Source organism: Mus caroli, unplaced genomic scaffold (genome assembly GCF_978045245.1).
Source record: "Mus caroli unplaced genomic scaffold, Mus_caroli_1 scaffold_1, whole genome shotgun sequence".
In the NCBI taxonomy this organism is placed as follows: domain Eukaryota; kingdom Metazoa; phylum Chordata; class Mammalia; order Rodentia; family Muridae; genus Mus; species Mus caroli.
The window spans coordinates 109,172,854-109,244,942 of record NW_028227256.1 but is presented as its reverse complement, the minus strand read 5'-3'; the positions used below and the strand labels follow the sequence as shown (position 1 = coordinate 109,244,942).

Here is a 72,089-nt window from a genome sequence, read left to right as displayed (position 1 = left end):
CTTGCTGAATTCTGTACTGCATAAACTCAGTAACTCTAGGGCTGGAAATAGGCAGATAAGGTGGTGGTTGATGCTCAGGGATCACAGCTGACTGTTCTACACAGCCAGTTTGATAGACTGATCCTGTATTGATAGAAAGGAAGAAGGAAGGAGAGAGAGAGAGAGAGAGAGAGCGCAGAGAAAACAGATCTATAGAAACATAAATAAAATCAACTTGGAACAAACCAACACATACACACACACACATACACACACACACACACACACACACACACACGAACAAGGGAAAGCAGTGCATACAATAATTATTTTCTGGCCAAAGTGAAAACAAATCACTATGAAAAGGTATTCCTAGAAAAAAATAAACACAAACCGGAGTTTCAACCATTCCACCATGGTTTGCTTTTAATTTACTCTCTGTATTTAGTCTTTGTAAAGGGGACTGGCTGGTGGGTGAGTGAGGGCTGGCCGTAGAGGAACAGAAAACAACAGCAAACCCCAAGCAGTGGAGTGTTTTGAAATTGAGACCTTAAATAGTGTGAAACTGAGGTTGCTTCCACCCTCCCCTAACACCATGTTTGGATGCACCCTTCACTGATGCTGTTAGTCAAGTACTTTCACTTAGAGAATGAGTCACCTGTTTTCACAGCTCCCTGTCAATCTTTTCAGTATTTGAGGTGCCTGAGGGGGTCGGCCGGAGTCCAGCCCGAGTTCACGATTTTCGGGCGGGACAACAGGGACCCTTTGTGCCACTCGGGAGAAATGGTGGGTACTCTACTCTGTTGTGCATTGGTGAGTGTCCCCCTGAGCTAGGGAGGACTCTCCAGAGTGACTGAGTGTGGCAGTGTTTTTGTTTGCTTGGTTGATGGAGATCATTGTCGAGCGACACCTAGTGGTGACAAATTTCCGCAATGCTCCTGATCCCCGGTTGATGACAAGATTGGGAAGTGCCTAGGTGAACCAGTGTGAGAGTATGCTAGATCCTCTCTCTCTCTCTCGTGATGGCAGCAGAGAGAGAGAGAGAGAGAGAGAGAGAGAGAGAGAGAGAGAGAAATACCTGATCAAAGAATCAGTAACTCTTTAGGATGGGGTTGGTTCGGCATTACTGGCAAAGGGGTTTCCTTCAGAGGTGGTTACAAATAGAATATATAGCCAACCACCTTGGGAAGAATGCTAAAGAGAACCAGTCAAGTCTCTCTTGCTCTCTTTTCTCGGCCTCCCTGCCCTGACTCGTATTAAAAGGTGAAGAAAGGTAAAAGAGATAGAGGTGGAGGAGGAGGGTAACAAGTATAATGATGTTAATATAATTTTGATAGACTCACTCAAAGAAGAAATCCCGAGAGCCTCAGTGAGACCATGTGTCTGGGTCCCTGAGGTTCAGTGAGGCAAAACAATCCATAGGTCTTTATGGCTATCAGACAAATTTAAATCAAATGAAAAAGTGAAGTAAAAATCAAATAAACAAAAAGACACATCATAAGCATGGAGTTCCCTCAAAAAGCTGGAAAGGGCCAACCCTGGAAAGAAACACGGAAGCAGTTTCTCTCCTACACCACCACCCACAATTCGACTACCATCTTATCTGCATATTTTCAGCTCGTGCTTTCTAGAGTTACTGAGTTTAGTACTCAGTTCAGAGTTCAGCAAGGCAGGCAGGTATACCCTTGTGGTCTGAGAGCATGCTAGATTAGCTGTCAGGTTAGGGGGAGAAAAAAGAGATGGGGCGGGGATAAGGGAAGACTGATCAAGGAATAAATATCTTTGTGGGTGGGGTTGGGCATTAGTGGGAGGGGGTTTCCTTTGCAAGTGGTTAAAAATAGAACCATTTTATTAAAAATAAAAATGTGGTTAAATATAGCCACATTGGGAAGATTTCTAAAGAGAATGCAGTTTGAAGTATGGAGTCCAGAGCTTGGGACACTCTAGACCATGGGTCTCCCACCCATGATAAACCTGGCACCCAGCACTGCCTTCCCTTGGTTGTTAGTTTTGTCCAAAATTAATAATTATATTTTTCCTATTTATTTATTTAGTTGGGTAAAGGGACTCTCTATATAGCCCTGGGAATCACTATGTAGGTCAGACCTGCCGCCAATTCTCAGCATTCCACCTGCCTATTTTTCCTTCCTGAGTGATGGGATTAAAGGCATGTATGGCCACACCTGTTTTCATTATTGCTCTAACCCTAGGAAGGTTTTTTGGACTTCGTTTTGTTTTCATTTGGTCTCCATTTTTAATTACTTTTTCTGTTACTTTATTGTATGTTTAGTTCAAATTCAAGTTGTGTGAATGAGTGTGTGTGTGTGTGTTGAAAGACTCCAAAACTCCCAAAGGGAGGCACTTACTCAAGCCTCGGGTCAGCCGCGCACCCAAGAAGACACTGAGACCGGTACTTAAGATGTATAGAGTAAGATTTAATACAGCAACGACAAGGAAGCAAACAAAACAAACAAAAAGCACATATACCAGATATCTGGGGCCGGACCTCATGCAGCCTGCAAGGTGCAGAGGAGATCCGGCCATTAGCCCAAACTTTTCACAAGCTTTTATAGGTAGGAGGCAAGGGGGGGAGCAGGGCAGGGAAAATACAGGTTTTACGTCACTAAGTGATTCAGCCAAGGGTTTTTCCAAAGTGCTTTTGCAACCGCGTCCCACACTTTGGCCATGTACTTGATTCATTAGAACTGAGGTTTTTACTCACACCCTTATCTCAAAAATGTCCCTGGCACAGTCCTTAGTTGGGAGGGGTAGGACTGGGTTCGTTCCAGGAAACCCTTATCTCAGAAATGTCCCCGGAACAGTTTTCATTTGAGAGGGGGTCTGACTCTGGTGTGAGAGTTCAGAATGTACTCTGGGGTGAGAGTTCTGGTGGTCAGTAATTTTCCTCTTTCATTCCCCCCTTCTTTTAGTAAATAATTCTAATCTTAGAATTTCAGATACTGCATAATGCACCAAATGAAAGACTCTATTTTAACATGGGAACAAAAACAGAACAAGAAGCATTAGTAAACAGAACTAGGCAGGGGCCCTTTTAGCGAGGCTTGAGGGTCTGGGCATGATGTAGGTGCACGTAGATCAGATCTCTGGCTGGAACTGGTGAGATGTCCTTGGGGTACCCAGCTCGTTTACTGTCTCAGCTGTTGGGATCCCTGGAGCAATGTCGTCCGCGTACTCAGTCCAATTTTTCCCAGTTGTGACCAGACCACCTGCAAGCCTTTTAACTTAGCATACAGAGCATTATTAACAACATAGGTTTAAACACATCATTTGAGACTATGATGGGCATAGGAGTTTCATAAAGGATTTTAAACAGAGTAAAACTGAATCAAGAAATAGGGCATAGGGAAGGAACACCAAGTCTGTGCCAGTCTCTACGATTAATTTTGTCAAGGTCTGTCATAGAGTTTTAAACTAATTTTTATCTATCCTGAGCTCTGAGGTCTATACACACAATGTAATTTTTATTTGACCTCTAAATACTTGGCCACACCCTGACTTACCTGGGCAACATCATCTGACACTATTGCTTTTGGCACTCTGAACCTTGGAAAAATTTTCTTCAATAATCTTCTTGATGACTATGTGAGCAGTCTCATTTATCCATTTTGAGAACGTTTTTTCTCAGTAAAGTTTATTTCTCAGTTGATGTCAGGTCTGTCTTTTCAAGGGAGGACTAGTTTTCTTTCTTTCAGTTTTTACCATTTTATACAGGGTTTCTTTTACCAGTCTTAATTTGTCTATAACTTGATAGTCTTCAGACTGCCAGGATCATTGCTCTTTGGGATGCCTGTTTTTGGCGGTTAGATCTGCCATCTGATTTCTTTTGTTCACAGCATCTTAGGTCTTTTTCTGTAGATGTCAACAGCTCTCTTTGTCTGTATATTGTTCCATACAGTGGCAAAAGCATACCTGCTGTCAGTGTAGACTTTTATAAAGCTTGTATCAAAGCCACAAATTTAGCTTTTTGGGCTGAAGTCCCTTTAGGGAGGCTGCTGGCCTAGATCACTTGTTTTTTGTCCACCACTGCACTGCTGTCCCCGCCTTCCGCTTACCTTAGTCAAATCTGGCAAAGCCAGAGCGGGGGCTGCAAGCAGTGCTGCCTTTATGCTGTCAAAGGCTTTTTGGTGTTTTTCAGTCCAGGTGAATGGGACTTTTTTTTCTGCAAAAGCCCGCCGTCCCCAGAAACTCACGTACTTGGCGCGGGGTGGTGGGGGTTGGGATCAGCATCACAGTCTTTTTTCTGGCCTCGGTGAGCCACCGCTTTTCGTCGTCTCAGCACCTCGGTACGACATAACTGAGCTTTACCCCAACTCACCCAGTCCATTCAGGAGCTTCTAGGAGGGCCAGAATTTCTTCTTTGTCTGTAATGTCTCTGCCTTTAGCCAACCGCAGGGCTTGGGTTAGTGCCAGGAGTTCAGCCTTCTGAGCCGAAGTTCCTTCTGTCAGAATATCAGAGCAGTGATGAGTCAACAAAAAGCTCTGATAATATGTCCATCAGTCAGGGGAATGATTTGATAATGTTTTCCAGAGCATTAGTCAGCCATCGGTCAGGGGGCTGAACCACACTTTTAGGGCATGTGCCAAGTTTTGTCTCAGAGTCAGTTTATCTGCGTCCTTGACCAGAAGCCACTATGTGCAGACAAGCAGGTCATCTTACAGTCACCAGGTCTAATTTTCACAAGTATGCCACCGGTCTTTTTCAGGGTCCCAATCTCTGAGTAAGAACCTCTTTGGCAATACTTTTGTTCTCAGTCACATCTAGGAGTCCCAAAGTTAGGGACAACATTAGGGCAGTCTCAATAGCATCTAAGTCCATCCAAGGTTGTTCTTTTTATTTTTTATACGAAGGGCTGTTTATCTTTTTAATTCAGCAAAACCTGGAATCCACAGTCTGCAAAGGCCTGCAGTGTCCAGGAACCTTTTAAACTTGCTTTGCATTGGTCAGTGGAGGAATATGAAACACAGTCTCTTTTTAGCTGCTTTTAACAGGTAGGCCACCGGTCTCTTTTAAGGACTCAGCTTCTGTGTTAGCACCCCTTCTGCTTTTTCTTTACTTTCAGCCACAAACAGGTGAAGGGTTTGGTCATGAGGGGGGGCTCCTCTTTTTTTGTTAGGGCAGTCTCTCACTCAGTGCTCTTTTTCTTTAACAGATAACAGTAAACACTTTGATCTTCAGCCAAAAGCTTGCTTTTGTTGCCGGGTACTAAGTTTTCTAGCTTCCCTGACTTTTGTGACCAGCATTTTTTTTTCTTATCTTTTTTTTAAAAATTTTCTGGCTCCCTGTTTTTTAACTGCAATGGAGATCTCATCTAATGTCTCTCTTTCTATCTATATATATATATATCTCTTTGTGTCTCTTCCCTGTCCTTGCCTACTTTGAATGTTATCTAATTATTACATCTATATTCTGTCGCTTAACTTTTTTCATAGTTCGACTACCCTGGTTTATTTTTCTGTCTTACAGCACATTTCTGATTCTGACTCTGGTCTCTGTACTTGCCAGCCTCATTTTACTGGTTCCTCTTTTAAATATTTCTCATTTAGAGTATCTTTCTCATTTCAGACCTAATTTTTCTTTATCTCTATTTTTACCTCTTTTCACTGTTAACCTATCTCTTCTGAGTCTGCTGAAGCTTTGCTCTCAGCTCTTCTTTGCAGACCTCTATTTTTCATCAGAGCCTGGCAGTTAGACCCGTTGGTGCTCCTTACCTTGTATGTCTCCCTCACCGGAGCCCAGAACAGACTCACTGCCAACAACTCAGGGCAGTGCCTGAGAAGAGAAAACACATGGGGCAGAGAAGGGAGTGCAGTTCTCACATCAGACCACTGATATTTCAAAATGAACACAATTTTTTTTTTCTGTTAACAAGAGACAAGATACAGGGGGCAGGAGAATGAGCCTTTCTCCCACCCAAGAGGCAGGCAAAGGCTGAAAACAGATCCTTTGATGTGAAGAGCCCAGCGCCGAGTCTCCGCTGCGTGCCGGAACGGTGTAAACTCCTGGGAGTGGCAAACAAACGCTGGCAGGCAGAGGCAGCAATTTAACTATTTAACTACCTGATAGACGCCTGGTGCTCTCTGCACTGTCTTTGGGGAGGGAGCACGCAGCCGGCCGGCACAAGGGAGTGCGGGTAGACTCTGGGGGGGGGAGGGGGACCAAAAGAGGGACGCTGTAGTCGGCCCCTCCCCAGCTGTGGCAGGCTTCACAGCCACTCCGGGACTGGCAGGCGGGGCCGGCAGGCCGCTGCACTCATCACCAGCATCTCACAACTCGGGGCACAGACAGCCTCTGCTTCTGCCGTGCCTGCAGAAGCCAGAACCTCAGCGCCACTGCTGCTATCAAAGCCCTACCCGCGCTGCCAAAGCCGGAAATTCTTAGCCCAGCTCTGCAATCTCAGAGCTCTTTTGAGCAGTCTGGGACTCACCAGCACTGAGTTTTTTTCCCTTTTTTTTCCTTTTTTAAAACTATTGCTGACAAATTTTGTCCTGACGTCAGTCCAAGTCTACAGTCGACAAAGGGTTAACACACACACACACACACAGTCTTGTCACGTGACACAAACACAACCAGCCAAAAGCCACTTTTTGACGGGGTCGGATTTCACATTGACTCTTTTTCCTGATAGGGGTGGGATTCCACATCCACTCCCGCTCTGGCAGAGAGAACACTCTCTCTCTCCTTCACTCTGCCAGGCAACAGCCAGGTCTTTTTGACTGTTCTGTACCCTGGGCACTCCTTCCAGGGTCTCCCTTGGAACATCTTTTTGGGGTGCAGATTGTGAGGCCATAGACAGTCGTCCTCTCACAGCCACTGCCAGAATAAACCCACAATCTCAGAATACACAAATGCAGCAGTTCCACACCTACACACCCAGCAGATTGTCCCATTTCTAGAATAATAGCAGACACGACAAAAGCAGACACAAGACTTAGACAAAAGAAACCAAAAACAGCGGCGACTTCCCGTCGCCCACAGGCAACTCACAGATTCAGATGGCCTTTCCAAGGCCGGCCAGCTTAGACCTTCCACCTAAGTGATGGTCTCTCGGCCTTCAGAGGGGTCCGCCAAGCGTCCTTGGCCCTCCCCTTGTCTTCCTGGGGCGTCCCCCAGGGCGATCGGACGGTGGGCACCAGATACGTCTATCTCTACCCACCCCGTGCTCTCTATTGAGACCTGCTTGGTCTCCAGTCAGATGGCCTCTCCCAGGCCCACAGTCCCGGAGCACGGTCTCTGGTGCTCGTACTGAGCACAGAGCATCACGCAAACCCAAAACAGCGATCGCACCAGATACAGATTCAGATGGCCTCTCCCAGGCCCACAGTAAACAGAACACAGACACTAGACCAAAGCAGAACAGTAAATCTTACTTCTGAGTGGGTCCAGGACTTCTGGGTAGACGCGCTGATTCCCGGCCAATGCACCAAATGAAAGACTCCAAAACTCCCAAAGGGAGGCACTTACTCAAGCCTCGGGTCAGCCGCGCACCCAAGAAGACACTGAGACCGGTACTTAAGATGTATAGAGTAAGATTTAATACAGCAACGACAAGGAAGCAAACAAAACAAACAAAAAGCACATATACCAGATATCTGGGGCCGGACCTCATGCAGCCTGCAAGGTGCAGAGGAGATCCGGCCATTAGCCCAAACTTTTCACAAGCTTTTATAGGTAGGAGGCAAGGGGGGGAGCAGGGCAGGGAAAATACAGGTTTTACGTCACTAAGTGATTCAGCCAAGGGTTTTTCCAAAGTGCTTTTGCAACCGCGTCCCACACTTTGGCCATGTACTTGATTCATTAGAACTGAGGTTTTTACTCACACCCTTATCTCAAAAATGTCCCTGGCACAGTCCTTAGTTGGGAGGGGTAGGACTGGGTTCGTTCCAGGAAACCCTTATCTCAGAAATGTCCCCGGAACAGTTTTCATTTGAGAGGGGGTCTGACTCTGGTGTGAGAGTTCAGAATGTACTCTGGGGTGAGAGTTCTGGTGGTCAGTAATTTTCCTCTTTCAGTGTGTGTGTGTGTGTGTGTGTGTGTATGTGTTTGTTTCCCTGGAAGGTGTGTATGTCTGTTTGTTTCTAATTCCTTGTTCTGTCACTCAGTGACCTCACCAAGATGGAAATCAACTTGTGGATGACAGCCATCTTGCTGCTGACAGACCTCACCAAGATGGAGGGTGCCAGACATGTGACCTATTGTTTCAGGTTGCTTCTGTTTCTCCCTTTCTTTCACAGACTCTAGGAAAACAGAACTTAATTAAACCCAATGCAGAATGGTGAAGAGGCACTGAAAAGCCACCAGCAGCCATAGCCACATTTTTTTTCTCCTGCTTTTTGTCTATTACTTTTTGTTTGTTTGTGTTTTTGTTTTTGTTTTTTGTTTTTTGAGACAGGGTTTCTCTGTATAGCCCTGGCTGTCCTGGAACTCACTTTGTAGACCAGACTGGCCTCGAACTCAGAAATCTGCCTGCCTCTGCCTCCTGAGTGCTGGGATTAAAGGCATGTGCCACCATGCCTGGTTGTCTATTACTTTTAAACAACAGGTGAATCAATCACTTTAAATTTTTTGATTGGGTTGTTGGTTGATTTTGTTTTCTTTTCAGGAGGTGTGGTGGCCTAGTGTCTATGAAAACCCAGGCACAAGAAATAAGTAAGTAAAGATCTCTGAAATATTAATCTGGGGTTGATGCTAGCTTGGCCATAGAAACACTCACACAAGCCCACACACACTTGCACACACACTCACGTAATATTGATGATCTACCCACCCATACAACAGGCACAACACTCAGAAACATAGAAATTCTTTATTCACTAGAGCCACAAAAAAAAAAAAAAAAGCCAGAATCGCACAGCCAATCAGAATTACCTGCAACCAGATACTACAGAATGTTCTCATTTACATAGAAAGAATTGACTGATGGGAAATGATAAGCAAAGTTGCTCACTACAACTATAAAAAGACTTCACTTTTCCCAGATGAGCATAGTGATGCAGAACACTGACTTCAATACCTAGAATAAGAAAGTAGATGGAAGCCTGAAGGCTCAAGGTCAGCTTGGTCCACACAGCAAGTCCATGACATTCACATCTGGCAGGTTACACTGAGAGGTCCTGCTTTTTTCCCCAAAGATTTATTTTTTATTTATATGAGTGCACTGTAGATATCTTCAGACATACCAGAAGAGGGCATCAGATCCTGTTACAGATGACTGTGAGCCACCAAGTGTTTGTTGGAAATTTCAGGACCTCTGAAAGAGCAGTCATTGCTCCTAACCACTGAGCCATCTCTCCAACTCCCAAGAGATCCTATCTTAAAAACAAACAAACAAAAAACAGAAAACAAAATAAGGAAGAGAAAGAGCACTTCTTTCCAAAGGCTATATACTGACTAAAAATCTTTATAAATTCCTTACATCTGTTATTCTTTCTAGGATTGAATGAAAATGGTACATATATAACTTAGTTGAAGTTATTTCCTAAGTGACACTAGTCACATATATATATTGAAGTGATAGACTATAATAAATATAAGGACACTGTGGGACCCTGGATATCTATGCAGGATAACAGTAGATGTAGCTGTACTTTCTGAATAAAATATATGTAGCTTTCCAAACCTACTTATTTTTATTTGTTTTAAGATTTATTATGCATATGAAAGACCCACAACATGAGGACTCCCCCACATTCTGACTCAGGAGAGGCGACCCCCCAAATCACTCATGAGAAACGGCCTTGATGCAAATTGCAAGAGGACTTTTATTTCAAGAGCACTCTCCTGCCCACAGTCATACACCACCCAGGGGTAGAAGACCATGGTGCCCCAAATAGCTGGGAGAGGGGGTATTTAAAGGAAAAAAACACAACTCAAGGGGGTGGGAAGGGCGTTGTTGGAAAATACCAAAAATATCAGTAAGAGTCAGAGGAAGTGGAAAGATAATCCCTGGTAATTGTGCAGGTTATTTCTCAAGACAGTTTCTATGAGCCTCTAACAATAGCACATTTGCATAGCGGGTTCCAGCAATGGTCAGGATGGGTCAGGGTGACTTTCTTTGAATGAACACTCCCTGAACCCAGGAAGCAAGTGGGTGGAGGAAGGTTGCTATCTTTTTTATGATTAGCATACCTTGGGACATTGAGTCACAAAGGTTACATTCTCAAGCCTGGGCTTAAAGGCCTAGAATTTTTTTTGTTTTTTATGTTTCACTGTTTTATATACAGCATTCTGCCTGCATGCATGCTTGCAAGCCAGAAGAGGGTGCCAGATCACACCACAGATGATTGTGAGAAACCATGTGTTTGCTGGGAGTTGAACTCTGGAACAGCTGCCAGGACTCTTGATGCAGAGCCATCTCTCCAGCACCACTACTTCTGTTCTAATCTGCCTTGTGTCTTCAATTTATTTTCTCATGAATGTTCTTTTGGCATGATAAAGTTTGATCTTACACTGTGCACTCAGAAGGGACACATATCTGCAATGACATGTTCATTTTGGGTGTCAGTTACTGAAAACTGTGTATGGTAATCGAAGCTTTGTTTCTGTTTGTATTTAGTCAGGAACTGTGTATGTAAACTAGGATGTTCTACTCCCTGATATCTACCTGTTTCTGCTTTCCTATTTCAGCTCTTGTACTAACAGTTGACCACCATCCTGACAGGTATTTTCTTCTTCATGTCCTACAACCACAAACAATTGCCTACCTGGGCATTTTATAAAATATGCTATTAGCTTAGATGATATATAACATCTGACATGACTTATACATTAAGAACTTTTAGCTGGATATTTTGAGGCTTTATTCCATTGGACTAGAGAGCAGGCACTGGCTCGAATTGTCTAATAGTGTTCAGTGCCTAGCATTTTCATGAGTCTGAAAGTCCTTTGGATTTAAAACTGAGGCTGTGTTCATTTTGAGAGATGAGTGCTTATGATGAGGGTGATTCAGGTCTCCTCCAGCTCTTGGACTTGAAGCAAGATGTACTAACTTCTTATTTCCACAAGGTGGCACCCCATACTTGGTTTCTATATCCTCATTTCTTCATAACTAGCTTTGGTCAGAAGTCGCAACACCACTCTTCTGTTTCCCTATTTGTTGTGCATGACTACGGAGCCCTCCTAAGTGGAGATCACACTTATAGACAGCATACTGCTGTGTTCAGAATTGAGAAATGTGATATTTTAAGTTCTGTCACAAGTAGGAAATAAAAGTTGACATTGGGCCATAGTCTATCACACACTACAATTGGAGGCTTTTGTTGATACTTATTAATATAAAAGTATAAGAATAAAAAAGGTGCCGTGCGTTGGTGGCACACACCTTTAATCCCAGCACTTGGGAGGCAGAGGCAGGAGGATTTCTGAGTTTGAAGCCAGCCTGGTCTACAAAGTGAGTTCCAGGACAGCTAGGGCTATACAGAGAAATCCTGTCTCAAAAAATCAAATAGATAGATAGATAGATAGATAGATAGATAGATAGATAGATAGATAGATAGATAGATAGATAGATAGATAGATAGAGGCACGGATAACCCATTTTATCTGCAGATATTATAATATTTATGAAAACTTCAAGGATATCAATGAAAAATTTACATATATGAAAATTACAGAGAGAGAGACTTGTGCAATATCAGCAAGGCACTCAGCAGGTAAAACAACTTGCTGGACCAGTATGATAGTGTGATTACCTGAGTTCAATCCCTGGGACTCATGGTAGAAACTAAGAACTGAAAATTGTGGCACATATGTGCACACACACACACGCATATACACTGACAAAGAAAACTTTGAAAATTAATAAGCATTTACAGTTAGAGGCACAAGCAATAGGAGTTGAGATGAGGTACCCCAAACATTCACTTGCCTTGAAAAACCCCAGATCACAGATTGACCTAAGCTAATGTATCCTATTAAAGAGTGGCACACTTAAGAAAAAAAAAATAATGTGCATGTATGCATGCCATAAACCACAACAAATATAAGGTTAAAAATATTAAATTGCTTAGTTGAAAGACAGAGAGAGAGAGAGAGAGAGAGAGAGAGAGAGAGAGAGAGGGAGAAAAGTAACTAAAAAAAAATGAAGGGAAATAAAAACCATCCAAATTAAGGCATGGAATGAAAGAAAACAGACTGGGGGTCCCAAACTTGAAGGAGGAAGACACTTTAGATATTTTGCTCTAATGAAGTTGACTGCATTTGTGCCTGTGGGTCCTCAACAGGTACTTTTGCTCTGCTGGCTCAGCTTGGGCACTGTTGCTCATCTTCTTGTATCCTGTAGTGGAAATAAGGAAAAAGCAAGCAAGCGCTTTTGTACAAAATACTTTATCAGAGGTTTGTGCTCCTCGGGCTTCCTCAAAGAAGCTCTGAAGGAAGTTTTAGGGAGAATTTAATAATCCCATAGGTGGTAAAGGAAGAGAGGCAATTGGCTCAAATAAAAGCCATTTTATGTGATTTTAAATATCTTTCTTGAAGAAAGAGAAACTTGGTTCTTTGGACTCTGAAGCATCGTGAAATGAAAATAACAAATGAAGCTTAAAAATGATATGCTTTCGCATCTTCTGATCCTTCTGTGTCCATTATCTTTACTTTTTATTTTTTGTTTTCCTGTATGTTTCAGGGTTCCGCTGGTATGTTTTAAGGAGGAGATTGTTTGATAAAAACCAATAAGACTGCCAATAAGGGTTCTCTTTGCTTCTTGATTAGTTGTATTGTATCGTTTGTTTGTTTCTTTGTTTGTTTGTATTTTATTGATTTCAACACTTAATTTGAATATTTCTTATTCTCTACTCTGTGTGTAACTTCTTTTGGTTCAAGTCTTCAGGTGTATTGTTATTAGTATAAAATCTTGCAAATAAATTATGTAGGCTTTTACTGCTATAAACTTGGCTCTTGGAACTGCTTTCATTGTGTCCCATAAGTTTAGACATATGTATTCATTTTCATTGGATCCTAGAAAGTCATTGACTTCTTTCTAAATTTCTGTCTTGACTAATTTTTTCATTCAGTAGAAAGTTGTTCAATTTCTGTGAGTTTGGAAGTTTTGTGTTGGTATCCTGCTTTATTCTAAAGTGGTCTGATGGGATTCAGGGAATTATTTCATTTTTCTTGTATGTGGTAAGACTTGGTTTGTTTGCAATGTGATCAATTTTAGACAAAGTTTCATGTGGTGCAGAGAAGGAAGTATAATCTTTTGTGGTTGGGTGAAATGTTCTGTAAATATTTGTTAGGTATGTTTGGCTTATGACCTCATTTAACTACAGAATTTCTCTGTAGTGAGAATATTGTAATTTGGATTTCTTTTTTTTAAAAAACACAGAAATATTATAAAAGTGTGTTTTCATTTTAATTCCGGGTGTCCAGGGATATGGAGCTGCTTCAGATTGTCCACAGCAGTTGAATATGGTTTGACTCTTACTATAAGCAGGGATGTGATTTTGCCAACTGCAGGTAACTTCTTCAGTTGTGTGATATTTGGAAAACTGGCAACTTCTTAGAGGCCATTATTTTAAGATTCTTACTTCATGGTGGCTTCTTTTCTATTTACCTCATTTTTTCTACCTCTCTCATGGTCTCCTTCCATCCCCAGGCTGGGAACACCAGGAAATGCCTATTTCAATTTTGCCCAGATTTTGACTGTAGGCACTTTTATTTACAATCCAGAAATAACTTGGGGGCAAGGTCACATAATGTCATTTGGGTCTACATGCATGCTCTCTCATGTCTGGAACAACCAGGTCTTGGGGACCTCACTTAGTATTACAATTGAAGCAAGCAAAAGAAGGTCATTGTCCTGGTCCATTGGGTTGGGGTGGATGGCTCTGGTTATTTTATGAATTATAGATATGTTTAATTTTAAGTGATCATTTGTAAATGTTGTGACTTTGGACAGGGAGGAAACTAAAGTGCTCAGACTCAGTGATTTTTACCTTACCTTTCTTCTTCTCTATCCATCCTTCTTAACTGTAAGAAAAGGAAGTGTAAGAGAAAAGAGAGAATATAGTAATATCATAGAAATTAGAAGAATAGACAAAAAGGGATAGGTTATAAAATTTACTCTTAAACAAACATCGTATAACCATAACCATACATTGATAATTATCTTTATAATTGATGCAAAACTAAAGTTATAATTTTTACATTGGTACAGAATTTGTATATTGGTATAAAATTAAGGTTTTCATTGGTATAAATCTGTATATCGATACAAAATTTGAAATTAATATTGTTACTTTTAATTAGGCATTGTGCTTATGCAACTAATTTAAGAATACAAGGCTTTGACCAAGTCCTTCTAATAGCTGTTATTATAAACTGTTTAGGATGATTAGTAACACAAGTTAAGGGTCAGATAACAAACTCATGGTTATTTTAGATTCTCATTCAATTATAAGAAAGTGTTTTCAATTTATTCAAATAGAAATTGCTAAGAGTGATTAAGGTTTAACAGTTCAGATATACTTTGCATAGATAGGTAGTATTCAAAAACATTAGATATCTGTCAAATGTGACATTGGATAGTATTTCATTAGTAAGGATCATTTGACCAAGAGACATGTCTGTTCTTTACAGCTCCCATTTCATGGTTCAAAGAAGATATTAAGCATCTTTACCTCCAGGAGAGGCTGCTTATCCTGGCAAGGTAGCCACTGGGCATAAATTGCCTATATTGTCTGCAGACAAAATACTGTCCAAAACAGACAAATAGATGTTGGATAATCAACTGGTAAGCTCTACCAAGACAAGGCAAACTAGTCCTAATTCCTGCTTCATTTCAAGTTCTGACAAATGGTTATGAAATGTAAATTTAATTAATTAATTAAGTTTGAAAAATTTAAAAAGAACTTAGTTGATTCTCATAATATGCAGACTCTATGGCAGATGCCAACAAGAACCTGCTGACAGGAGCCTGATATAGCTATCTCCAGAGGGCCTCTGCCAGTGCCTGGCAAATACAGAAGTGGATGCTCACAGTAATCCATTGGATGGAGCACAAGGTCCCCAATGAAGGAGCTAGAGAAAGTACCCAAGGAGCTGAAGAGGTCTTAGCCCCATAAAAGGAATATCAATATGAACTAACCAGTATCCCCCAGACCTCCCTGGAACTAAACCACCAATCAAAGAAAACACATGGTGGAACTTGTGGTTCTAGCTGTGTATATAGCAGAGGATGGCCTAGTTCGTCATCAATGGGAGGAGAGGCCCTAGGTCCTGTGAAGGTTCTATGTCCCAGTATAGGGGAATGCCAGGACTGGGAATGGGTATGGGTGGGTTGGGAAACAGGGTCAGAGGGGAGGGGATAGGGGATTTTCAGAGGGGAAACTAGGAAAGGGGATAACATTTGAAATGTAAATAAAATATCTAATTACAAAAAAGGAAAAAAAAAACTCAGTAGGTTCTCATAATATGTAATACAAGGTGCTAGGACAGAGGGTGGGGAAGAAGGGACATTTAAAGAAAAATCATGGAAAAAGAGTGTGATTGTTTGAAGATCTGGTGGGACAAGATTTCCAGGTAGAGGTTAAAGACATGAAAGGCCCTAAGTCTACAAAGATGGTGTCTTAGTTAGGGTTTATTGCTGTGAAAAGACACCATGACCGAGGCAATTCTTGTAAGGGACAATATTTAATTACCGCTGGGTTAAATTCTCTCACACTCAGGACACAAGTGCTAACTGAGGGGTATAGCTGGTTAAAGGGATTGAGTCCAACAGGTGAGAAAGGTTGGAGGCAAGGCTTAATGATACTCCACTATTTCTGTATCAGGTATTCCTAGGTATCCAGCAGGTGTTGGGGGAAATGTGTCTTTGAAATTATATAGCCCAAACTAATTTAGTCCTCAATGCCTCTTAACAATATCTAATTTGGGAGGGACACACTCTTAAAAATTTTTAGTGAATTGTGATCAGAATAGAAGCACTTTCAAATGATTCCCATATCCTTAGGAATTGACTGTCCTGGTATGAAAGGTCAGAACATCCTATAGGACACTTGTAAGGTTTCATTATTTCCAGAGCCAGGCCTTCTATACTCCAGAGTCACTGCAGTTAGCAAAGTGGTACCCTTATGACTGGTGAGTGTGTGGGCAGGCTGTATGAAGTGCATCTCTTAACCTGAAATGTAAGAAAGAGAGGAGGGAGCTGAGCCTATTTGGTTACAGCCTGATCTCCTTCCTTGTGCTTCAGACATTGGCCTAGGGAAAGCAAGCATCTAACAGAATGAAGGGAAGTGGAGGGAAGCAATCCAAGAACAAAGGAGAGTCAGGAGGAAGCAATGGGGTCAGCAGGCTGCCCTAAAATAACATTCACCTATCAGAGAGGCACTCACAATCAACAGATCCAGACAGCTATTGAAGAGGTCAGCTCGGGAACTCTAGGAAATTCTATTGGACCCCTCCCCTCCTGGAAGCAAAAGGTCATAAAGAACATAGGCACCCCTCCACTATGGAAGGGAGGGGCTAATTACATTCCTCAGACCACAGGGAGGAGGGATTGACCACGATCCACCTACAGGTAGAGGTAGACTGTTGGGCACCTACGTCATTCCCTATAGACTGTTCTGCCAATTACATTGTACCTAATGGCTACTGCCTAGAGAACTGTATATAGGCTAAACAGGCAGGCTGCCCAGGGTCGTTCTCTTTCTCTCCATGCCAGGGTGATCCCAATATGTTGGAACAATAAATTCCTTTTGCTTTTTGCATTGATATTCAGCTCTGCATTGTTCACTCAGGGAGTGCCGGTAAGCTAAGGCTCACCAGAGTCTTATACTACATGTCTCTCTCAGTGACCTGGAGGCTTGTAAGAATGTCCAGAAATGTCTACTAGAAGCCTCTAAACCATACAAGCAGCTCCTAGTTAGATCTAATTGCAAGTTTCATAAAATATCTGCTCTTGATGTTGCACGGCAGGCAGATTCTATTTCTTAGGGAAGTTTGCACAGGTGACATTTGACATCCAGTTCCTAGAAATTTTTCCATTGAGGACTGCTATGCACACTCCAGTGAAGTCTGCTTGGCAGCCCAAGAGACCTAGAAGCACTCAGGAGGCAATGAGTTTCAAGGAAACTCAACCTCCTGGAACAGTGGCATTCTCATAAACTGTATACTCATACCCTATCCCTGCGTTAGTCTGCTGTATGGATCCACGTGCTCTCTTTTAGTATTATTTAATTATAAGTGCTTTTAAAGATTGAATTCTGACATAGCTAAGCCTTCATCAGTGTTTCAATGTCCTAGAAAATCCTTGAAGCCCAGGAGCTTGGAATTCAGTAAGAATGTTACCTATTCAGTAACATTCAAATTTACTTCTAGTAGGGATGGTGAAACTAATTAGGCATTACAAAGAACAGAGCTAGAATAACTCAGGGCAGGTCTGCAGAGTGATTACTTCGGACAGTAGCCAGTCTTAACCAAAGAAGGGAATACACAACGGCCTAGCTAAAAGGTGGGTTTTACCATGTAAGAGTTAGGGAATCCCACTGAGACAGGAATCTTCACTACAGCCAGGTATAGCAGGCTACATTGCATATTAGGAGCAAGTTGGGGAATTCTTCTGACAAATGGAGATTCTTCACAGATACTTTAAAGAACAGCCAAGTTACACTTATGCAAGTATTTACCAAGGCCTAGGAAATAGGGGATTTGTGGTGTTACATTATTCATGAGAAGGTCTGCTAGAGCAGAAACCCCTGGTGCTAGCTTTCACAAGGCTCAACTGAGTAGCAAAAATTGTGACTAGTGTGTGAAATCCTTACCTTTCATTAGCTGACCCTAGGCAGGGCTGTTTTATTCTTACTGTAAATATTACCTGGTTCCTGTAAGTCCTTTTGAAGTCATTCCTTTGTGTGTCAGATAACTTCAATGTACTTTGCCTGCCTTGACATCCTACCCCTTTGTTTTCTGTATTATATAAGACTGGTGTACACTTTGTGAAAATACATTCAGATTCTACACAATCTCTTGTGTCACTTCTGTTTGTCATTTGCAGACTCCTTGTCCACCTGCAACTAGAGACCCGTTCTATGCAGACAGGGACCAAAAAGGGTGTGCAGCAGAGGATAAATAACTAACTGCCTCTAGATAGAGAGGAGACAGAGGTGACACCTAGGAAAATGGAGACTTATAAAGGTAAAATGGGAAACACTGTGTTACAATGAGGTGTTTAATTTTAATTGGGCATGTTAATTAGGTGAGCTAGACTTCAATACTTTGACATCTTGACCTTGGCATATAGCCACAGGAGGAAGAAGTGGACAAGTAAGAAAATAGACCTTATGGGCTAACTTTAGGCATGTAATCTAATGGGGTTTTGGCATGCCAGAAGGAGTGGGAAAGAAGGGAAAGGCCTGCCAGAGCCGTGCTCATCATGCTGGACCTGGCCAGATTCTCATTAGTGCTGATGAATTTTGTTCTGCCTAATATGAAGGCATTGGGATGGAGTTGCTGTTTAAGCTTCCTACAACAGCAGCTTCAGTGTCCCTCATATTTTATTACAAGCAACTGTTTTATTCAAGTCTTCCACATTGTCTGAATTTCAGATTATCTTCCTAAAAATGTTTCTATAAACTCAGTTTCACGGTATTTAGAACACTTTACATTATCTGGTATAATCTGAGAAATGGTTTCTGTAAATGAAAAGCTGCTATCTTACCAGCCTCCCTTGTATAATCACTAACATGGAGAATATTTCTTTTATTAGTCCTTAGACATTTTTCTAAGAAAGTCATATGGAAATCAAAAGTTTATTTTTCTTTCCTATGGCATACTTTTAGCACTCTACCACTATGTAACGCTCTGGGTTTGTCTATAAATGCAACACAGTGTATTAATTCTTTAAATCTACATTATATATGCTGACTAGTACAGATTAAAATTACTTTAACAACCACAAAACAGATTTCATGTAGTGAGTACCCTGCTGAAGGGAACCATCTGACTATCTTAGCAGAGGGCAAAGGCCTTCAAGGGTACCCGCAAACCTTCTGGCCACTTTCCCCAATTTTAGCAGACACATTAGAAACACATGTTCCTCCTATATTTAAGAATTGTCCCTGTATTCCTTGAATTCTCTAGCATTGGGCCATTTTACCTTGAAAAGGTCCAAATATTATTCCTGTTGTGGGTTTGTCTAATGCTGCTTGCCTTCTAATGATAAATATTGGCTTCTCATGATGTGGCTGCCCCTGACCATTAGATCCTCACATACACCAGGAGATGCTGTATGAACATTGTTCCCCAATTTAATTGGTCAATAAAAGCCTAGAGCCTGTGGAGAGAGAAAGTTGGGACTTGGGGACTAAATGAGGGGGTTGTAGGTGGAGGGTGATGAGGGAGAAAGAAGACAGAGATGGAGGAGACTGCCATGAGAGGGGATGTGTAACTTTAATTCTTTTCAAACCTTATTTTTAATGATGGTTCTTAAATGCTTTAACCTCCCGTATAGTCTACCATCCACCAAAGGTAGTGGGAAAGAAAGGATACAGGGGTGTGGAGGAAGTGAACCTGTTTAGAAAGGTTCTTTGGACTAAGTCCCATCTGTGTTGTCTGGAAATCAGCAGTTCAGTTCACAGGTTAGCAGGCAGCAGCAGCTTGATCCACTAGCAAACACTTCATAGATACATCAGCACTCCAGTTCTGTAGAGTTGGGTTAGCAACTTCAGTGACAGGACCTAGCAGAGACAGTCAGTCTTTATAGCCTTGGTTTGAGTCAGCAGAGGGACCTGGAAGAAGACCAGGAAAAGTTCTATGGTGTTCCTTTCTAAGGGAAGTGAAAATTGATCATCAAATAAATGAGACCCACAAGCATTGCACAGCTAGCTGTACCAGCAAGCCAAGCTCTCTCTTCCCTTCACTCTGTAGAGTTCTATTTATACTCTCCAAACATCACATATTCTCCACGTGCCTTGCCTCAGAATGTGTCTTGCATGTGCATCCAATCAGCCTGAGTCTGTGGAAGTGACAAGAAATTGCAGCAGACCACCACAACTTTTTTTGGTGTATTTCTCTCTATGCAGTCTCAAGAAATGCAGCTCAACTTCACAATGTAAGGCAGACCAATACATGTGTGCCGTTAGCAAAGAATCATTCATAAACAGACTTTACCTGCATTTAGACAGGAAATGAGTTAATTTGGCTCCCCGAAATTATAACTTTGTGTTTTTGTCTTCCTAATACTTGGACTGTCCATAGGAAACTATAGACCTTACCTATAGAACTCTTTCTGGTTTGTTCCTGGCAAGGTTGTTTGTTTGTTTGTTTGTTTTAGGTTTTTTAAACAAAAAGCCTCTATTTTACTAGAAAAAAATTGAGTCAGATTGGTGAATCTCTGAATAGTCCCAGTCCCACAACAAGAGAAGCTAATACTCTAGGCTATAGCATAAGATGTTTGAAGAGAGGTTTGTCTATGGGACCTTTGGAGGTTATAATTATTGTACTAACTTAATTCTGAGCCTGTAAAATATGCATTTTACAAAGAACTTTGAAGTTATGATTATTTGCCTTACATGCTAATGGTTGATAAAATCTTAAGTAAATTCAGTAAATAGTTGTATGACAGAACTTCTAGTAAGATAGAACACAGTCAGTCTACTCACCCTAGATAGGGAGTCCAAAACAAATCAGAGTATGTACACCACACAAGTATAATTAACAAGATAGTGAGTTTTATTGGAGTTACTTACAGGATACAGGGGAGAACTTACTAACAGGAGCACAAATAATTAAAAAAATAAACAAAACAAAACCTGTTGCATCATCAAAGCCCACCCCAAGACTGGCAACCTGAACCCCACTGCACTTCCTTCAGGCAACTGAACATGTTGAACAGAAAGCCCTTCACAAAGGACTCTGTCTATCTACACATATTCCACATAGCTGGGATGGGTTTTGAGTCTTTGCAGCTTGGCTTGTTTGAGAGTGATTCATACAAGCTGCCAGCCTTGTTTATTCTTTGGAAAAAAAGAGCCTAGAAAATCTGGTTACTTCTGGGGACTCTTGATGCTATTTTGAGTTGTTTCTCTTCCTGCTGAAAGAGAGTTTCTGTGGAGTGGAAGGCTTCAATTTCAGAGGAAAGTGTTACAGAATAACAGTGCAAAGCTAGAATGAGGACTTTCTGAAGTATCTTGAGTTATTGTGCTTTAGAAAGGATGGACACAACATAACTCACTCAGAAAGAATAAGTACAAAGAACACAGGTCCATGGTGATTCCAAGAGAAGGATCCTATTGTATAACCATGCAATGCCACAGAGAGATGGAGTGAAATCAGTTCTGAGGGTGATGATTCCACAGTTATCACTGTGTATTTTCACTTAAGATATGTTCTCTAGATTTATTAGTCCTTTTGCAATGGGTAAATGAAATATGAAGTATGTCTATTAGACCCTATCATCAGTGGAACATGATTAAAAAAAAACTAATGATTTTTTAAGCATATACACAGATGCTTTTAACAACTATTACTTGCAATATTTTCAAACTGGAGGCTTCCACAAGTCCTTCAATTGTGAGATATTTAAAATTAAATATATAAGAATATGTTACATAGATATGAGCATACCTACAAATAATCAGTGCAGAAAAATGAATCATTAAATGAAGCTTCAATTATGACTATTGGAAAATAAAATCCAAAAGTTCAAATACAGCTTATTCTCCTCAATATACAGTGTTCACAGAAACAAACCCACAACAGAAATGGATACTGGGTTGATAATGGCTGTATCTGACTCTTGATTAGGGCATCTGAACTAGTGGGCTTTTTTTTTTCAGATTTGTTTATTTATTTACTTGTCTGTTTGTTTGTTTATTATGTCTATGGGTACACTGTAGCTGTACAGATGGTTGTGAGCCACCATGTGGTTACTGGGTTTTGAACTCAGGACCTCGGCTTGCTCCTGCCCAAAGATTTATTTAATATTATATGTAAGTACACTGTAGCTGTCTTCAGACACACCAGAAGAGGGCATCAGATCTCATTATGGATGGTTGTGAGCAACCACGTGGTTCCTGAGATTAGAACTCAGGACCTTTGGAAGATCAGTCAGTGTTCTTAACCCCTGAGACATCTCTCTAACCCATGTGAACTAGTTTTAAGAAAATAATCTACCACTGATTAAGTACTTATTTTGAGATACATGTAAGTGAATCATGATGCCAATAGCAACTTTTCAACTATATAGATTTCTGATAAATTATGCCTCCCCCTCAAGCAAGGGTGTGTGTGTGCATGTGTGTGTGTGTGTGTGTGTGTGTGTGTGTGTGTGTGTGTGTGATCAAACCACAGGTTTTTATATGCTTTAAATCTGCCTAAAAATAAACTTAGTAAATAACAGAGCTGTGATTGAATAATATCTAATGTAAAGATTTAGAGATCTCCGTAGTTTCAAGTACTCTTACAATTTACTTGGGATTTAAAGAATTTCTACCAAATTAGGCCATAAATGAAGGTATTGTAAAATTTTGGAAAATCTTATTTTCCTAATATCTCAACCTCAACATACCTGCTATAGAAGCAGTAAACACCCTGCCCAGACAGCTTTGTTACACCAAAGTGAAAAGGTTAGTCTCTGCCACAAGTATTCCTTTATGTTCTCTGATGTGTTCTAGTGATGTTCAGTGCAGTCCCCACATGCCTTTTACTTGTAGACTCTCTGCTGACACTAGTAAAGATACTTGCTAAAAGTTTTTACTTCTAGCTCCCTACCTGTTCTGCCCATCCATCTGTGCAGTTCTGAAGACATGATAGCCTTTACTCCTGAATGCTTTGCCATACCAATCTCATGTCCCCTATAGTTATCTTAGTAATGTCTGATGAAGCAGGAGTCCTGAGTTATGCATAGCTTTTGTCATGTTTCTTCATTCTCCTTTGCATATCTTGATGTTTACAGTTTCAAACATCATGGAGCAAATAAAATGTAGTTGGTTTGGATGTGCCTAATTCTTCCTCATGGTTAGATTAAAACTATTAATTTATATAGAAATATTAGGTCTCAAGTCAGAAAGTACATGATAATGAATTTTTCTGTTGTTGGTGACATTAACCTTGTCTTTTTTAAAGTGGTCTCTCGCAGGTTTCTTCTAGCAAAGCAACAACTTTTCTTTTTGTGATTAGTAAGTGTCTTGTGGAGAACTGCCTATGACTACAGACAAGTTCCAGTAAACCTCAGATTTGGTATCATTTCAGTTTTAGCAGATGCTGACTATTTACACCTGATAAATTTCTGCTATAGTTAGAGTCAAAGAATTACTTCATAATGGTATATTTTAATATATTAATTGTCTTGCCTTTTACTTTAATTTAAAATCTTTATATTTCTTTTCCTTTCTTTTAGCAAGTTCTTATCCTATAGCCAAGCTAACCTAGAAATGTATATAGTCTAGATGAAACACTAGTGAGCAAAAGAATGTAAAACACAACAACTATACAATATCAAAATGTGACTTACCTAGTGATGTTGATCAGAGTTCAATAGCTAAATTATTACTATAAAATTGTTTGGTGTCTGTGAGTGTGTGTGTGTGTGTGTGTATGCTTAGAAGTCAGAAAATAATATGAGATCCCTCAGACTTGGAGTTACAAGCAAGGTTCAAGATACCCAGCTTTTTTACCTGTGTGCTAGAATCAGAATTTTCATCATCTTGGAAGAATACTAAGCTCTTTTAGCCACTGAATTATCTTTCTAGTCCAATAAAAGTATTACCACAGCAAAAGATGGAAGCAGCATAACTACAAAAGAAAGAGGATAGGGAAATGGCATTTATGAGATGAAATTCTGGATTAAATTTATTTCAGTAAATAGCTAAGGAAATGTAAGTGTATAGTTCATGAAGTACGTTTATCTGTTATGTATGTAATATTGAGTACAAAGCAGTTACAGGACAGCATCCAGTCTATTCATATTATATTTTTAAGGTTGAAAGTATATTCTCAATTTTTAAAAATTAAACTATAATTACATTGTTTCCCCATTATCCTTCACTCCTTTCAACTTCTACTATACCCACCACAAAGGGCCTAGTCTTCTTTAAATGTTATTATCACACACACACACACACACACACACACACACACACACACACACACACACACATACACACCAGGTTGTTGATTTGTATTTTATAAGTAGCATTGCTATAAAACTTTAAATTTGGGCAGGGGTTGGGGAGGTTGTCATTGTTGTTTGTTGGTTGGTTGGTGGGTGCACACCTTTAATTATAACATTCAGGAGGAAGAGACAGGTAGATCTCATGTCAGTCAATTTCACATACTGAAGTGTAAACTACTCAGGTTTCATAGTGAGACCCTGTCTAAACACACACACACACACACACACACACACACACACACCCCAGCTACTTAATTTAACCTAGTTTAATTTTTTGTAGTATGTGGGATGGGGAGAAGTACACATATGGAGTTAAGATGACAAGTCTTGGGGAGTCTGTTGCATCCTGCTACCTTGTGGGATTCCAGGGCCAAACACAGATTCTCTGGCCTGCTTTGAAAAGCCTTTCCCTGCTATGCCTTGCTAGTCCTAAAACACCTTCTTTCTTGAAGAATTTCTTTTGTTTTCCATTTTTATTTAACTTCCAAATAATGTTTTTCTGTGTAGAGAGAATCTCTTATAAGCAACACCTCACAATAAAAGAGATTATGGCTAATGAGCTGAGGTAGGAAATAGGAGGTGGGACACAGGTGGGAGAAGAGAGAGTTCTGGGACATAATGAGAGAATAAAGAGAGATTGGAGAGACATGCTGGGAGAGATGATGAAGGAAGTCTCTAAGGAAGAAGCAGTCAATGACTAAAGGAGAGGTAACTAACCAGCAGGTAGCTGAAATCAGGAAAGAATAAAGAGGATTTGCACTAGGCTTGGACACATGAAGCTGAGGACAGGTAACTAATCATGTGGTAGACAGAATGGGTGAAATACGTTATGACCTAGTAAGGAAATGAGACACAGCTTATGGCCTGGACATTTATTAGTAAATAATTAGTGTCAGCGTCATCATTGCAGGAGAATGGGCTCAGAGGAAAAACTAATTTTTCTTTTATGTTTCTGTCTTATTGTTAAACTTCAAAACTGATGGAGTAGCTGACAAGATGATTCAGCTTGTAAATTAGGCACTTGCCACCAAGTCTAATGACCTGAGTTTAACCCTGGGAGGGATTTAAGGAATCTAAATCTTTCTAAACCCCAAAAGAAAATAGACTGCATTGGTTTTGAGGTATGCAGTGTCAGAATTGATCATTTTTCATACCCTTATGACTCTGGGTCCATCTCTATCACCCAAAACCATTAAGAAACCCCTCCTCTCCACCTGTGCCTTGCCAATACCTACTCTTGGATTAAATGCTCTCTTGAGGCCAGTGAATCCAAGGAGGGGATGGAGGTAGGGGCAAAGCTAACTCCAGAGAGGTCTCTATGCTAGAGCTAGAGTAGTTCTTGCAGCTTAACACCACCTTAGACCCTTCTCTGATCCTTCCCTGACTGGAATGATAATGACTGAGAAACCAAGAGGGCTCAGGATAGGCACTTGAGAACCATTATGGACTTCAGCTGTCTCAATTCCTAAAAGTTCACTTTGTGGCATCTTTGCCTTGGGTGCTGTCTTAGTCAGGGTTTCTATTCCTGCACAAACATCCTGACCAAGAAGCAAGTTGGGAAGGAAAGGGTTTATTTGGCTTACACTTCCATACTGCTGTTCATCACCAAGGAAGTCAGGACTGGAACTCAAGCAGGTTAGGAAGCAGGATCTTATGCAGAGACCATGGAGGGATGTTCTTTACTGGCTTGCTTCCCCTGGCTTGCTCAGCCTACTCTCTTATAGAACCAAGACTATCAGCCCAGAGATAGGCCTCTCTTGTCCCACCCACAAGAGGCCTTTCCCCCTTGATCACTAATTGAAAAAATGCCTTACAGTTGCATCTCATGTAGGCATTTCCTCAACTGAAGATACTTTCTCTGTGAAAACTCCAGCTGTGTCAAGTTGACACAAACTAACCAGTACAGGTGCTCATCACAGGGTCCAGGGACTTTGGCATCAGCTCCAAAGTGAAAAGGAGCTAAGAAGAACAACCAGGGGAGGTCTGGGAACTTTCCTACCTTCCACAGGAAGGGCAGAAAGGAGAGTCTGGTGCACATATTGAAGCCTGTAAGAACTGTTCCTACTCAGTTTTTGTGCTCTACTGATTTCCAACCTGGCAATGGGGTTGCCAATGTCAAAGTGAGTTAGCCAGTTAGGTCTTAAGGCCTCTCTCTCCTCAGATTTACCCTTGGTTCATGTCATCTCTGGAAGGTCCCAGCTCACTTGTAGCTACCCTGGACTCTTCTGCACATATTTGACACTATTGTTTTTCCTTGTGAAGATTATTTTTTCCCTTTTTTTTTGGGGGGGGGGGTGTCTGTGTTTATGTGTGAGGAACTGTTGACTGGCTGTGCAGATGAATGGAAAGCTGGTGCCCAGAGACAGCAGCCTGCTCCATCTTCTCTATCCTCACCTGAGGAAGCTTGCTGGGGATCCTGGCTTCTGAGAGAAGACATGTCATGCCCCCTCTCCAGTATATACTTGTTCCTGTTCTTTGACATAGTTTTAGTGAAGCCTTAAGTGCAGCTCAGTAATAGATTCTTACTTAGTTTTGTAGAATTCTGCAGAGTTAGGACTTGATTATTCTTGGCAAGAAGACTACTCCTGTGGGCTGGGAAAAGACAAGGCCTTTTCAAAAAGAATACAATGAAACATTCTTTTGGTAGTCTCTCAAGGCCTGCTTAAGAATTGCAAAAGCATCCTAGAAAAACTCCTGAGGGGGTTTAAATGTAAAATGGAACCAAACATCATAATGAAATTTCCCTTAATTTTACCAGAGTTTGGGGTCAAAGAACGAAATAAAACTTACAGAAAATACATTTGAGTGCTGAAAGCTCTCCAGCATCCTGGGAGGTACATAGGAGGGATGGACCACAATGGGGGGATGGCTTGGGGTTCAAGTACAGGTGTAAGGCCCATGCTTTCCCCATTGATCACCCCCCCATCCCTCACTCCACTGAACTCACTGTTCTCCTCCACAGACTTCCTAAGATTAGCCCTCCCACTTGTCCTGGAACCTTTCAGGATAGGTAGCATGCCCAAGCTCAGAGATTCAGGATGCCACCATCAGCCATGAGAGTCATGGGATTCCTGGTCTGCACGCTAACACTCTGTGTAGTGTTTGTGGCCAGAACAGCTTCCAAGCATCTTATCTCAGAGCAGAGGATAGTGAGTAGGGTGACTGACTCAAGGCACCTGGCAGTGGGTTTGAAGTGTGGAGTGATAGTGGTGGCCAACAGAACTTTGGGAACAGCAAATCCCATGGGTGAGGATGTGTATTAGGTTGACTAGCACCACTGATTTTCCCTTCTAATCCTGTAATGTGGCAATTTGTAAGTGTCTGGAGCATTAGACTCACTCCCCCAGTGGTTCACAGTGCCAGAAGTCCCCTGGGCTACTCAGCTGAGGCAGGCTAGAGGGCCATAAGCTGAGCTGAGTTCCTGTGATTTCTCATTGTTAACAGAAGTACTTCTTGGTTCTCTAAGCCTCCAGGCCAGTTCTTCCTCATTTAAGACCAAAATATATTCTAGATTTTTGGGGTGTGAAGGAATATCTCAGCCAAAGCCCATCTTCTGTCAGCCACTGTCTGCATGACAAGACAAGAACTTCAGGGCTCCTCTTTTTATGTAGGCATCCTGAGGGATGGGGTCTCCAGAGGTACAACAACTTCCAGGTAGATTGCTCTCTGGGAGGTGAAGGGCAATTGTCCCAAGATCCTGAGAGCAAGCTAAGCAGCCCTGTTGGCCATTAAAGTCTGATTAGACACTGAATTCTAACAAGGCCAGAGTCTAAGAATTGGACACCCAGAATTACATGTGTGTTTGCCTGATCTTCTTACCCTCCCCTACATCCCTCATACCTGGGCACAGGGATAGAGTCAAACCAAGCCATTTGAGCTGTCACCACCCCATCAAAATAGAGGTCCAAACAGCCACTCCTTGTATCCTGGTGGTCACACACTGCTCAGCCCCCAACCTCCACCTATACACATATTGATTGTAGTTCAGCATCTTGCGGAGGATTAAGTGGGGCAGTTACAATCAGTTGAGGCACATGGCAGCTTGGCCTTCCTAGTGCCCCCGAGGCCTTTCTTTCTCAGGAGCTGTAGACTACTAGAAAAAAGAAGTTATTTTTTGTTGTTGTTTTATTTTGTTTTGTTTTTTAATACATGAATGTGGGCCTGAAGTCTGAGTGTGCAGGACACTCAGCTAATGTGATAGTAAAAGACCCACAATGTGAGGATTCCCCCATGTTCTGACTCAGGAGAGGTGACACCCCAAAATCACCCACAAGAAACGGTCTTGCTGCAACTTGCAAGAGGATTTTTATTCAAGAGCGCTCTCGGGCCCATGGTCATACACCACATAGCTGAGTAAGGGAGTATTTAAAGGAAGAAATCACAACTCAAGGAAGTGGGGAGGGCGGTGTTGGAAAAATACCAAAGATACCAGTTAAGAGTTACAAGGAAGTGCAAAGTCACAAGAGTCACAAAGAATACCTGGTAATTGTTCTGGTTAACTCTCAGTTTCTAAGAGCCCCTAACAATAGCACATTTGCATAGCAGTTTCCGGTGATGGTCAGGGTGACTTTCTTTGAATGAACACTCTTTGAACCCAGGAAGCTGGTGGGTGGAGGAATGTCTCTATCTGATTAGCATACCTTGGAGCATTAAGTCACAGAGGTCACATTCCCAAGCCTGGGCCTAAAGGCCTAGAATTTTGTTTTTACGTTATATTTTCAATAGTGGTTTTCAGGAGGTCAATGCAGAATTTGAACACCTGCCTACATGGAGGAGGGTCATCACCAGGAGCCAAAATGCTAGAGAGAAGGGACCATATTAGTACTAGGTGGATGTATTTTCCTTGTGTCTGGTGTCAGTGATCTTAGGTTCAGGCAGAGGGCAACCATTGTCTGTGCTCCAAGAAGTGAAGCTGGATTGGTGTGCAGTGTGCTGACCTGGCTTAGGTTGCTACTGAGGAATAAATAGACCTATATATTAAAGGCATTAGTGGCTGTTGCTTTAGGACCTCAGGAGGGGAGGATGGAAGTACCATGTAAAAGGGCTGTAAAGGGGGCATCACAGATTGAGTGTGAATATATGAGGGAACATGGAATAGCAGTACCCATATAATTGCTTAGAACTATGGTAGCACAGTAGAGGAAGAAGGAGAGGGAGAGGGAGAGGAAGAGCAAGTGAACTTGGCTTCTGGGTGCAGTGCCACTTGGGAATATGCACTAGAGCATAATGACCTTCTGACTAACCAGGGCCAGGAACATCAAATACAGACTTTAATCATCAGTTGGGAGTTTCTACACCTTCTTTGATCATTCAGTTCCCAGATAAAAGACAAAACTTTTATATTCATAAGAAGGCTTAATCCATACTAGAGTTGGGCAGATATCTACCCTCTATGCTATTATTTCTACTTCCCTGCCAATAATCCCACAATATGACTTGTCATATTCATCTAGGCTGCTCTTACTCCAACTGGCCAGCCCTTATGGCCAAGTTTTCAAGAATCCTACCCCATGACATTTTCTCCTCTCTCTACCTTCTTCTCTTTCCCCTTGTGGTTCTGCCTCAGACCACAAGGAAAACAGTATTGTCTGTCTTGCCTGAAAACAGACTCATTTATGGGGCATTGTGAATGAATGTACTGTCCTATACTACCAGAGCTGTTTTCTAAACTTTCTTGAATTTGAGCCAACTGATTTTGGGCCATGGTAAGTTTAGTCCACAGTGTATGTTTTGCTGCCCTGTTGGCTGATAGAGTCCACATTTTCAGATGCCTCTATTGAAATATGAATTTCAGATTGAATTTACTGGGCTCCTAGAGTAGTGTTTTGTCACTTAGAGGGTCATTATGTAGCTCAGGACAATTGTTTTGTTAACGTCTTTCAGCATCTTTCTCATATGCAGGCCCCTTTGCATATGAGGGTTATGTATGGCTCTTAACAAAACCCTTTAGAGCTTGTGTATTTTCTCAGATGTTTCAAATTAAGTGTGAATTCTCAGAACTTGTGAAATTTAGCAGAAAGAAAAGGGTAAAGATTTTTTTTAAATCCCTTGCTTTTTTCTTTCTTCTTCTTCTTCTTCTTTTTTTTTTTTTTTTTTTTTTTTTTTTTTTTTTTTTTTTTTAATGTATAGGAGGCATCACATCTCTCCTAAAAGAGTTAGAAAGGGGTGCTAACCATATCCTCTAAGCCAAGTCATTTTCCTCTACCACCAGATACCTCACATACACTCACATATTTTCATGTTTGGGTTCATCTACCTCGAGAGTTCCTAATTAAGAAACACTTAAGGAATTATGAGCTGGCACTTTAATGGGCTATATTTGTTTGCTAATTTTAGCTAATGAATTACTACAAGTAGAAGAGTTTAAAATAGCACCTCTGTATCATCTCATGGTTTAATGGGTCAGAAGTACATACAAATGATTGGGTTATGATCTGAAATCCAGTGTCAGGATGGCAGAGCTGGGGGAGGATGCCACTTCTAAATTGTTTCTGGTTGTTGGAAGTGAGTGAACTGTTTCATGGGTAGAGGACTTGCTTCCTTGCTGGCTGTTGATCAGAGGTCACACTCAGCATGAAGAGCCTTCTTTCAAGCCCTTCTTTGTAACTCATCATCTTCAAAGTTAGGATGGGCACTGTAAGTCAGTCCCATGCTTCGAATTTCTCTGACTTCTCCCCATCTGTTTCCAGCAATAAAGAATGTTCTGTTTTTAAAGGAATGTAATGAGGATGAACCCAATTGCATGCCCTCCCATTTGATTATTTCAACATCAAGTCATTATTATTTTTAATCACATCTTCAAAACTTCCCTTGACAATAGCATAATATGATCATGGGTTGAAAAGATGATAAAAATCCAAGACCTAAGAAAATGTGACTCTCATCAGGTGGAAAAATTTGGGGCAGTGACTACCAGCTGTACATACACAAAACCAAAGCTAGAAGAGAGGCAACTCAAGGATCAGGACATCTCAACCTCAGTACTATTGGAATTTATGGACAGATGCTGGTCTAGGTTCCTGGGCATGTAACTTACGTAGTCACAGAAGGCCTTACACCCAAAGGATCCCAAACACTTGCTTGTGGACTCCATTTTCATTATTTTAAAATTCTTAGCAATCTTTAAACGTGTAAGTGAAATACAGGAAGACAAGAGGGTTATATCTGTGAGCAGAGCGCTTGTCTGATAGTCATGGCCATAGTCCTTGCTTCCCTGTTTGAAGGCTGGTGTTTCAGTGTCTTGTGAGCACAGAATTGTATTGGACCCATGGTACAGGAAAGTTCAGTGACAATCAGAATAAGCAGAAAAGCAATGTGTTACACTTCTAAGAAAGCTAGTAATTCTCAACCCTTTCAGGAACAGAAATGACACATGAACAGCTCTATCATCAAGGACTACCCCAGCACCAGGACAGCTTATGAATGCTAGGAACCCAAAGCACACTGCACAGCCTGCAGGCAGCTCCGTGGATTGAAGAGTGTCCTTTCCAAGTGACTCAGTTGGCCTAAACCTTTTCCAGGCAGCTTGGCTTGTTATTGCTTTTTCCAGGCAGTTAGTCTGGCCTCAGAGTCTACTTTGTAGCTTGACTGTTCTGAGAGCAAATCTAGGCCCTTCTTTATTACTTACTCAGGCAGGCAGGGGCCTAGTAAAGCTAGTTAGTTTCAGGAACTTCCTGAAGTTATCTTGAGTTGTTCACATCCCTGTTTAAAGGGCTTTCCAGGAGCATTTTATGTTTTAATCTCAAAAGAAACTGTTACATCAAAGTCCATGGTGAGGATGGAGTCATAGCAGCAGGACAGTATGATTGCTGGTTTCATTGCATCCACCTTAGGAAGCAAAAAGAAGGCAGTTTCTAGAACAGTTCAGTCTAGAACTCTAGATCATTGGAAGGTGCCAGTCACATTCAGGGTGTGTCATCCCCACACAGTTAATCCTCTGATGAGGGATGTTCATAGACCTGTCCAAAGGCATGTTTTCTGGGTGATTCTAAACTAGTATGGTTGTAAAAATAACTATTATTATTATTGGTAAGGTGCTTTGGTAACAGTTTCATTAGTTCCACTCCTATACTTCCCTGTTACAAGACTGAGTTAGACTCCAGGGACAAGAAAGACTTTATCTTGTTTATTTGAATTTCTAGTTAAGTATCTAGATGGTCAGTAAATGAGTCCAGGGAAAGAGTGAGGACAAAGGAAGATACCAGAGAAAAGAGAAGAAGAAAGCAGCTATAGACCTCTCTAATGTTGCAAGTGTAGTAAATGTCATTCTCTGTATTCCATTTTTATTTCTAGAAGTCTGTTAAGTAAGCACAACAAATAAATGCCAGTCCCTTGTAGAAATAATGCTTGTCAGTAAAGTGGTGTCTTCACTGTTTATATCAGTGGCCAGGCTTGCTCTGAACCCCAAGCTGCATTGCACCCTTTCTCTGGACCAATTTGTCATAGTCAAGGTTTCTATTCCTGCACAAACATCATGACCAAGAAGCAAACTGCGGAGGAAAGGGTTTTTTTCAGCTTACATTTCCAGATTTCTTTTTTTTGTTTTTTTTTTTGTTTTTGTTTTTTTTTTGTTTTGTTTTTTTTTTTGAGACAGGGTTTCTCTGTGTAGCCCTGGCTGTCCTGGAACTCGCTTTGTAGACCAGGCTGGCCTCGAACTCAGAAATCCGCCTGCCTCTGCCTCCCGAGTGCTGGGATTAAAGGCGTGCGCCACTCCAGATTTCTGATCATCACTAAATGAAGTCAGGACTAGGACTTAAGCAGGTCAGAAAACAAGAGCTGATGCAGAGGCCACAGAGAGATGTTCTTTACTGGTTTGCCTCCAGTGGCTTGCTCAGCTTGCTTTTTTATAGAACCCAAGACTACCAGCCCAGAGATCTTACTGTAGTTGCTGTAAACTGGACTTTCCAAAACACCACTACATACCTACTATGTTCCTAGCAGTGGTAGTTTGTGACTATATAGGAACTCATTAGTGACTGACCATTACCATTAGAGCACCCCCTCCCCGTGCCCTCTCCTGACAATCATAATGTAAATGGTTTTGGAGACAGAGGTTTGCCGAAGGGATCACAACTCACAGGTTGAGAACTACTGCTACAGCTAGATCCAGCATTCTATCTATCTGTCTGTCTCTAAAAATCTCTAACTGTTCTTATTGTTTGAGTGTGAAATATGCCCCTTAAACTTATGTGTAGTTCATATGAACATTTGACCTCTTCAGTCCAGATCCTGCCTGCTCCCATTTACTGATTTCATGACCCTAGACCAGTTAATGACTTCTGGTGCTTCATTTTATTCAGCTGTATATGATGACTATAGTATTACCTATTTCATAGCATTACAGTGAGTAATTGAGTTAATACATGTTAACGAACATACGTATGAGTTTCCTATGCTTTGTGTAGAAGCCAAAGGTCTATGTCAGATGTCTTCCAGTTGCTCTCTTTTAATCTTTAATTCAAAATTTCTCACTGAACCTGGAGTTGCCATTTTGGCTAGACAGGCTGACTCCTAGGATCTGTGTCTTGTGAGACAAAGTGTTGGCGTAAGAGAGAAATGTGCAGCACTGCACCAGATTTTATGTGGGAAAGGGTCTGAAATTTAGGTCCTCATGCTTGCAAAGTAGGCACTTCATTTATTGAGCATCTTCCTAACCCTTAAAAATAAACAAACAAACAACCCAAATTTTTAAAAATTTTGTTTGCTTCTTTCTTTCCTGTTTTCCTTCCTTCCTTCCTTCCTTCCTTCCTTCCTTCCTTCCTTCCTTCCTTCCTTCCTTCCTTCCTTCCTTCCTTTCTCCTCTTCTCCTTGTCCTCTTCCTCATACTCCTCCTGTTCTTCCTCCTCCTCATTCTCCTTCTCATTCTTTTTCTTTAGAGGCATCGTTTCTCGGTGTACTCCTGATTTTCCTGGAACAGTCAGTCTGTAGATTTGCCTGGCCTCAACCACGAGAGATCTATCTACTTTTGTCTCCGGAGTGCTGGGATTAAAGAATTGTTACCATTGCCTATCTTCTGACAACAATTTTTTTATTATTGTTATAAGATAAAGTAGAATTAGTTTTTGTATTTAGATTTTTGAACGGAATTTTGTTGGTCACCAAAATTATTTGAGTTTCTAGTTTTTCTGAATGTTTAGAACAAAATTAAAAAATAAACTGCTACGAATGATGACTTCTCTTTAGACTTAATGTGTATGTAAGATTTATTTTTTTTATTTTTCAATCTAAACAGGATGCTAAGTGAATATCCCCAGTAGTGTACACATCACAGTTGGAAGGAAATTTCCAGGCTATTACCAGGTTCAGTTTTCCATTTCTGTGAGTCAAGCATATGTTATCTTTAGTAATAGGAGCTTTGCCTGGTGGGGAGCTATGTGATTGACTGGCCAAGAGCTCACAAATAGTATTTCATTTTTAGCACTGTATTTGTATTTGTGAAAATATAATGCCTAGTTTGAGAATCAATACCTGTTAGTAGGTAACTCCATTTATACTTGTTTTAAATATATATGTATATATGTTTTACAAGTGTATGTGTGTGTGTGTGTGTGTGTGTGTGTGTGTAGGCAGCTTCAACAATAATTAGCTTCTAGATAGCTTTTCATTTTTTTTAAATGTTAGTTATATGTCCTCCATGCTGATTTCCCACTCCCCCATCATTTAACCTTTTTTTTTTTTTTTTTTAATGATTCTCCTTTCCTCCTTTATATCATTGTGTTCTATTTTCTCTGACTTAACCTTTTCCTCCATTGTTCCTTACTTACTTTCTGGATGCTAAGTCTATTCCAAGTGAAACACATTTATCTAGAGTTTTGAATAAATGACTTAATGTTGATTCCTAGAGCCAGAATCCCACTTAGTACCTTGAACAGTCAGCTGAATGTATTTAAGGAGCAAATCCAAGATCTTCTACAGCATACCAACTCTATTCACTTTTATTTGATCTGTGCAGTTTATTTAAGGAAATATTATAGTACAATGTTGAAAAATCATCAAACCATAGCAAGTAGTTTTACCTCCATTCTTCCTCAGATGCAAAGGAAAGAGAAGAAGATGCTCTTTCATAAATTGGATTTTTTTTTTGTGGTGGGGACATGACCACCTCTCTCTCTCTCTCTCTCTCTCTCTCTCTCTCTCTCTCTCTCCCTCCCTCCCTCCCTTACCCCCTCTCTCTTCCTTCCTTCCTTTCTTTCTTTCTTTCTTTCTTTCTTTCTTTCTTTCTTTCTTTCTTTCTTTCTTCCTTCCTTCCTTCCTTCCTTCCTTCCTTCCTTCCTTCCTTTCTTTCTTTCTTTCTTTCTTTCTTTCTTTCTTTCTTTCTTTCTTTCTTTCTTTCTTTCTTTCTTTCTTTCTCTTCACTGTGGCACTTTAGGACATGACCTGCTGGTGGTGCCGTTAGGAGCTCTGTCTGTAATTCCTGAAATTAAGCTGTGTATATCTTTTCAGTTGTGAGTCCAGAGAAACGTGCAGTTTTCTAGGGATGAGGATGGAATACCAAAGTTGAATTTATGAAGGAGAGCAAGAAAGAGGGAGAATGAGAGCGATTTTATTTCAATATCTCCTGTCTTTCTGGGGTAAAAATAACCTCAGGCTTCCAATGTCAGTTTTGAAAAGATTACTGATTTTTTAAGAATTGCAAATTCTTTTCAAATGTCTAAGGTGGAGGAATGAAAGTGTTGAACTTTGGGAGAGGAGTTGTTTGGCTTTGTGTTTGAGTATTCCAACAATAAAGACTATTGTAAGTTGTCTCCTGAGAGGCTCTGCCAGTGCCTGATAAATACAGAGATGGATGCTCTCAGCCAAATATTGGAGTGAGCACAAGGTCTCCAATGGAGGAGCTAGAGAAAGGACTCAAGAAGTTGAGGAGATTTGCAGCTCCATAGGAGAAACAATATGAACTAACCCTTACCCCCAGAGCTCCCAGGGAATAAACCACCAACCAAAGAGTGCACGTGGAGGGACCCGTGGCTCCAGCCGCATATGTAGCAGAGTATGGCCTTTTTGAACATCAATGAGAGGAGAGGCCCTTGGTCCTGAGAAGGCTTGATGTCCCAGTGTAGGGGAATGCCAGGACAAGGAAGCAGGAGTGGGTGAGTTGGTGAGCCGGGGGTTAGGGGGATAGGATAGGGGGTTTCGAAGGGGAAACCAGGATAGGGGATAACATTTGAAATGTAAATAAAGAAAATACCTAACTAAAAATAAATAAATAATTAATTAAAACTAGTGTAATAACAATTGAGTCTCAGATTGTATACCACAGAGGCCTCTTTTGCCAGCCAGCAATGTACCACCAAGGATATGCCACCCCTAACTCTGGAGGAGAGTGGGGCCTTGGTTGCCTTACTCTCTGTGCTAGGGCCCCTGTGCACTGAGCCTACTGAATGCCAGCAGCTCTCATTCAGCTTGTCTGGTCAGGAGTAGGATGGATGCAGGGCGTGCTAGAGGGGCGTGGCGGAGGCGACGAGTGGGGGCGGAGCAACTGTGGAAGAAGGAAGCTGGTACCGCTTTTGAGGGAGCGAGGGATGCAGCGTGGTGCTGCTCTGAGGTGTGCTGCTCAGAGGCCACCTGACTGCCTACCTTCCCTGGTATTCCCCCCGGCCGCGGCAAGAGCACTGAGTGGCGGCGACGCCGGCAAGGCTCAGGTATGGTGTCTAGAGGCAGTGCAGGTTTGCGACCCCCGGGCTGGCGGGTCGCGGAGTAGGACTGAGCCTGGAGGCTTCGGTCCGCCGCTCTTGCACCTCAGACTGCTGAATTATGGAACCCTTGACCTCCGGTTCCCCCTCCACTGCGGTGTGGCCACCTTGGCTCTTCCACCTGCACTCGGTCCTTTGCCTATCTGTGCAACCACAGCCTTGCCTCTGCCTCCCTCCTTCGCGGGATTAGCGCCCTCACTGGTATCCTTATTTTGTTTGCTGTTCCCCACTTAACATTCAGAATGATGGTTTGAAAAAGAACTTGGTGGGTAGGGGAGCAGGGTGGGGGGAGGGTATAGGGGACTTTTGGTATAGCATTTGAAATGTAAATGAAGAAAATATCTAATAAAAAATTGAAAAAAAAAGAAAGAAAGAAAAGAAACAGAACTTGGATTTAACTGTTTATGCTCAAAATCCTCCAAAAAGCTCTGGGTTACATACAAAATTGAATCTAAACTTCTTTCTACCATCAGGGCAGCTGTCAACTTAACCTTAGCCTTAGCCCATGACTCTCACTATTGGGCTTCAGGTTGCTACCCAGGCACATATACTGGTGACCTCTTCTGGCTGTTGGTAGTTGTTCTTGTCTTCTATTGCTGTTCTTTACTTGAGAGAACTTCTCCTGGTTCCTAAAATAGAAGCAAGTCTCCCTCTTTTTGTCATTTGACACTTTTGTTTGGTATTAAATTAACTATTTTTTTTTAAATTTGTATTTATTATAAGATTATCCCATTAGACTTTTTGGTTCTCTCTTCCTAACTACAGCATAGAGATCACTTTAGATTTAGTCACAATTTTATCCTTAGTAGTTAGAACTGTGCCTGGTACCTAATAGGTTCTTTGTAAAAGTAAATGCTGTAGTTGATTTGAACATTTGACATCTTCAGTCCAGATTTACTCCCATTTACTGACTGCATGACCCTGAACCAGTTAATGACTTCTGGTGCTTCATTTTATTCAGCTGTATATGATGACTATAGTATTACCTGCTTCATAGCATTACAGTGAGTAATTGAGTTAATACATGTTAACGAACATAGGTCTGAGTTTCCCATGCTTTGTGTAGAGGCCAGAGGTCTATGTCCAATGTCTTCTAGTTGCTCTCTACCTTAATTTTTAAGTCAAAATTTCTCACTGAACCTGGAGCTTGCCATTTTGGCTAGACTGGCTGACTCCTAGGATCTGTGTCTTGTGAGACAAAGTGTTGGAGTTAGAGAGAAATGTGCAGCACTGCACCAGATTTCATGTGGATACGGATCTGAACTTAGGTCCTCATGCTTGCAGAGCAGGTGCTTCATTTATTGAGCATCTTTCTAACCCTTAAAAAACAAACAGACATGCCAAAGTCACTGCCTTCTTCCTTTTCTTCTTCTTTTTCTTCTTCTTTTTCTTCTTCTTTTTCTTCTTCTTTTTCTTCTTCTTTTTCTTCTTCTTTTTCTTCTTCTTCTTCTTCTTCTTCTTCTTCTTCTTCTTCTTCTTCTTCTTCTTCTTCTTCTTCTTCTTCTTCTTCTTCTTCTTCTCCTCCTCCTCCTCCTCCTCCTCCCCCTCCCCCTCCCCCTTCCCCTTCTCCTTCTTTCTTCCTCCTCCTCCTCCTCCTCCTCCTCCTCCTCCTTCTCCTCCTTCTTTTTGCAGGTTTTTTCTGTGAAGCCCTGGCTTTTCAGGAGTAGCCTATAGATCACGCCATTTTTCAAAGTCAAGTGATCTGCCTACCTAACTCTGTCTCCAGAGTGCTGGGATTAAAGGTGTGTTACCATTGCCTGTCTTCTGACAACATTTTTTATGGTTGTCACAAGATAAAAGGAAATTCATTTTTATATTTGGTTTTTTGAGTGAAATTTTGTTGCCTACCAAAATTTATTTGACTTTCTAACTAGTTTCTTTGTGTGTTTAGAATAAAATAAAAATAAACTGCTGAGAATGAGAAAGCCACCAGAGTGGCTTTCCTAGGTTTTGCTTTGATGTTCTACTGGAAATATGATTGTGGTGATGATAGAACTTACTGGGCTTCTTGTTTGAATATAGGAAAACTGGAACATCTCAGGGAAGTCTGTTTTTTGAAGTGTTCAGGAAGGAGGGATGTCTTATTATCTTTGGTGTGATATTTTCTACCATTTTGTACAAGGAGATTTTCCTACATGTTGTATTTTGGTTCTCAACTTGTACCATAAAGCAACCTAGTAATATTCTACATACTTACTTTTGCTCTCTCTCTCTTTTAATGTGTTGTTTTTTTTTCCTTTATCATTTATGAAAACTAAACCATATCTTTTTAATAATAAAAACTTTGAGGTAATGCATCAAATTATTCTTATAAGCTTATGAAACTGCCTATGGCAATTATATTTTTATAATACTAGATACTTTTACTTAACATTTGTCCTTGGCAAAATGGCTTTTTGTAAATTCTTTATATCTGTCTTAACTTTAAGTCATAGGATTCTAAGCCTTGTGCCTGACACTAAAAAATGAACAGGAAATACTGCTTGTTTTTTTTTTAACATTTGTTCCAAAATTTTAATAATAATTGGTAAATTACTACGTATGGACTATGTTGCAGGACTATTTGCTAAGTGGTTTCCCATTTAATATTCAAAAGCAGCATATAAATTTGGCATACTCAGCAAGAAACCGATTTGTAGAGATAATAGCACTTGGTTGGGTTACATGGCACAAAAGGAACCAGGATTTTTACTTACTTTCCTTTGATTCGTGACCCAGGTCCTAACTCTTTACATTTTAAAAGGACAAAGTTTTGGATTTTTGCCATATGTTTGTAAATGTATGTTCCTCCAAATTACTGGCAGTTTTACATTATTTATGCCTAAAAAGATGTTGTCTGATTCCTGGAAGCTATAGCCATCGGTGTTTGCAGGATGCTAGGATTTGGGCTCCAGGCCTCATGAACAGCAAGTTCTTCTAACCTGGGAACCATCTGTCTAGTCATAAGAACTGTACTTTTATAAAGAGTTTAATATATATTTAAACATGGACATTAAGGGAGGAGAAACAAACATGCAAGCATGATAGGCATGAGAGAAGGAGAGGTAGATGTGTTTTTAATAGCTGAGTAGTAGTCCATTGTGTAAATGTACCACCTTTTCTGTACCCATTCCTCTGTTGAAGGACATCTGGGTTCTTTCCAGCTTCTGGCTATTATAATTAAGGCTGCTATGAACATAGTGGAGTATGTGTCCTTGTTATATGTCAGAGAATCTTTTGGGTATCTGCCTGATAGTGGTACAACTGGGTCCTCGGGTAATATATGTCCAATTTTCTGAGGAACCGCCAGACTGATTTCCAGAGTGTTTGTACCAGATTGCAATCCCACCAGCAATGGAGGAGTGTTCCTCTTTCTCCACATCCTTGCCAACATCTGCTGTCACCTGAGTTTTTGATCTTAGCCATTCTGACTGGTGTGAGGTACAATCTCAGGGTTGTTTTGATTTGCATTTCCCTGATGACTAAGCAAGTTGAGTATTTCTTTAGGTGCTTATTGGCCATTTGATGTTCCTCAGTTGAGAATTCTTTGTTTAGATTTGTATCCCATTTTTAATAGGGTTACTTGATTCTCTGGAGTCTAACATGAGTTCTTTGTACATATTGGATATTGACCCTCTATCGGATATAGCGTTGTTAAAGATCTTTTCCCAATTTGTTGGTGGCCTTTTTGTCTTATTGACAGTGTCCTTTGCCTTACAGAAGCTTTGCAATTTTATGAGGTCTCATTTGTCAATTCTTGATCTTACAGCAAAAGCCTTTGCTGTTCTGATCAGGAATTTTTCCCCTGTGCCCATATCTTCAAGGCTCTTCCCCACTTTCTCCTCTATAAGTTTCAGTGTCTCTGATTTTATGTGGAGTTGCTTGATCCACTTGGACTTGAACTTTGTACAAAGAGATAAGAATGGGTCAAATTGTATTCTTCTACATGCTGACTGGCAGTTGAACCAGCACCACTTGTAAAAAATGCTGTCTTTTAGCCAGGCGTGGTGGCACACACCTTTGATCCCAGCACTTGGGAGGCAGAGGCAGGCAGATTTCTGAGTTCAAGGCCAGCCTGGTCTAAAAAGTGAGTTCCAGGACAGCCAGGGCTACAGAGAAACCCTGTCTTGAAAAACAACAACAAAAAAAAAAACAAAATAAACAAAAAAGCTGTCTTTTGTCAAGTCTACGTGATGTTGCTGTAATGTTTTGACTTCCTGCCATGCTCTTTTCCTCAGTAGAAGCATCATTATATATTCTCACCTATTGTCTTTTTTGGGAGATGTAAGCAAGAAGATCAGGAATTTTTGGCTATCTGGGTTACATAGTCTGACTCAAGAAAAACAAGGGCTGAGGATATAGCTTAGTGGTAGAGCACTTGCTTAGGATACACATGACTTTGAATTCAATAGTTAGACACTCGCCGACACCCTGAACCCTGGTAGCCATCCATCTGGGTGTGAGGAGACATCTCCTTGGGGATTTGTATGATTGGTAACCGAGAACATTTTTTCATGTGCTTATTGGCCTGTTCTTAATTAGATTATTTTTATCATTAATGATAAAATTAGTTTTAAGTTATATATATATATATACATATATATATATATCTTTATTTCTTATTGAATGTATGAGTTCGCATATTTTCTCCCATTTTGTAGGTTGTCTTTTCTCTACTGTTATTTGATACAGTTTTATCTTTAAAGATTTTTTTCTTATGTGTATGAGTGTTGTGGATTGGTTGTAATGCTATTTGTGTTAATTTGGCTCCCCAAATCACTCAGCGACTGCATAGTGCCTGTAAGAAGCTGAGGGTTACTACCTCCAGTTGGTTCTAATTGGTAAATAAAGTTGCTGGTGGCCAACGGCTGGGCAGGATGACAGAGGCAGGACTTTAGATTTCCCAGGCAAAGGAACCACAGGAGAAGAGGAATCACCATTGCCAGGGGAAGAGAAGGTCATGATCTGAGAATTGTAGGACAGAGAGACAGAGATTTGGCCAACATGTAAGAATTGGAGATTGTAGCGCATGAGGGCTTCAGGCCTGGGTCTGTGGCTGCCAGGATGGGATATAGGTTTTACTAAGTAATAATTCAGGAATATTGGAGGGGAGAATGTGTTAGTTGCAGGGAGGTTTGGATGTGCCCAGCCATTGCACTGTTTAAAGCATAATAAATAGAAGGCCCTCTCTCTCTCTCTCTCTCTCTCTCTCTCTCTCTCTCTGTGTGTGTGTGTGTGTGTGTGTGTGTGTGTGTGTTTCATTCATGAATCCAGATTATTCGATGTGCTGTTGCCACTGGCAAGGTGATTTGAGTAGTGATAATTATTAATTCAACATATGAGTATTTGGCTACATGTATGCATGTTTACAGCATGCTTGTAGAGGCCAGAAATTGTCAGATGTCCTGAAACTGGATTTATAGTTGGTTCCAAGTTGCCTTGTGAGTGCTGGATACTAAACCTTGGTCCTGTGCAAGAGAAGCAAATGTTCTTAAGAGCTGAACCATCCCTTCAGCTCCAGGTTTGTTGGTTTGTTTGTTTTTTGTTTTTTTTTTTCTCCCTAAAAGTTTAATTAAGAGTTTTAGTTAGCATACAAAATCATGAGTTTTATTGGAGAATTTTCATGCATACTTATCATTTGTTCATGTCACCCTCCAGCTCCTATTCCTTTGTTCCAGTTGATAGCTATCATGGACCCCTTTCTGCTTTCACAGTATTAAATCTGATAATTTACTCTTTTATTCTTGTGCTTTTCACATCATATCATATCAAGAAATCATTAACAAATCCACTGTCAAAATATTTACCTATTTTTTTCTTTTTAGAGTTCAAAAGTTTTGGTCTTATATTTAAGTCCATTTTACAATCTATTTTGAATTAATATTTATATTAGTGTAAGCTAATGGTCCAACCTCTTCCCATTTGATATCCCATTTTCACTAGCTTTCTTCATTAAAAAAAATAAAATGTCCCATTGATTTCTTCTGGAGAAACCCTTTTAAATACAGATGTCCCTAGATTCCACAATATCTGAAGTTCCTCAGTTGTAAGTAACTGCCTAAGTAGAAAACTGATGGCTAAGGTAAGGGAAAAAGGTACTGAGAGGAGAGATAGGTTTGGGCCCAAAACAAGCTTGTTTCACCTTATCCTAGAGTGGCCACAGGTTGCTTTCTCTGCATTTGTGTAACATTTTGAGTTATGTCATATGACTAAAATGTGCACATCAGTTAACTCATTGCATATTTATTTTAGCTAACAAATATTTCTTGTATCTATAAGTGAAGGTAAAGTAGCAGTTTATTATTTGGATATGACTATAGTAATGAGATTGATTAAAAGTCACTCAAAGGCAGTTGTGCTTACTTATTTTGGTTATTGGGTTTGAGATAGGGTCTGGCTATATATCTAGCTAGCCTCTGTTGGCTTGAACTCAGAATCCTCTTGCCTTAGCTTCCTGAGTGCTGTGATTGCAGGTATGACTTACTGTACCAGGATTGTTCTTCCTATATCTCCTCCCCTCCCTACCACCATTACTACTACTAGGTAGCACAAAATAGCCATAATCTTTGAGCTTCAGTCTTCTGAGTGTTGAAATTACAAGCGTGTACCATGAAGCTTCTCTTTCATTTACTAATAGTCCATTTATTTAGGAGTCACAAATGTCAGATTTATTAACGATGACTGTATATGGGAGAGTGTTGCCAGTGTGTGATTAACTGTTTATAAGTTATGGTATTAGTAATTGATCTTTACTAAATGGGGAAATACCTCTTTTGCACAAAACTGATTGTTCCTAATAAAGATTATTCCTTTCATAGATATTAAAATTAAGAATCAAATGTTGTGGTTAATTCCAGGACTCAGGCTGACTCAGGGGAATAGCTATGAATTTATCCCGTCCTGGAATATAGACAGCCTATGTCAGAAAATCAAAAAATAAGCAAAAATAAGTAAAACTTACCAAGAACCATGGGAAGCAGTCAAAAGGAAGTTTTGTTTTTTTTTTTGATTGGGTGTGAGCAGCCCCGCAAGAAGGACACATATTTAAGTAATCCTGTAAGTCAGGAATACACATTTCAAATCCATGCTGCTCTATCATTTCCCTTCCATTGACCACACCTGGCTAGCTGTTATGGAATATTGAATGGGACAGGGCATAGTTATATTTTATAGTCACTAATTTGGCCGGCCTTTAATATTTTCACCTGAATATTTCCCTATAGTTTTAGATTACAGATCCTTGCAGTGGTTGAGGCATTTCTGGCCCCTTTCATAGTCTCATGAAAATAACAAGTAAGAACTGAGGAATCTTAGACATATTTTTAGCTGATTAATTTAAGTCAATCTAGTCTGTTCCGAAATGTTTTATTTTTAAACCCTAGAGGAGACTCTTTATTCAGAACTTAAATCTAAAATTTAAATAAGAAAGAGAACTGCTAAAGATAGGTTTAAAGAATGGAACCCTCCTTGCTTGCTATTTTTACATCCAGTTCTCCTTACTCTGGCCACATCTCTACCTCATATTCCTATATATGGCCCCATATGGGAGTTTTCTGAGCACTATTCAGTCAGATTTTTTGTTAACAGGTGAAGAGATGTGAGCCTCACTGCTCTTAAACATACCCGGTATCATAACTAAGGTGGCAGTTCTTTAGCTGGGATTTGAGCTGAGATCTTTCATTACTAAATCCTTTCCATTATGTCTCTATGTAGTGGCTGGATGCTTGGTTTAGGTAACATTATGCTATGTATAGTTCTCAATGGGATTCTAGGTCTGTTCCAGTTCGATTTTCACTCTGTACTGGCAGGGTAGAATATGATGATAAACCACTAAAGTTCTTTGAGGACATACTCCAAATGATGGGCATAAGTGCATTTTAGATTTATGAGTTCATGCCTCATTCATTTTTAAACTTAAATCATTGACATCATCATTGATAGTTTCACTGTTAATGTTGCAGAATACACAGAAGTTGCAGGCTCTTTCATTTTGTGTATTGATTTTTATAAACCATTTCTCACTTTACCATACAATTAGCTTGGAAAACCCAATCACCTCAGAACAAGGTGATTTTTACTGACACGTCAAGCTTTATAACTGATGACTTCTCAATGCAGGGCCATTGCTTCCTAATGAATCTGCGTAGTAAAGAGGACACAGTGTAATTGCAAAGGTTGCTTGGAACAGAGGAAGAAAACAGCTCATTATTTTTTGGACTGTTCTGTTAGGTTATTTCTATCCTAATTCATTGCCCTTCTCACTTTAGATAATGTCTTATTTAAATAAACAGACAAGTCTCTTGGTATGGAGAAAACAGATAAGACTGCAGAGACATCGGTAAACTATTTCTTTTTTGGTGACCATTATGGATTAGCAAAAATGTATGCTTTTATATCATGACACATTATAGTTTATAAGAATAGAGTTTTATTTGGCTCCTTACTTGACACTATATTAGCAATCCTATAAATAATTTGTAGTTAATTCCCGTATACTACGTGGGTCTTGATGCTATCAGTGTGGTCCAAATGCTGATTTTGTCTGTGCTACTTTTAGGAGAAAATTTTGTGATCTACATGTTCAGAGTTTGATTCTGAATTTTCAGAATTTTTTTTCTGTTAACATTTTTTTGTTCTTAGTTTAATTATATGCATTTGTATGTGGCAGCTGCTTGGTGGAAGTGGTGGGTGTGCACACATGTGAATCAAGGTGCAGGCATCCAGAGAGTGTGTCTGAGCTCTTGGAGCTGGTGCTAGAGGTGGTTGTGAGTTGTTAGATGTGGTTGCTTTGGCCAAACTCTGGTCTTCTGCAAGATTAGTATGTTCTGTTATCCTCTGAAGCATCTCTCCAGTCCTGGAAAAGATGATGTTTTTGCTCATTTTGTTTGGCTTTTTTTGTTTTGTTGTGTTGTTTTTGGTTTTTGGTTTTTCTTGGAAACAGCTTCTCAATATGTAGCCCTGGTTTGCCTGAAACACTCTTGACTACCCAATCACATGTACAGTTTAGGGCAATTTAATATATTTCCATTATAATATTTTAGCATATGAAACACGATTCTTTTTAGCCTCAGTGAAATATGAATGTGTATATATAAATGTGCTGTACAGGTTTGTGTCAGCTCTACATAAGCTATAGTCATCATAAGGGGTGAAGGGACCTCAATTGAGAAAATTCCTCTGTATAAGTTCAGGCTGTAATCAAGCTTATGAGGTATGTTATTAGGGATTGATACAGAAGGGCCCATGCTGTTGTGGGTGTGGTCACCCCTGGACTGGTGGTCCTGGACTGTATTAGAAAGCAAGCTGAGGAAGCCAGTAAGCAACACCACTCATTAACCTCTTCATCAGCTCCTGCTTCTAGGTTGCTGCACTCTTTGAGTTCCTATCCCAACTCCGTTCAGTGACGGACTACAAAGTGGAAGTGTAAGGCAAATACACCCTTTTCTACACAACTTGCTTCTAGTCAGTGGTTCATCACAGTGATAATAACCCTAACTAGGGCAGTGAGTATCGACGCAAGTGTTGACAAATGTATACATATTGTTTGTTTCGATCACTTGCCTTGTATTTGACCTTATAGTAGAAGTTGTCAAGTGGCAGAGACACCTGTTGATAACTCTGTGCTTAAGGAGTCCCATTGCCCATGCTGCTGAAAATCTTCACCTTGAGTTCATTTGTTTAAGAAATTTGCTCTCCCTCCCATAAAAGAAACAATTTCTTATTCTGTAGCCTTTGTTGGCCTTGAACTTGAAACTCCTATGCAGCCCAAGCTTACCTTGAACTTTTGGCTCTCCTCCAGCTCAGAATCCTGAACAACAGGCGTGATCCACCGTATTTGAAATTTGTTTTAAGGCTAAAGACTTTTATAAGTTATCATTTTATAAGTTAACTTTTATGCTTTGTTTTATCTCCTTGAACATAGCATGATTATTGAAACGGCTAAAGTTCAATATCCACTAACTTTATTCTTTGGTTGTTCTCATTTGTATAGTTATTTCTTTGTGTCACAGTCATATATGCAAATTGGCTGCAAAGACAAGTAAACAAAAGTGCTGTCATAGTAGAATATAGTTGCTCTTGTCAGTTGCTTCTTGCCAGGTTTACTTTAGTCCACTTCACGGATAAACTAATATGAGATGTGGTTTAATTTCTGGAAAACTTGATTTGTTTACTTCTAGTTTGTTCTTATTTCTAAGATTCTAACCCGTAATATAGAGATAAAAATATTTGGAAAATTATTAGACTCCAGTTCTCATTATTTTAATAAGGTGTTTGTTAAAAACATGGCCCACTCTTCAGCCACTCCTCTGGAGGTGACCGATTATTCTCAGAGGGGAAAGAATCCCCTTTGTGGAGAAGTAGCAGATCTTTGTAAATTTGGTTCTCTTCTGATTGTTAACTAATTTCCACTACTTGGAAGGCACCTTTGCTTTTAACAATTTTATATAGAAAACATAGTTTTAGTTTCTTCTGGGGTTTGCTTGGTTTTGTGTTTTTCCTTCGGAATTGACACTAAATCCATAGCCTTTTGAATGACAGGCAAGTGCTGCACCTCTGATCCATACCAATACTCTTCACATCTATCTCAGTGTGATATCTGTCTACTCTCCTCATTATACCATCAGTAAGGACGTTCTCACTGGCTTTTCAGAGCAGAAACCTTAGTGAGTATAAGGTGCTCTTAAACGAGTAATCAAATAAATTACTATTTTTTTAATTTCTCACTTATTTTTCTTTTATTTACTCATTTTTTTTAAAACTAAGACTGTGTTTATGTAGTCTACCCTGGTCTTGAGCTCATTATGTAAATAGTGCTGGCCTTGAACTTCTGTTTCTTATTCTGCCTCCCAGACACTGAAATTATAGATGTGATACACCATACCTGGCTTTAAATTTGAAGATATATTTTATTATTTGTAGAGAAATGGCATGAGAAGACTGCTCCCTGTTTGCTAGCTTCCAGGAAACCTAAGTAAGCTCTCTGTCATTTTCAGCTGAGACCCAGGAAGCACACTTTCTCAAGCAGAGAATCCTAGTGTTCTGCCAAGTAAGCTGCAAACCTGAGGAAGGGACCTTCCTGTTCTTTTTTTCCAGGAGAAAGTAACTTTGTTTATAATTGTCTATAGTTAATAGACATCATAATGGGGAGCAATGCAGCAAGCAGCAGGCATGGCAGCTGGAGTAGAATGCAGAGAGCTCACATCTTCAGTCACAAAGCATGAAGCAGAGAGAGCAGACTGGATATAGCAACAATCTTTGAACTCTCAAAGCTTACCTCCTGGGACTTACTTCCTCCAGCAAAGCCATACCTTTTCATCCCTTCCAAAGAGCAAATATACAGCACACTAAGTCTCCAAATATCTAAGTCTGTGGGAACATTCTTACTCATATTACTGCATATAGTTATATTTAATGACTGTGACATACACTTTAGCAGAATTCTCTAGTCATTTGCTTTTAAAAGTAGGTGTATAGATTCAGAGTTTCTATGAATCAGTAATTTGGTAATAGGAATACCTTTGACTCTTAAGAGATGAAGTCTTTAAGACTGGCAAATAAGCTACTTAAGGAGAATTTAAAGGAAACACGGCAATTCTGGACCTGATAATGAATATACCATTGAACACCTTTGCATCTGCCTAGAGCAAATTAACAGCAAAATACTTCTCTCTCCACAGAATTAGTAATTTATTCTCAAGACCTTTTACATATGCCCCTAAAACATTTAATTTTTTCTCTCACTCCTAGGACTTAGCTGATAACTTCTGTGTATTTTTAACCATCTTTCATATATATAAAATGTCATTAATCCAAATGTCAGAAAGAGAAACCAAATCAAAGTTCATTTCAAAATCTAAGGGTCATGTGTGTAGATAAAATATGTTTAAGTGTTAATGATTCTCATAAATCTTAGCAAAGCTAATTTGACTGTGATAGTGTGTGTAAGGCTTCATATAATAATCTTTGATATAAACTTAAATAATTACAGGAAGCAATGTAAATATTACATTAATTTATGAAAGATAATACTGTGATAGCCTAACTTGTAGCTAGAAGAATTTGACTTCGTACCTCTTCTGATCTAACACTGACTTAAATAGCTTACTAGTAAGTCTTTAAGTCTTAAGCTTGAGACATGCCAGCATTTGGTAATCTTGGTGTTGAATGGTACAATTAAGTGTTGCCTTAAAAATGCCAGTATTTTCTATCCTCTGCCCCCCCCCCCCCCGCTTTCCTTCTCTGCCCTCATGGCTCTGCTCTTGTCTGCCTGCCTCTACCCAGTCTGCAGGTCCTCACCCCTCTCTCTTCTCCCAATAAACCTTATATCTGACCTCTTGTATATAGTAATTTCTCAAGAGCACACCTTGGCATGGGTCTGCAGTAATACCCCCTTGCTGTATTATATTTCAGCCTCATGTATTACATTTGTTATCATGATAATCAGCCCCTTATGATGTGTTCTTTTAATGAACTTCTTGGGGGGGGTAAATTTTGTATAGAAAATGTGCTATACTGTATGTGTTTTCTTTAATGGCTAGTATGACACAGTTGAAGAACCATTTTAGGTTAGATGATGAAGGGAATATTTTAATAGATTGTTTAACTAATTAGTGGTAACAAGTAACTAAGTGACTGTTAGTTGGATTTATAGATATTTTATGCAAAGTGAATGTTAAGTGTTGTTGTTCTGGAGGACATAGATTCTATCTCCATTGATCCCTTTCACCCATTTAAAAAGTTAAAAAGTGTTTAAATATGAGGCTTAAACTGTAGGGAGGATGTTCTCTGGACAGATTGCACTGATAAAGCAATCTGAAAATAATGCATTTGACAAAGTTTACTTGGAATTATTCTTTTTCATTAATTGGACATTTGAGTTTCAAATTTTCCATTTTCATTGATAAAATATCAATGAAGAGTACATTATGGTATAAAATTCACTTATTTTTTTGTCCCCATACAGAAGCTTCACCCACCATGAAGCAGTGTTGTGGAAGGAAGCAAGCTGAAATTGATGGCTGGGAAAATGGGTGTATTTTAATGAATAAAGATTTTTTTTTAATTATCTAAACATGTCTAGATAATTTTTGTTTTTTTTAGTCTATGATATGGCTTCAGGTATAACATGTGACTTTATACTCTCTGTGTTTTCACTGTTCATAAACTCTAATACTTAAAGTTTATTTTTCTGTTAAGAATTTTGTTCTGTGCTCCACTATGTTCATAGCAGCCTTATTTATAATAGCCAGAAGCTGGAAAGAACCCAGATGCCCCTCAGCAGAGGAATGGATACAGAAAATGTGGTACATTTACACAATGGAGTACTACTCAGCTATTAAAAAGAATGAATTTATGAAATTCCTAGCCAAATGGATGAACCTGGAGGGCATCATCCTGAGTGAGGTAACACAATCACAAAGGAACTCACACAATATGTACTCACTGATAAGTGGATATTAGCCCAAAACTTAGGATACCCAAGATATAAGATACAGTTTGCTAAACACATGAAACTCAAGAAGAATGAAGAGTGAAGTGTGGACACTATGCCCCTCCTTAGAATTGGGAACAGAACACCCATGGAAGGAGTTACAGAGGCAAAGTTTGGAGCTGTGACGAAAGGATGGACCATCTAGAGACTGCCATATCCAGAGATCCATCCCATGATCAGCATCCAAACGCTGACACCATTGCATTCACTAGCAAGATTTTGCTGAAAGGACCCAGATATAGCTGTCTCTTGTGAGACTATGCCGGGGCCTGGCAAACACAGAAGTGGATGCTCACAGTCAGCTAGTGAATGGATCTCAGGGCCCCCACTGGAGGAGTTGGAGAAAGTACCCAAGGAGCTGAAGGGATCCACAACCCTATGGGTGGAACAACATTATGAACTAACCAGTACCCTGGAGCTCTTGACTCTAGCTGCATATGTATCAAAAGATGGCCTAGTTGGCCATCACTGGAAAGAGAGGCCCATTGGACATGCAAACTTTATATGCCCCAGTACAGGGGAACGCCAGGGCCAAAAAAATGGGAATGGGTGGGTAGGGAAGTAGGGGAGAGGCTATGGGGGACTTTTGGGATAACATTGGAAATGTAATTGAGGAAAAGATGTAATAAAAAAAAAGATAAAAAAAAAAGAATTTTGTTCTGACAAAGTACAAAGTAAATATTATTGCACAGAACAATTTAATATATTTTAGTTTATCTCAGCATTGCTAGTAATCCTGAGAACTCTCAGCTCCTTCTCCAGCACCATACCTTCATGGATGCTGCTATTCTTTCTACCACGATGACAATGAACTAAACCTCTGAAACTGTAAGCCAGTCCAATGAAATATTTTCCTTATAAAAGTTGCCTTGGTCATGGTGTCTCTTAACTGCAATAAAACCTAAGTATGACACCTACTCACCCACATTTTTTGACCCAGTGACACTTCTATCAGTTTCTGTCCACCAAAATGCTTTATTTTATTTTCCTGTTTTTGATACCAGGTAACCTCTTTCTGTGTTTTTATTTACCCAATCTAGATTTTTTTCCCCTTTCTGATCATTTTAGCACTTGTCTTGGTTTATTGGGTATTTCTCCCCATTTTTTTTTAATTTTGAGTCTTCTTATGGTCATTTTTAATGTATGTTTGCCCCCACAGCAAATTGTTCTCAATATATTTTTCAGTATTACATTTTATTTGAACCTGTGCAGCTGGCTGATACATGTTTAGCATTTAAGATCTCTGTTTATATATTAGTGCTCCATTGCCTGGTTGTCTTCATCCTGGCTTAGGTGATTTCACATTATTTCTGGGGCCATGGCTCTTAATGGATGTGAATATTCACACTCTTTAGTCCTTAGTGCCATTCCTTGTTATAGAGACAAAAGGTAGAGGTACATTTTCATTATTGTGGCATTGTACTGTTGTTTCTGTGATGACTGAATCTCACTATTCAGGATAGATTTGGTTTGTTAAAATTAAGTACTAATCAATCAAAATATTTGCTTTTGAGGGAATTTGCTTAATGAGGGCAGATCATACTGTTTATAATTATAGGTTTTGCTGGTAAAGTGTTACTTCAGAGTGGATCCTGGAACAGCTTTTAAAGTAAGTCTGTAGAAAATGCAAAATGTTCTTCAGTGTACCTTGGCAAATTTAATTTCTTAGACTTTGGTCACATATACTCTGAGAATCTAAGAATGTTAAAAACAAAAACAAAATCACTGCTTTGTATAATCAATAGTTAAGAAACTCCTTTAATTCTCTATAGCACCTTACTCACATAGGTAGAAGTGAAGAAGAAAAAAGATTGCAGTAATTACTATTTTAATTTTTATTATTTGGTTTAATTATTTGGTATTTTTGGGTTTTTTTTTGGTTTGGTCTTTTTGAGACAGGGTTTCTCTGTATAGCCCTGGGTGTCCTGGAACTCACTTTGTAGACCAGGCTGGCCTCGAACTCAGAAATTGTCCTGCCTTTGCCTCCTGAGTGCTGGGATTAAAAGCGTGCACCACCACGCCTTGCTCGGTATCTTTGTTTTATTCTAGTGTTCGATTTAGGAAATTGTAGTCCTTTCTGATTTTTTTAATTAGTAGTAGCACAAAGAACTTTGGCTTTTGTGTTTTTGAGCCCTCTGGGTCTTTTGTCTGGGCTATAGCCTTCAGCATGAATATTGATCTTAGCCTTCAGTGTAAGCATTTGGAAGAGCTGGTTTGGCTGTCCTGTGCCATTTAGAAGTGTGTGTGTGGGGGGGGGGTGGGTTGTGTGTCAGAAATTAGAAAGCCTGCATGGGGAAGGTTGGCTAAGGGCCAGGATGCCTACATCAACGAGTTGTGTCTGTGAGAAAACTTTGTAAAGATAGTTGCTGTTTTTTCAGTTGCTCATCTTCAGTTGTTAAGGCGTGTTCTCAGGCTGCTTCTCAGTTAATTAATACTGCATACTTGATTCTTACATCGTACTATCTGAAATCATAGTAAGCCAGCTGGTTTGTGGTTGAATACAAGACTTCAATCCTATATGTTGTGGTATTGGGTTTAATGTGTTAGAAAATGGCTTATATAAAAAGCAAATGTAAAATCAGGAGCAGAGACTCAGGGAAAACTATTATTCATTTTATGAAAAGCAAATGTAATTCACATAATAAATAGATGACAACTCCTATGTTAGAGATGATAGGTTCTCATGAATCTTTTAGAGAAATTTATAGAACACCAGTGGGCATGCCTGTATGTGCTTTTAATTTTAGTACTTGATAAATGTCAATAGAAGGCCATTTAACTCTTGCCCACTTGCTTCTCTTGTCTCTCTTACTCTTGCTTCCAGCTTGCCTCCTCTCTCCACAGTCCCTTTCTGCCTCTCTCCACATGGTCATGTCCAGCCTATACTTCTCTACTCTCTCCTTTTCTCTGCCTCTTCTACTCTGCTAACTCCCCTCCCCATGCCGTAAATAAACTCTATTCCATGTTTAAAAAAAAAAAAAAAAAAGGAAGGCCATTGAAGTAGTAGGCAATTTAGACCCTATTTTTAAAAAAGATGAAAAACAAGAAAAGAAAGAAAATGTTCATGTCTTTAGTTTGAACAAGAATTATCCTTTGTTCAAATATAATGTTGATGGTTTAGCTTTCTTGTACTTAGGAGGGAAACAATAAGTAACAGAGTTTGTAATTTAAGCTTTCAAGTTTGATACATTAACTTAAATTCTTTTATTCTTTAGAAATCACATAATTAAGAAGATTGAGACAGAAAATGAAGGGAAGGCAAATGGACTGAGAATTTGGAATAAAGACAGTGCAAATGATGATTATAGTTTCGAGGACCTGGACATAACATTTTCAGGAAGAAACCACGGATTCATGAATTCCAGAGGCATCTTTGTCATTTTTCATGGACATACAACTCTAATGGTGCCTTAAAGACACAGGATTGCTTTATGCCTGTGGCCAACAGTGTTGCTAACAGGCTTTCTTTAGATTCTGCCCAGAAGGAGAAGAGAGGAGAGAAGAACAAGACAGAGGTCAGAGACAGAAAAGTGCTACAGTTGCAGCCCAACACCAGAAATGCAGAGGCTTTGGGGTATCCACACAGAACTAATTCTCTCTCACCATATTTGCACTGTAACACTAAAATCAATGGAGCTCAGCACATCACTGTTCAGGGGCCTTCAAGCACAAAACATAGTTCTGTTCTTACTCTTAGTGCCATCCAAACTATCAGACTGCAACTTCATTTCAGATTTCTATTCTCATTCAAGCCTGTGTCACATCTCAGCATGAAAGTATGAATTGGCCAAGTTTGCTAGTACCCTACAAAGTCAATGTAGTGGTATCTTTCAGGAATGGAAAGCAAAAAAAAAAAAAAATGAAAACAGGAAGGTCTTCCCTTTTTGTACCTGACATGGGTAAGTACTAAAATTGTTTTCTTCAAAACAGTTATATTTGATGATTTCATTCTGATGTTTTCATTGGTATTGTAATTACTACAGACTTCTTAATATTAAAAGTCTCTGGGAATGACTATGATTCATATTAAACTTAACTGTGGCTAACTCAAAATGACAGGTCATTTCAGTGCTGTGAATGCTGGGATTCCAAGCTTTCCTTCTTCATGGAGATTTTATAAATTGTTAAAGTTATGAACTGTATAAACATGACATTTTATATTCCTTGCCTAATCTCCTGAGAGAATGAAGTAGATTGGTAAGGGTAACTGAGAGTTATTAGAAGGTTTCTTCAATATGCATTCTTAAAAATTAAATATTGAAATAGAACTGTTGTAATTACAGTGGTAAACTTAGTGAGATTGTTTTAGCATCTACTTAGATTGTCTAATTTGTGTCTGTGGCTAACGTTTGTCATCCAAATCCAACAGGAAGCTGTTTTGTGATAGTTGTTACTTAAACCTGATTCTAGTTCAGTTGACAAAGGGTTTGATCTTTTTTTCTTTTGTGGCAAAAAAGAAAGGATCAAGATTGTATGATAGTAATCTTTATAGCTCTGGAAAGAGAGGCATAAAGAGAAAGATGCTAATGAGGTTTTAGAAAGTTGCAGGGTTTTTCTATGAGTGTATGTTGCTCTAAGGTTATTTGTTTGATACATTCCAATAGGCTTTAAGTCAGTATTTTTGGAATATTTCATAATAATGTCATAGGTTATTTATTTCTTGATCTTTATAATCTAGAGGACACTTAATTTTGAAAGCTTTAAAATACTATTATGAGTTAGGTCGATGAATGGGAATAAATTCATAAATTTTTATGTTGTAAGAAAGCATGTGTAGATATTTTATTTATACATTCGGTAACTCTTAAATATTTAATAGTATTTTAGGTTGTCTAACTTCTGTTTCATAGTACTTTGAACAATAGGAATGTGATTGGTGTGTGCCTTACATCTTCAAGGCCCTGAGTTTAATACCTTGTACTGCAAAAGAAAGAAAGATTGTAATTATTGAAATTTTCATAGAGAATGGCAAGAGTTTGATTTCGATAGTGTAGCCTGAATCTGAATTCTTCCTCTGCCACTTTCTGTGACAGGAACATTAATGGGTATTTGCCTTTCTTGCCTAAGTCCTCTCTGCAAGAGGAACAACAGGAACCAGTGATGTCCAGTTTATGTCTGCTTAAAAAGAGCATGGCGAAAGGTTCAGTGCCTTGCACCTAGTGAGACTAGACAATTGCCACACAGTTAGTACATAAAGAAGGTCAATTTTTAGGGACTAAGTTTGTTTTCTGTTTTTGTTTTTGCTTTTAAAAAAACTTACCCGGGCGTGGTGGCAGCCACCTTTAATCCCAGCACTCGGGAGGCAGAGGCAGGCGGATTTCTGAGTTCGAGGCCAGCCTGGTCTACAAAGTGATTTCCAGGACAGCCAGGGCTATACAGAGAAACCCTGTCTCGAAAAAAATCTAAAATAAATAAATAAATAAATAAATAAATAAATAAATAAATAAATAAAACTTATCATAAAGCTTATACGCAAGAATATTCTCTGAGATCAAAACTTCTCACAAGCTTAAAAAATTCTTAGATTTTTAGATTCTTAGATTTAGGACCTGCACTATTATATTTTGGAACACTAGGAGGAGTATTAGTAATAATATTATTATAAAATAATATCATAATAGTTGGAATATAATAATTCTTATAAAATAACTCTGGTTATTCTAAGTCATTAATTGTCCTTATGAGATAATATTTGCTCTCATCTCCATGCTGCAGAACTAATAACACCTAATAGTGAAAGAAAAATTCCCTTTGTATATAGATTTTTGGTTTTTTTTGTACTACTTTTTGAAATATGTCTAATTATAACAGTAAAATAATAGTTTAAGTGCTTGGAACATAAACTGATTAGTTAAATTCCAATTTGGGTATTCACCAGCTTTGGGACTTAAATTAGTAATCTATAAAAGATGGGGACGGTAGTACTTTTTCCCCATGTGAGAATTAATCTAACCCCCTGTAAACTTCTTGTGTTTTATTACTTACCGGGAACATTGGGTAGTAGTAGTAGCCATTGTAATTGTTGTTTCATTAAATAAAGTTTGTACAATTGTGCAGAATGGAGCTTATCAAAGCTAAATATGTAAAACTTCACATATCAAAATATTTATAAATAATCAGAAAGTAGAATAAAAAATAATACAATGGTATTGTTAGAAGTGATTTAAAATTCTATCAGATAACCAAAGAAACTAAAATTCATCTATCAAGGTGGCATACACTCCATAATATATTCTATATTATTTTAAGAGACCATTCTTCTTAAATGTGATTTCTACAATTAACTAAATCTGTTTTTATTGAGAATAATTAGTTTGGATTTGAATGTTCTTTTTTTCCTTTTAGGCAATATGTCAATATTGAGCACACCCAGACATCAGATCTCTGTACGGTATGTTGATATTGATAGCTTCTTTGTCCCAGGGGATATAAGCAATATAAGTAATTTAACAGATCTTGAAGGTCTATATTCTTGTTTGTTTTAAAAAAATTGATACATATTAATGTGTGTGTGTCTGTATGTGTGTGTGTGTGTGTGAATTGATAACAATGTATTCTTTGGAAAGAATTTTGATTTTCTCAGTCAAATCTATTCCTTTGTTCAAATTGGCTGGAGTCCTTTATCACAGGTGTAGGGAAATTAGGAAACTACTGCTTGATGTAAGTTGAAATACATAGGGAAGACTAGGATTGAGGACTCTGTTAATTTACATAGATGAAGACATCTGGATATTTTCTATATCTTCTTAATGTTTGTTACGGGGAAATTTCTGGCATCCTGTGTTTTTAGACTTTCTGTTCTGTTCAAATAACTCTCCTCCCTTAATGTAGGTAAATATACTAACTTTTGTGTTGTGATAAATTTGTATCATTGAGTTGAGTCATCTGGGCAGTCTTTTTTTTTTTTTTAATGAAATTTCAGGTTTATGTGTGTACCACTTAGTAGTATTAGAAGCATTTACTTAGGACTTTTCTTTACTACTTTTTTGACAAGATAGCATTTTCTTTTTAAAGTGAGCTTTTCTCTTATGTGAAAACCCTAGAAAATTCTACTTTCTTAACTGGGCTTTATTTTTGTCTTAGGTAGTTGTGACTCAGCTCAGAAAGGGATTTATTGAATTTGAATGAATTGATTTTAACCTAGGAACAACTCACCTTCTAGTATATTTTTCTTTTATCTAACTTATGTGGAGAGACAGGAAAACTTTGTGTGTTATGTGTTTCTTTGTTCTGTGTCGCCTGCCCTCTAAGCCTGTGTTATTTCACTTACAAATCAATTTTACATTATAGTTGTTTTGTAATTTAATACATAAAAGGAAACAATGTATTAAAGTAATGTTCTTAACCAAAGCAAAATCTGGGGGTCTGAAATTCACATTTGGCTAAATGTGAATTTGGTTAAAAATCAGATGTTCATTGCTAGGCATGAATCTCCAATTGGTTTCTAGTGCTATAAAAAAAATATGGAGGGTAAACACATTTATACCAGAATTACAAAAGTCTGTTTATAGTTTTTGTTTCATTGTCTCCTCCTACAGTCTGAACCTGGGATCTGAGTTGCCTGTTTTTCATTGTAAGAAATCAAACGCCATGGAAAACTGACTTTGCTGCTTTTAGATTGAGTCCATTTATCAGAAACGTTCCTGTAGTCATGCTTGGTGGCAGCATGCTTTTAATTCTAGGAGGTAAATCTCTGTGAGTTCCTGGCCAGACTAGTCTACAGAGAAAATTCCAGAGGACTCTGTCTTGAAAAAACAAACAAACAAGCAAACAAACAAAACCAACCCAAAAACGTTAGCTGATATTATATGGTGATGAGTATATTAGCTTATTTAAGATTTAATGCCTAAGTGATTAAAGAACAAATGTTATATAATTAAAATCCCATGAAAAAATTTCCATTACATGTTCTTAACAACTTTTTATACTTAGAGAAACAATTTAATTTCTTTTCTCACAGGAAAAACAGTGGCTCTTACAAGTAACCGGAGCATAGGTAGGTCACCTTTTCATCCTGGTGCTGGAATGGCAGTATTACCAGAATAAAATCCTGAAAGGAAAGCAGGTACACATGAGTTCTTTAAAGCCATAGTACACCTATGGATGGCCTCTGGATGTTGCAGATAGTGTTGGTGCTTTCGAAGTAAAAGCAGAATTAGAATAATTAGCTCTTTCAAGTTGAAGGCTTTAAGGATGCTAGAAACTGTGGAGACAATATCTTCTGTATTGTATGGCTGTATCATCTTTCAGTTAAAAGAAAACTTTGGCCTACAGGAAAGGGTAGAATAGAGGGTGGGACATCCAGAAAGCAGAAAGAATTCTGGGATAGAGCCTGTTGTAGGAGATTTACCCTGGAAAATATGACGAGACAGACACATGGTACCTGAGCACAGGTAACCAGCCACGTGGTAGAATGTAGATTTGAGTAACTGGTTATAATTCTTGTGGGATAGGTCACTGTCCTTCTCTGATGCTACCAAGATTTCCTATGAAGGAACCAGGGTAGGTTTAGTGAGAGGATTTTGATGAGTCAACATGCGGTTTGTTGGAGGCTTTTCTTAGAAATTTCTTTCTTAGGAATTTGGTGTTGTGATATCCAGGTTATCTGTGCAGAGCTTGTAACTTACTTGAAGGACCAGCAAGAATCTGTATTTAAAAAGTTCCTGAACAGGAAATAAATATAGGCCAGGGCAGCAAAACCTGCCTGAGTCTACGAGTCTTGTACAGCATAGGTCCCACTACTTGCTCATACAACAGGAAATGTGGTGGACAATAGCAACATTTTCATTGATGTGTGTGTGTGTGTGTGTGTGTGTGTGTGTGTGCTGTGGTATATGTGTTTGTGTGGCTGTTTGTGTTTGGACCAACTGTGGCTGAGCATGTTTTTGCAAGTGTTTGTGGTATGAGTGCTATAGACGTACAGGTGTGTTGTTCTGTTTCTTCATGACAATCACCTTTAAAGTTCAGTTCCTAGCCTTGGGAATATTTTCATGCAGCACCCTCTTGCTGATTATAGGACCTATGCAGTGCCCATGGATTTCATGTGAGATGGTTTCTCTGGTTATTTGCAGATACAGGGGTTGACAAGTGGAACCCAGGCAGGTTCCTGCATTAGAGAAATAATCATAGCCTTCACTTCAGTTCTGAGCAGGTTCCCCATAAGGCATTCACATGGTTTTCTAGGTTACTAATATCTCTCTTTAACTCAGATTCAGACATTCATACAATGTTATTATTCAATATAATATACCTGGGCTATTGGAGAAATATGGTGGGTTTTTTTTAATGCCATTACAGTGTGTAGTTCACAGTTCAGTTTCTAACAGTTTTTAAAAGCTGAGAAGATTCCAAACCTAGGTACTCTATGACACTTGGGATACAGGGGATGACCTCACCTGGACTGGCCAACTGAATAAAGCTGGTATGGGAGGGATAGCTGAATGGTTTACCAGGCCTTTGTCCTTTCCTTCTGAAGATTTGAAGTACTCCAGCAGAAACTCGAACATGGCACAGACCAGGACAAGAGCTCCATCGGAGAAAACTGCTGCTGGAGGAGCACTGAGTGTGCACAGCAAATACACTACTATTGAATCTCATTCCTAATAATCATGACAATCATGGGCTGCATTTTCTTCCTTTACTTTCGCTTCCTTGGCTTGAATAGGCCTTAGTTTCTCTAACCTCTGGCCCAGCAAAAATGCGCATTTTGAGGTATTCAGAGAAGTGCTGAGGCACATCAAGAGCTGCTGCACATTCAGGAAGAGTCTAGGAGTGTACATTTTTCTCATCTTGATGGGTCATTAAGAATAGTTTCATGGAGATTAGTCAATAGAATTGGAAAGACTTTGAGCCGAAAGCTGTAACATGTCTTATGCTTAGTCTTGGGAGGCCATATCCTTCAAGCACACACTCCAAACAGAGACTTGCTTTCATTTCCCTTGAAAAGATTATTTCCATCAGGAACTGCTTTTCTACTATGCTCCCAAGGCCAGCCACAGGCTGTAAGTCTGTGCTACAAAATGATCGGTCAAAGAATGCTGCTTAAGCACAATTCTTGTGTTTGGATTTTGTTTTGAGTTTTAATTACTTTGGTTATTTGGTTTTCTTTGTTTTCATTTGAAGTTTTGTTATTTATTTGTTGTTGTTTTGTTACTGTAATTTTTGAATAGTTTGACAAGGCTATATACACTGTACATATTTACTTCCCCCTTGCAGTTGCTATTGAGTAAATTGGATGCATTCTTATGAATAAAACAGCAATCTCTAGCTCTTCACTTTTAAGAACCTTCTTTATTCAGGGGTGGTGTCACTGTCTTGAAATCCCACAGCTATCAGACAGAGATGGATCTCTGCATTCTCACGGGACTTGGGCTTCAGAATTATTTCCCTACAAAGGTGATTGTACTTTCAGTGTGGATAGTGTGTCCAGCTTTGTGGATACCATAGGTAGAAAAATTACCTATGCTGTATTCTTAATGTCAAATATTTACCTACTACTAAAATACACTATTCTGTAGATGATAGTGTTGAACAAATTAATGGGAAATATATTCTGTAATATCTCTCAGAAAATAAAAACATAGTCTTAAGGGAATATAAAGCAGTCATGAAACACAGAACTGTATGCCTCTGGTTTCCTTCAAATATACTATCAGTGGTAACTGCACAGCAGAAATAGTAAATTCCAAGACCTTTCAGGGGATAGGGTGAATTGTTCTTCTTGATTATGATGATGATTTTTGTTCTTGACAGTGCATTTGGTTCCTTTTGGGGTTTTAACTCAAACACAGTGTGTAGTTCACAGATCAGTTTTTAGTTGTTTTTAAAAGCTGAGAAAAAATCCAGGCCCATGTACTTTATGGGTTTTCTTCCATGGTTATTATTTTTTTAATCTGAGGGTGCTTTTGTTTTTTATATTGATTTATTTATTTTATATGTATGCATGTTGTGCCTTCTTTAGGTCTGATCACCATATGCATGCCATTCTCCAAAGACCAGAAGAGTTCTAGATCTTCATCTGAAGATTGCTAGCAAATTATTAACTTTCAGTCAACTAGGATGAGGGTCTTAAAGTTCACTTGGACAGTGACACACATATTCCAACAAAGCCATATCTACTCCAACAGGGCCATACCTTGTAATAGTACTAGTCTCTGGGGTAGGCATATACAAACCATCACAAAAGGCATTACTGGATTCAATGTCACTCAACATCTCTTATTGCCAGGGTTGGAACAAATCTCTAATATCTCATCCAGTATGACAATGCAGATTAGGCCCATCAGATGAAATGAAGAATTGAGAAACTCTCCTGAGGGTCGAGGTGGAATGGATATCATGTTAAACTGCCATTTAATCAGTGTTAAGAGCAGGGGTGGTGGTGGTGGGGGGTGGAGACTGCAGCAGAGACCATGCACCTCTAGTGGGGAATGTTTCCTTTCAAGACTAAGCATGGAGAAGGATGGTTGATGGTGTTGATTTGAAACAGCAGAATGTGAAGTGAACATTTGCAGTTAGCTTACCTGCTTTCCTGCCTATAGTATGTATTGTCTTTATTTGTAGAATTTTGAAAAGAGTTAGTCTTCTATGTTCCAATGTGTCTATGGTATGATCTGGGCTAGTCAAATTCCTATTGTATCCCTTCTTCCTTCTATAGATTTGTAGGATGTTCTCTTTTATACTCAATAACTGAAAAATCTAATAATCTGCTCAGACATGATCCTATTTCCATCCACTGTACATGGACATTGGACACAGGCAATGCCCACACTATCACAAGCTCTGCCACTGAGCCACATCCTAAGCCTCAATGACCCTTTTGTCAGGGTCCAGCCTCCATACAGGATTGGAATTCTCAACTGTAACCAAGGATATCTGGGTGGCACATAATAAACAGACACAGACTATTTTTCCAGTACAAACTGACAGGCAAATTTTCAAAGCTTAAAGTTGTCCTCTCCTCTCTCTGTGCTCTCTCTCTTGCTCGCTCACAGCTTGAGGCTGCACACACTCTGTATTATGCACTCTGCTTTTCCCCTGTGTACTTTTCTTTTTTCAAACCCCAACACTCATACACATCTTTTTATGTTCACCTTTCACTCAAACATGCACACGTCACTCACACCACATGCACTCTCCTTTCATTCACACACACTCTTCACACACCTCGTATTTTTTTCACTCACTCTTCACATTCTCTCTCCTATTTTCTCTGCTCACTCTGCTGTCACCTCATGCAACACTCACTCTCACCTCACTCACTCACTCAGTCACCAAATGCTTTCTGCGTGCTCTTCACATGCTCCCTTGCCTTTCTCTTGCCTCAGTCTTTTATTGACACCCCCATAGGAGGTAGGAAAAAAGACATTGTATAATAATTACCAAATCAAATTCAAAAGAATAACCATATCCCACGAAGAATTAAGAATTACAGTTGTTCCTCAAAGTTTCCAGCTTCTCCTATTTCCAGGCCTGTGGCCATAACAATACTAATTGCAAAAATCATCATTTTAAATTTAACTTTTGAGCCATTAGCTACTTGCCTTTCCTTGTGAAGCTCAAATGATAAATGACATGGGCTAAGCTGCTTGGCAGTGGCAAGAAAGAATCAAGGTAACTATTAACTCAGTAGTTCCGGTAGCTTTCTGCTTCTGTACATTGCTCACTATTCTATCTCTTGTATTTTGTTGGTGATGCTTGCATCTACAGCTACTGATCTCTTTCCTAGGTTTTCTGTCTCCAGGGTTGTCTCCCTTTGTAATTTTTAGTGTTTCTATTTCCATTTTTAGATCCTGGATGGTATTGTTCAATTGCTTCACCTGTTTGGTTGCATTTTTCTGTACTCCTTTATGGGATTTTTGTGTTACCTATTTAAGTGATTCTACCTGTTGACATGTGTTCTCCTACATTTCTTTACCTCTTTCTTTCCTTCTTTCTTTCTTTCTTTCTTTCTTTCTTTCTTTCTTTCTTTCTTTCTTTCTTTCTTTCTTTCTTTCCTTCTCTCTCTCTCTCTCTCTCTCTCTCTCTGTCTCTCTCTCTCTCTCTCTCCCTTCCTTCCTTCCTTCCTTCCTTCCTTCCTTCCTTCCTTCCTTCCTCCCTCCCTCTCTTTCTTTCTCTCTCTCAGCTTTCTTTCTTTCTTTCTTTCTTTCTTTCTTTCTTTCTTTCTTTCTTTCTTTCTTTCTTTCTTCCTTTCTTTCATTCTTTCTCTCTCCCCCTCTCTCTTTTTTTTTAAGCTTTATTTATTATCATATATAAGTACACTGTAGCTTTCTTCAGACACACCAGAGAGGTCAGATCTTCGGAAGAACAGTCAGTGCTCTCAACCACTGAGCCATTTCTCCAGCCTTCTCCTTCATTTCTTTAAGGGAATTATTTATGAGTTTCTTAAAGTCTTCTATCATCATTATGAAATGTGATTTTAAATCAGAGTCTTGTTTTTCTGTATGTTGGATTATCCAGTGCTTGCTATCATTGTACAGAGCTAAGAATAGGACAAAGGGGAACAACTACTTTGTACAAAAAACTGCCTGCCACAGGCCACTCAGATGTTTCCATCCCAGCCTACTGTAGGCAGTCCCTTACTTCAGATGGTGGGTCCCCTGGAGGGTTGTTTCTCCTGCTTCTTAGGGCCTCAGACATCATCCAATTTTACAATTAGCTGCTACAGATTTCTGAGATGTCTTCATTCTGGCCTGCTGCTGGCAGTCCCTCTCATGGTATACTGTCCCCAGCACCATTTAAAATTGCAGAGACCCACAGCTAAACATTATGCTATAGTCAGAGTGTCTGTGGACATGTTGGGGGAAGAGTTGTGGGAGACAGAGAGATTAGAAAACAACAAGAAGACCTACAAAGTCAACTAATCTGGGCCCATGGTGGCTCACAGAGACTGAACCACCAACCAAACACATGTAAGGGCTTGAATTAGGCCCCCTACACATGTGTAGGAGATGTGCAGCTTTGTCTTCATGTGGGTCCCCTAACAATTGGAGTGGGGACTGTCTCTGACTTAGACTCTGTTTCCTGCCTTTGGATCACTTTCACCTAACTGGTATGTCTTGTCTGGCCTCAATGGGAGAGGATACACTTAGTCCTGATGCAACTTGATGTGTCATGGTGTGTTGGTACTGGGGGATAAGAGAGAGTATATTTCTCTGGGGAGAATGGGACAGGGAAATGTGGGAGAAGGAGTGGGATGGTAGGTGGGACTGGGAGGATAGGAGGAAGGAGGCTGTGATCAGATGTAAATAAATAAATTACTGAAGAAAATGCACATTCTCTGACTTTTGGAGACTTTCTGTTCAAGCATGGTTTTGACCATTTTCTCCATGGTCTTCCTTCCTCTCCCTTCCATGCCAATGCTATTCACATTCCCCATCACCTTATTTGTTGAGACTGTAGTAGAACCAATTTAAGGGTATTACAGACTAGCTTCCACATTAATGATTCAGATTATGTTTATTTTATTTGGCTTTGAAATTTCCTGTGGGTAGTATAAGCCCTAAACTACTTTTCTAACTGCTAGCCTGGCTACCTCCCCAGTGGTGTTTGATCCCAAACACTCCTTGTTTCTCCTAGACATGTGCTCATAGTACCTCTCCTCTCATGGCACCTTCTTTTCTATTTCTTCTGGTTTCTCTTCTTATCTCTTGCCTTTCCACCCACAACGAAATTCTGCAAATTCACCTATGTCTAATTCCTTCAGTAACTGGCTGTAGTAAATTTTATTTAAACAATAGTTTTAAATTAAGGAACAAGGTTTGCACAACAAATATTCTCTTAATTGTGAGAATTCATTTCTATGCCTAGACTTCACTGAACAGAGTTTAGCTTTGCAGTAGATAGTAGCAGATAGAACCTCAATGAATGTCTTAAAGTATTGCAGATGACCTAAAATTCATTATGTAGTGAAGGATGCTCCCGAACTCCTGATTCTGCCTTCCTCTCCCTAGTACTGGAATTTCAAGCATGGTGCAAGTTGTCAGTATCTCCAGTTTCAAGGGATATGATGCCTTCTGGGTCTGTCAACATCATTGATACACAGGATGCATGGAAATAAATGATGCCAAAATATCCGTTCACATTTTTTATTTAAATAAAAGTAATTTGAAAGTTTGATTGCATGGAGAACTTTTCATGTAAGTTTAATTTTCATTCTTATATGAGAGTATGGACAAGCTCATGCTACTGTGTGAAGAGAGGGTGGTCAGAAGACATCCTTGGGGAGATATTTCCTTCTACATATGCCCTTTGGAGCTCACTCATGTCATCAGGCATAGCAAAAGACACCTTTACCTGCTGAACTTTACCAATGGCCCATATACAAGTGTGGGCTGTGCATCTTACTGTTTGTGAACCAGTGGGATTATTTCCTTATAATAAATATGTTTAGCTCTCTTCTGTTAGGCTAGTCTGTATCCCCAAAGCAGATTATCCATTAGTCCCCTGGATTTACCTTGTGCCTTGGAGCTGAATGTAGACCTGGGATCCACACTTTATCTGTAAATATTTGTATCATCCCCTCTTATAAGTACAAAGTCCCCTTACCAGGTAAACCTAATATCTCTCAACCTCAGGAACTTGATACTGGAAATAAAAATAAAGTCTGGAGCAACTGTTTAGATGGCATTGATCTCATAGAATTCTGTCTGTCTCTGCCTCTCATAGTATTAAAGGCAAGTGCCACCATACAAGGCTATATTATTGTTTCTTGCAAGATTGAATTAGACAACATGAGACATTAAAAGTGATCTTGGGGTACACATATCAAGAAAGTAGGACGAGATCCCTGTCATGTCAGTGTCCAGGGAGCAAGGAGGAACAAAAGTAATACATGTGGGCTGGAGAGAGAAGAAGAATGTTCTCAGGAAGAATGGTGGCTTTTCTTTCAGCAGTGGCTATTTCTTTCTGGGCCTGGGCCAACCCCACTGAGTTCATTCAGCACAAAAGATACATTATCTCAGGAGTAAGTTTACAAGACACTGGCTTTCATTGCTCTCCTATGCTGCCTAGACCACAGATCCAAAGAACACCTAGCAGTGGAAAAACCTTGGTATAAGCCTCAGAAATCATCAGACTTACCCAGGGAAGGAAAAAAAATCTTTTAGATCAGTTAGGCCTCATGATGGTTGCAGCTCAGGTCCAAGTTCCCTATGGCCATATTCTCTAAACTTGTGTTTCAGATGATGGGTTATGCTGGCCTTCTTGGTTTCTATAGCTTCTGGGCAACAAAAGTAAAATAACAAAAGTCCTGAATCTCTCAAGTGGAGCACATAGTGATAGAATTACATGTGTGCATCAGATGGAGAGTTTCCAGTCTAAGTGAGGAGTGGGAAACCTTAGCTACTGTGGGCTAAGACCTGTCACCCCCCCCCCACACACACACACACACACATGAAAGTCAGAGGACAATTTATGGAGTTTGTTCTCTCCTACCATGTGGATCACAGGGAAGGAACGCAGTTCTCTGGACATAGTGGTATTCCCTTTACTCACTGAGCCATCTCACTAGCCAATCACCACAAACACAGAATTTAATAAGCTATGTATCCATATTTATTTTCTGATTTATACCCCAAGAATAAAAACTTGCCCCAGAGAATATTAAGGACAAGGAGTGGAGTCTGTGGAGGGTTCTATGAGGAGGTTGGCAGACTTTAAACACCTCCACAGAGCCTCACAGTCATGTACCTTCATGCACCTGTACCGACAGGTCTCCAGGAACTTCTATCTTTGGTTTTGAATGATATAGTTCAATTAAAAATCCCACTAGTTTGGAAGGGTACTGTAGGGACTGGAAAGAAGGCTCCTACATTAAGAGCATTTGTCTATCCACCAGAGGACCCTGAGGCAAGTGACAATCTCATTACTCTGGCTCTAGGTGGAATCGCATGCCCTCTTCTGGCCTCTGGAGGAATTGCATGCATGTGGTACCCAGTCATCCAGCAGGCAAAACATACAAATGAATACAAGAAATCATCTCTCCAAAACCAACCAACCAATCAACCAAAATCTTAAAACTAATAGTACCTAAAAATAAAGTCATGTCTCCACATGTCTGGGCAGTTTTAATATGGAAAACTGGGAAGCCTTTATCTGGGAAGTCATCTCTGCTTTGCAATTATGACTCAGGCTGTATTTCAAGGGAGTGAGAGGCAGATAGCTCTGGATTTCCTGATTTCTTGTATACATCCTGAGTGAATATTCATTTCCTAAGAGGTTTTAGAGCAATACAGTTGCAAATTTCATGGATTTGGTCGGCATAACTATTTCTGGAACATATGAATGCAGAGGACCATATTTTAAGGGTATCTAAATATATGATCTAAAGGATACAGTATAGATACATTTTCCATCTTGCAGTGGGTATCCACAGAGTAGGCCATGGCATCTACACCCCCAGAAGACATACCCCAGTGCAGCACTGGCTGGCTACGAATTCCCAGTGTAGCCCATAGTGCCTAGAGCTTACAGAGATCCATCTCTGCCTGTGAATTCAGGGGCTACGGGAGTGTGACACCACACCTGGGGGAACCACTGTCTTAGAGTGAAGACTTGGAAATTGATTTTTTTAATTCAAAAAAATATATAGCCATTTCATTCAATAGGGGCTTAAAAAGAGTTCTAACTTAGCTGAATCAATATACACAGTGTATGTAGCTACAGCAAAATATCGAAATAATGACCAGAGAAAATAAATATCAAAACCTCAAACTAATGGAACAAACAACCCAAATGCCAAAGCAAACAAAACCCAAAATAAAAACCACACAAATAAAAACTTTAAGTTAAGCAGTATTCGCTTGCTGAACTTTAGCAACACTGAACTTCAGCATGTGGTCAGCATTGGAGACAAAGTGGAGACACAGTTTCAGATGTAATAGACTATCAAGGCAAGTGTTGCAGTGCCTCTTTGGGGTCTTTGTAGGTTAAGCCTTCCCAAGGCCAAGGATGAGACAAGTTACAGGTTTTTGCTAAAAATCTTTTAACTTAACTCACCTCCATTAAATATTCTTAGTGATCGATCAGGACAAGTGTTAATTTATGGTCTTGGACTTTTTCTCCTGAATGTTGAGCAGCTCTGGATGTGCTTCTGCCTTCTCTGAAGTCCTGCCTGGTGTAATATCAGCAAGAGTGGGATCCCACACACCTCTGTGTTGAAACCCATTTCCCCTGCCTACCTGGGGCCTCATCTTACCTGTTCTAAAATCTTTATACGCCTAAGGAAATGAACGTCTTGATATACACCAATAATTTTGTAGCATAATAAATATAACATAACATAATATAATTAATATACATTTTCTAGCAACCTTGATGCTTTGTCCAGGAAGCCCATAGCTCCCCTCCCCCTTTTTTCTGACATGTCCTCCACACAGCAGCACTCACCTGGATATGGTATTGCTTCCTTGGCTCTGAAAAGGCAGTTGAGCCAAATGTACTTAAAGCTTTGTTCATTTCCAAGTCTGCACTTTTGATATTAGTTGCAAATAGTGAATTTTCTTAGGTTCTCAGCTTGAAGCAATATAGACGTTCTTATTGACCCTATACAGTTATGTCTAAAAATGATCTGGTCCATCCCTTCAACATTGAGAAATGAATAACAACAGTTTAAAGGTTGCAGCAGTAGAATTCTCTGAAATGCTCTTTTGCTGAAAATTTTAAAATTTCATGTTTCAGATCATCCCTCTGAAACTCTAATATGTCATCATTTATCAAAGATTTTATTAAGAGAGGAATAGGAGTTCTGTCTGTGACATTGGGTTTAACTTAATTGTGGATGATACACTTCATTTCACACAATATAGATCAGGTGTCTAGAAGAGTCCACAGTAACTCATACTCCATAAGATTAGGAGCACATATCTTTAAAGTTAGCATAACCTCCTCTCTGTTAAACACTTTGGTAGCACACCACATCGCCCACAAAAATATACCATTTGCAGATATCCCTGTTGTTCAGATTAACCACATAATATCTATCATTATTCTATATGATGGGATTCAAGGGTGCATGAAAAATTATTTGTGGGGTCCTTGCATTCTGTTTTCCCCATGATTCAACACTTGTTGATTGTTCTGAGAATTTGAATTGTTCTGACATTAATATTTTGGATATCTGAGGCTTATGTACAGACCTCATCAGCTGCAGGTACAACACTGGTGACAAGCTCAGGGCATGCTCCCTTAAGGTCGTCTTCATTGTTATTGTCCAGTTGTACTGTTACATGATTCACAAGTGATTTCCTTACATGTTTTCTTTATACTTAGGTGGATCGCATCAGAATTTCTGAAGATGGGAGGCAACATCTTTGCACTAAATGTAGTTCATCATGCTGCCTGTGGATGCTTTTAGAATGGTGCTTCTGTACACACACCTTAAAGCTGATTTCACATTATCTAACAATATTCAACATAGTTATTGAGCAGCAGAGAGTTACCTGAAGTTTCCCAGCCAAATAATTGTTAGTCCCTACAAGGTTTGTCATTATGTGGAATTCATAGAATACACTTTTCCGGGGCTAAGGAATGCTTTTTGATAATTTATCGCTCTCTTCTGGAATAATATAAAAAGCTTTTGATAGCTGCTCTGTGAAGAATATTTAAGACTACAGCAGGCTAATAGTGCAATATGTTGCCCACTGTGTGATTCTTTCAGCCATTTCTTTCATGACTGTGTGCATCAAGAAGAGACCACATTAACTCATGCTGCATAGGATTCGGAGCACACATCTTCAAATGTTGCATAACCTCCTGTCGTTTACATACTTTGGTAACATACCACATCACCTCCAAAATATACCATTTGCAGACATCGCAGTTGTTCAGATTCAAGTGGAGAATCTTCTGTCCAAATTGGTCAAATGTAACTCAGAAGTCCTCTATAAATCCCTTCTTGAAGAAGTCAATGCCAATGACTCTGTCTTTAGCATCCAAGTGGTGGGTCAACTGAGGCAGGCAGCCATTGGTAGTCAGTGCTTAGAGCTGCTGACTGGGATTACTCCAGATACCTACAGGGTCTGCTGCCAAAGGCAGCCAGGCATTAGAGAAGTTGCTCAACAGACTTTCTTATAGAGGGAACAAAACCTAATTTGCTGGGGCTGGCATTTTGTGGACAGTGAAAAAACTATGAACTCCTTTAACTCCTTGGGGCCAGCAAGAAAGAGAAGAAAAGAAAGAAAATTCACATGTACACACAAATAAGCATGCATGCACACACACACACACACACTGAATGAAACAAATGTCAGAATCCAATTACTTCATACATACAAATACAAATGCATATATACATACATACATATATACATACATGCATACATACACACACACACACACATATATACATTTATACACACCTAAAGACAGACGTACACATATTCACGCATTGAATGGTTACAGGAAAGCTCTGACAGGCACATTCCACATACTCCAAACATATATACTTAAGTAAACACACTTTGTTGATAGTAGGAACAATGTTCCAACCTTCTTTCACACAAACTTTACACATGCACACATAATCTATGGATGGGAAAACAATGTTCCAACCACACAGTAGCATTTTTTAATCCTTCCTTCCATTGTTTATGTATCACAGCAAAATATTTCAAGTCATATACAATTACAATGTGATTACATTTCAGTTTTCCTCTAGTTTTCCTCTAGATTATGAAAAAACTGTGTTTTCTAATACATTTACAAGAAATAACATTAATTAGTGTAGGTAAAGAAAACAAACTATTCTAAAAGTTCCCTATCCATTCATAACCAAGCATCATGTTATACATCACCAAAGTGTATGCAAGCAAGATGTGACACTGAAGAATCGCCAGTTGTTTGCCTTTTGGAAGAGCAAAGGAATAACAAAAGGAAAGAGGAACTGTCAACATATCTACAGTACATTATCTTCAGCAACACTTGTTCATGATATGGGACCCACTTCAACACTGATTTGGAGAGATAATGTGATGCTCTTGGGCTTGCTCTGCCTGGATAGCATGAAGAGATCAGCACAGTATGTCATGACAAATTTTCCACAATATGGATGACTGATAGCCAAGTAAATCGTGAGAAACTCAAAAAGAACACAGCTACAGGGAACCCTCTTGGTTTTTAACCCCCTCCTCTCAACCTGAGCTCTTAAGTTCTCTTAAAAGACATTGAAGTGATTCTGCAGCTTTAATGCCAAGTCTTTTGAGTAGGTGACTAACTCCTTGTGCTTCAGCAGGTATTACACTCTTTCCTTCAGTCTTTTCTGCTCTCGTTCAATAGATAAGAGTGACTTGGTAGAGGGTTATAAGTGTGTGTGTGTATATGTGTGTGTGTGTGCACGCACACACACAAAGACATGCACAAACACACACAAACTCATGAACACACAAACACAGTACATGTATGAACATATAGAAGCATACTGCATTGCAGTCACATGTTTAATTTCCCATTTCATGCTAATGCAAACAGAGATAACCTGTGTTACTGTAAAAAAGAAAGTAAACTTTTTTTTAATATTTAATATTTTTTATTACATATTTTCCTCAATTACATTTCCAATGCTATCCCAAAAGTCCCCCATAGCACCCCCCACTTCCCTACCCACCCATTCCCATTCTTTTGGCCCTGGCATTCCCCTATATTGGGGCATATAAAGTTTGCAAGTCCAATGGGTCTCTCTTTCCAGTGATGGCCAACTAGGCCATCTTTCCATGCATATGCAGCTAGAGACAAGAGCTCCGGGGTACTGGTTAGTTCATCATGTTGTTCCAACTATAGGGTTGCAGATCCCTTTAGCTCCTTGGGTACTTTCTCTAGCTTCTCCATTGGGAG

General features: G+C 39.6%; 1 long non-coding RNA gene across 1 annotated transcript; it reads left to right on the top strand.

Annotated features, from left to right (window-relative positions):
• The first annotated feature begins 36,651 nt into the window (after positions 1-36,651).
• LOC115031946 (uncharacterized) lies at positions 36,652-56,653 on the top strand. Its single transcript, XR_003837601.2, has 3 exons — positions 36,652-36,739; positions 53,477-54,160; positions 56,607-56,653. It is a non-coding gene; the product is annotated as an uncharacterized LOC115031946 (long non-coding RNA).
• The last annotated feature ends 15,436 nt before the right edge of the window (positions 56,654-72,089 follow it).